At 37.1% G+C, this 72,089-nt stretch overlaps 1 protein-coding gene and 1 pseudogene across 2 annotated transcripts; both read left to right on the top strand.

The window, feature by feature from the left end:
* The first annotated feature begins 38,335 nt into the window (after positions 1-38,335).
* On the top strand, positions 38,336-59,490 carry LOC116228759 (serpin A3-4-like). Of its 2 annotated transcripts, none has more exons than XM_090142036.1 (5): positions 38,336-38,459; positions 48,314-48,959; positions 54,145-54,415; positions 57,860-58,010; positions 59,184-59,490. In XM_090142036.1, the coding sequence occupies exons 2-5, from the start codon at positions 48,326-48,328 to the stop codon at positions 59,370-59,372; spliced, it is 1,245 nt and encodes a 414-aa protein (XP_089998162.1). In that variant the 5' UTR covers positions 38,336-38,459; positions 48,314-48,325; the 3' UTR covers positions 59,373-59,490. The 2 variants fall into 2 exon arrangements, with proteins under 2 accessions (XP_089998162.1, XP_089998164.1); XM_090142038.1 differs by lacking the exon at positions 38,336-38,459 and adding an exon at positions 46,430-46,466.
* Positions 59,491-69,263: 9,773 nt separating this feature from the next.
* LOC116228760 (alpha-1-antiproteinase 2-like) lies at positions 69,264-71,855 on the top strand (annotated as a pseudogene).
* Positions 71,856-72,089: the final 234 nt, after the last annotated feature.

Below are 72,089 nucleotides of genomic sequence, written 5' to 3'. Positions count from 1 at the left end.
TCTTTCTTGTCTTTTTTTTTTCTTTCCTGTGTAGCAGGTACTGTACAGCGTGAGGTTAAAGAGACCTGCACAAAAGAAATGATAAGAGATGTGTAGCGTATTTTATACAGCAGAGTGCAGTGTTAAAACAGTTTCCATTGTGGTCCATTCCGTTTCCAGGCTTTAATGTTGTCAGGGATCAAGACAGGCAAATGGAACCAGAGAAAATGAGAGCTGGCCTGATCTGTTCCCCATCTCTTCAGACAAACCTTTGAGATGCCTGTAAAGGGTGTGGGAGGGCATTTGTGAGACCCAGAAAACCCTGCTGAACTATCTTTTTGAAATTTAACAGTACATGAGGGTCTAATTGCAGTTTACACCCCCACCAGTTCCCTTTGGAACTGTAAAACCTCTGATTATGCTGGACTTCTTCTGCCTCCTTCCTTGCAGGAAGGAAAGGTGGAATCCTTATGGGTTTCAGGGTTTTATAGTCCTGGGGTTTTTGCAGGTTTGGAGAATGCCCCTGAGCATTGCTAAACTTTCAATGAAAAATCTGTAGTGCTGATGGGAAGATGGTGGTCACTGCCTGTTTTATTGAAATAAGACACTGCATTGTTGGAGGGGAGCAGGGCTGGTCACATTCTTATACAAGGATACCAAGAACAAAAGGGAGTGAAGCATTTTATTTCTAGTGAAAGATTCAGCAGTGTTCTTCTTGTGTCAGTAATGATTTGAGTTCACTGGCTACTCTGGCAGCATGCTCCTTCATTCCTTATTTGTGTTTTGGTGTATGTACTCCTTAGTCATGTATTTCTGTCTGAAATTCTGATCCCAGTTTTTATTTTTTCATATATCATTTGGAGATAAAGGGTAAGACCTAGGCATAGAATGATAAGAAGCAAGTGTTTACCTATATTGTACTTTATTTGTACTTCTCTGCTCACAAATGTATTCAGAGAGCAAACACGTCTTTTGATACTTAAAAATCAAGGGTAGTTTATTTTCCTATTTTTGTTTGTTTGTTTGTTTCCATTTGGTCAAAGAAAAGGCTGCAGAGAAACAATATAATCCTGCATTTAATACATTCTATAGTCAGAGGTATTTATCCTATTACGTGTCAAAATTTAAATACTGGTTCTTTCAAAGTAGGAAGGGCGGAGAGATTGGTGAAAGACAAAACCATTATCAAGTCTTTCTCTACAGTCTCTTTGAGCAGATTGTTTCATCTTCTAAGTGGATGGACAGGGAAAAATAAGCAGAGAATGAATTGTATGACTTTAACAGTTTATTAATTGTCAATATTTTCACATTTAACTTTAAATAATTAAACCTCACTCCTGCCCTCAGGACCCAATTTCTGCTTCATGTGAACTTTTCAAATCTAAAGGAAAGGAAACATCTGGTGTATCATCTGGCCAATGAGGCATTGCACTGCAATAAGTCATGACAATACATTTGATGTTTTTATTGCATATATGAATAATGTATATTGCTTTGTCTATATATTTGTCATTGTAATTTTCCTGCTTTAATTAACCCACAAATCATGCTGCAGAAGCATATATGGACAATTGAGTTAGTCAAATGCCCTACTAATAGTCTGATATCTTGAAAATAAGGCTGTGATTGGAAAATATTGTACCGTAACAATTATTCATATGTCAAATAATTAATAGGAATTTATTCCTTAATGTTTTTGCCTATAAACAGTATTGTTTACTGTGGAACTTCATTTCATCTCTTGTGTTAAAACAACCTCATCCAGTGTTACTCATTTGAAATAAGTTTCTTGTAGGATAAAGGCAAATTTACCCTTCTCACAGCCTTGTTGATGAGGAATGGTACTGAGGCTTGAGAAATTGCACTTGTTTCTCTTTCTAACTTCTCAGACATCCAGGTTCTTCCTTTATGAGCACTGGAATTCAATGAACATTCTTTGAACAACATGAGACTTGACATATCGGAGCATGCAATTATGGAAAAGGCCAGAGTAAGCACTTTTATTTTTTTGAATATATAATAATAAATATGACACTGAAAGTACTTATGGAAATACAAAAATGTCATGAGGTCTAGTTCTTCAGGCAACTGCCCTCCGTCTGCCATCCACTGGCCAGGCGTTTGCATAAATAACAGCCCTTTGCCAAAGCAGCCTGCACTAGATGGCTAGTAAACATATTCTATGTGGACAGAAGGCCCACAAAGATAATTTTATAATTAAACAAAATGTAGGTGCTAGAACACCAAAAGGACAGCAAAACCTCGTAATCATTATTACTGATAATAACAGATGCAGCCACATATTTCATATTCAGAAGTCATAATTGATAATAAAAGCAATACTATTTAATTATATTTAGTATTTTCTATTTACTTAGGATTTTTCTTGAAAGAGAAATGATAAATTTTTTGAATTTTTGCACTATGTGAGAGCAGTGTTAGAAAACAACCACATTCCAGCCCTATTTATAAGTTCTGCAGTGGTTTGTCAGATTGAGATGGCTAAGATAAACATGACAAACGTTATTTTGTAGAACTTAATACTGTTAATCCTTAAAGCATGGAATCAGGAAACTCTTATTCGTACTGGTATTTGATACCTGTAAGCAATCTCAAGTTTCTAATGCTGATTTTCTTTTCATTCCACAAAGAAAACTGTATCAAGGTTTTTTTCCTGGAATATTACTTGAGGCTATTCAGAGAAAAAAAAAAAAAAAGAAACACAACAGGAAATTTGGCTCTTTAGCTCTAATAATGGTCTCTTTATTGAACAGTGACTTGCTTTTTTTGTTTAACAGATTTTCTTATGAAAGGGCTAGAAGTGAATAAACGACAAGTTCAAGCTCATCTGATTTCTTTTGATTTATGTTGACCTTGAAAGAGAGAGAGGTCATGCTGTTGGCAGGCAATAAGAACTAATCTGTTACTAAGTGAGTAATTAAAAGTGAGGCCTTATATATTTTTGTAATGAGTTGACAGCAATTCCATCCCCATGTCATACGATTGCTCTAATCAACATGGTCATTGCATTTAGTGCCAAATGAGAAGTTTACAAGAAGTCAGATGACAAACTCTGAAATGTGCAGTTCTTTCAAATGCAGCTGACTGACTACATTGTAAATGAAGAAAATGTCCAATAAAAATTAGTGGCAAACTGATGTGTGCAATCAGAAATATTAAGTTTTTCTAATGAATTGAAGTGGATGCTTATTAGCAAGTTCAAGTGAAAGATGTAGTGATGTGATCAATTAACAAAAAAAATCTGAGTTTTGGCAGCTGGGACATTGCAGGCTTCTACTATTTAACTGGAATGACTTAAGACTGTTCTGACATCAGACGTGACTCTATTGACTTCTATGTCACCAAATAACCTATAGAACTATCCAAAACATGTTAGGAAATCTGTTTTTTGAGTTCAGGATAATTTTCAAAGTTGGTTCAGGGACTGGATATTCCTGCAAAGCACTGAATTCTTTGGTCCCAGTCCAGGAAAGCATAGTGGTTAAGTCTTCTGTCTTCTAAGACTGGCTTGGAGGCTGGGCTTAGTTCCAAACTTGTTCTTAATCCATACTGCTTACTGATAGGATCTGCTATCTCAAGCTTGAAGGCAACTGGGAAGAGAACTTCACATTTGTTCTTTGTGTTACTTACCTGGTCTTCAAATGACATTACACAAGCAATGTTGGGATGGCAGGATGTCCTAGAGACTGGATAGAATGAAGTCATGGATAAAATATCCTTCAGAAGAATTCTACTACTGCCTTTTTTGAAGTCAGGTAGGATTTATAGGCAACTGAAATTGCAGTAAGGAAAAAACAGACTAAAGGAGATCGCCTCTTGATCATTTTGGGTCTCCAGGCTCTGTCAGAATCAGCTGAGCATAGCTGCTACTTTAAACATCTGTTTAAATCTTTCTATTTTCATTTTTAAGGTAGGAGGACTTTCATATATAATGTGCAAAAACATGTCAGACATGCCTATGTATTTTACCAAATTTGGGTGACCCCTGGCAAAAATGAGCTTCCAGAACTATAGGTTTCTGTTTTTTTTTTTAAAGTTGCGTTGTCACATTTGGTGGCTAGTAGCTTATGCCGCATATGCTGCAGGCAGATCACAGAAGTACTCACCAGTGATGTTGTTTTACCTATTTTTTTTCCCAGCTCTACCTTTTGTTCTACTTTTTTAAAGCGTTACCCTACTATACAATTTCCATCAGTGAAAGTAATGAATACTCACAGAGAAATGATGAAAATTCTTTCACTTTCTATCCTGTGCTTTACATTTGTCAGCTATCTGTCCAATCTTACTTGAGAAATCTCTTGAAGAGAAAACTTTGATAAATACATAAATGTTAGTAGTGATTAGTTTTTTAGAATCACTGTGAAGTGTAGAGTTGCATCCACCTGTCTTTCAAAGAATTGAAAACTACAGTCTTCACAAACTTGCTGTTGAGTTTGAGCAAAATATTACTGTGGTTTTCATTAGTTTTTAGCTTTGATTTGCATTTCCTGTGCTTGCATGAAGAAGATTTAATCCTTGATGTAACACATTTTGAGGCTGCATATCAATCATATTTAACTTAGAATCTGATGTTTCTCAAGGGGAGATTAGTTGAGTATCATTGCATATTGACCACCAAATGTTGAGACCAGTTCTTTACCTATTTTCCCTAGATTACTAGTCAGACTCTACCATGAAACATCAGAGCTACAAGTGCCTGTAAAGTACTTTTCCCATTATCCACTCATTGTTCATTTTGGCTGTAAGCTCTGCTATGTATGATAAAATCTACAGAAATATGTGAGATTGGCATTACAGTCAGGCAAAAGATATTTCTTGCAAGTGACAACAGCACAATTTCATATCTCAGCCAAGATTTGCTTGGGTCCAAAGCCATTGTGAAACAGGCTGGAACTGTTTGTGAATGGGAGATTCTGCCTAACAGATGGCTATATGCAAAGGCAGCCAAGAGACCATGCATTAGTATTGTGTATTTGCAGGGGCATGAGCTGTAGCCAGAAAGGTCTGTAAAGAATATGCCTTAAGCTTTCTGGTCCAAGATTAAGCAGATATGTCATTTCTAATATAGTTTTTGGGTAAACTTCTGAAGTATTAAAAAAGAATGCTTCTGCAGCTGTTTCTGCACCAAAAAAAAAAAAAAAAAATCTAAAAGAACAACTCAGTAATGTTATGAAGTCAGCAAAATTCAGGGAGCTTGAAAGGGCTGTTTTTTTAGAACTGCATTTTTGTATTTCTTAGTTAGGCCCTTGGACCACAGCCAGCTTTCTGCTGAGAAGGTTGGCAGGGTGCAGGAGTTGGATACCCAACAGTCTGCTGCCTTCCATGGTCTCCTCTATATGTCGTGTTCCTGCTGCATAAAGCCATTAGTGACCGGATTACACAGAACATGGGTTTTTGTTTTGTAGCTTTTATTTGTTGTTCCATTTCCTGTTTCATTTCTAGTTAACCTCTGCTCTTTCTAGTTCAGACATAATATCAAAGTGAATTTGGAAATGAAATTCATATGGAAGAGAATGAATAGTAAACCATACGTGCTATATCCAATATCACTTTCTAAAATATAAAAAAACCTTATAATTATTTTTTAATAAACAGAATGTTTTTATTAATGTACGAACTTTTAATAACAGTAAATTCCCCCCTCCTTCTCCATTTCTCCCCCCTCCCCCCTTTTTTTTCCAATCAAAACCATCCTCAGAATTAATCAAGAGCTGCACGTTTAGTTGCAAAGACTTGTTGGCAAGATGCCTTTGAATTGCATATTTAGAATCTGTAATGGATTGGACAACTCCTGTTTCAACCCTCATTAAAGGCACTTTCTTTTACAGTATCTTTATATGGAAGTTTGTATGTAAATTTATATCTGTATTTACTTATAAATATATCAGTGCTTGGATGACTATGTGCAGTATTGGAAAAATCATCCAGAGTTAGAAAGGCATTCTGAGCATTGCAGCAGTGGAAAGAAATGGACAGGCGTATATATGTTCTTTGAAGTTGAGCAGAAATACAACTATTCCTCACAAATATAAAACTTCTTGATATATTCTTTCTCTGGAAAGCTGAATTAAATGTGTTCATAAATTGGAATTATGGTTTTATGAATCTGCACGTTCATGATTTTAGGAGATGCCATACCAGCTCAGACATTAGCTCCTGGGGGTGGATCCAAGAGCAATGAGTTTGTGGATGTTTTAGAGAACAAGGGCAATAACCCACAATAGGTTGAAAAGTTGCTTTCTGCCCCATCACTGAATTTTGTTTAATGTACTAGGATTTAAGAGATTGTTTCAGGCCTGACGCACAGTGTATGATATGCATTTGTGTTTTTTAGGTGTTATGCAAGGGAATTAAAGAATCTTTATTTTTCATTCAAATCATATTACATGTCCATATTAAAATTGAAATTTGCTATATGTATATTTACTATATAGTATATTTACTATTGAAAGTTACTATATGTTGTCAGAAAGCTGAGTATTTTCAAGGTAAAAGATAAATACCTTAAATACCATTGCAGTAACGTAGCCGGTGAGACAGGGAAGAAAGAGTGTGAAGTTTTTATGATAGCCTGTGATGTGACTAAGATGCTTGGTAACAAATTGTGTGATGGGAGATTCTAAATAAACCTATCATTTCATACCAAATTTATTGTAGTTGCCAAAACATCAAGAGCCTCCCAACATATCAACTGTTATTCAGGCTTCTCTGTTTTGGTGCTTTCTATACATACAAATAATAAAAGTACCAGGAAAATACATGAGGGAGGCTCCGAAAGCAACACTTCCTATTTCATTGTGTCAGCTCACAGCATCAGAGGTGGATGTTAGTGTCATGGCAATAGAGTTTGAACCTTCCCACCAATATTCTGTTTCATTTTGTTGCTGTGTGGCAGAAGGCAGCAGAGGGGCGCTCTGGCAGAATGGCATCTGAAATGGAAGTGTGGATGAAGTGAAGGGGTTTGTCACTGAATTCCTCCACGCAGAGAAAAAAAAAAAAAAAAAAAAATGGCACTCATTCATATCCATTTGATGCTTCCTGAACATTGATGGAAACCAAACAGTTGATGTGGTGTATTTCAGCAGTGGCAACAGCAGTGAGACAGACAAGCCACATTCCAGACAGCCATGCACAGCTGTCACACCACGAGATGAAGAGTGTCTCAATAAGTTCATCCACGTGAATTGGCAGGTAACTGTATACAGAGCTGAATATCTGCCTCTGCATTGCTAACAATAATAGCAACATTGGAATACCACAAAATTTGGACCAGATGCTTCCTACAGATGCTCACACAGGCAAAAAGAACACTCTTTGTGAGTTTGTCAGGATCCATTAATCCAATAAGAGGCTGTAGGTGGTAGTTTCTTGGATTACATCATTACCAGTGATGAGATGTACTGTCACCATTATGAACTGGAATCAAAATGGCAGATCACAGAGGGGCAAGATGTAAACTTACCATAGAAGAAAATGAAGATGCAGCCCTTAGTGGGCAAAGTGGTGTGTGCTATCTCTTAGGATAGGAAAGGAATGATCCTTCTGCATTTTCTGGAACCTGGACAACCCATTATCTGACTGCTACACTGTCATGCTAACTAACTGAAGGATCAAACTTCCAGAGTCAGACTAGTCAAGAGACAATCTTTCTCTTGCAGTATGATAACACCAAGTGCCTTACCTGTTCAAAGACCATGGAGCACATTGGAGAACAATCTTAACTGGATTGTTCTACCACATCTACTGTAGAGTTTGGATATGGCGTCTTCTGACTTCCATCTGTTGATGGAAGATGGACTGTGTGGGCGATGTTATCCTAGGAACAATGCCATCATAGTAGAAGTGAAACAGTGGGTCACCTCCACTGGTGCAAATTTTTAAGGGTGCAGCCTGCAAGTTTTTGTTCATTTCTAATAAAAATGCATAATTAATTGTAGCAAAATAAGTAGGATGCTTTACTTTCAGAACAATCTATGTATGTTGAACTCTATGTGCCTTTATGTTATAAAACCACAAGAAGATATTCAGATTGCCCCTGAAATGACATTTACAGTTTCTGACCTTGAACACAGATTGTGTGCTATGTGACTCTGGCCACTATGGAGCATCATTCTTTGAGAATGACTAGGAAAGTTTTCTCTTTTCTTTTTTTTTTTCTTTTTTTTTTCTTTCTTTCTGTAGGATATGTAAAATTTAAAATTTTAGTGGTTGAAGAATCCCTATCATCAGAAATGCTAAGAGGAGATGAGTGTCAGGGGTAGTCTAAATTTGCTCACTCCTTTCTCAGAGCTGGAAATTAAAACGGTTATTCTGTTGCTGCTTCTTACCCAAGATTTCTGTGGTTTGGTTATCTCTATTATCTTAATGTTTTCAAGTCGTGTGAAGGAATGTCCTGTAGATGTAGCACTGGCAAAAGGCTCAGATGTGAAAGGCTTCAAGGTTTGGACTAGGAATGGCTTACTAAAGTAAGAGGTAGAGAAGCGGACTTCAGAGTTTAGACATCTGGCATTGATAACACGTGTCTTGAACTTATCCAGAATGACAGATCTTTCTTGAATATCCCCATTAAAGTACCACTGACCTCACCTTTAAATCCTTTATTTTATGTTTGTCTATAATTTAACTTGACTTCGCATTAAATTTGTTTCTGTTGCTGAATAAATGAATCCAGTGGTATTTGTCTTACATAAGGGGCCAATCTTTTAAATGTAATGTTTGTTGAGAAGACAGATAGCATGTTGGGAGATGTCTTGTCCTGCCTGTGTGGGGTGGGGAATAGATTGGTTAGTAAAGGACTTGAAATGTCATCTAGCTGGATCTTTGTGATGCAAGCTTTAGTGGATGATTTGTTGCCAGTGAGTCAGATGTTGTTTCCTAGTGGCACATCTTGCAATGATTGACTTTTTTTTTCATATGCAGTTTTCTTCTGGACTTGTTTCTTTCTTTGTTCAGAGATGTACATAAAGTTAATCTTTGTTTTCTGGCCTTTCTCTCTGTTTACCAAAACTTTCCTTTTGGAATACTGCTCTTTTTATGTTATTTGTTTAATGCTGACATATGTAAAATTATGATCTCTTCTAGTTAGCTACTCAGGTCTTACATTAGCTTTAAGTAATATATATTAAATAACTTAGGAAAATCCCATCTTAAACCCAGATGTTTAAAAAATCGCAATAGCTTTATCTCAAAAGCTAGAGCTTTTCTAGCTAGCAGATGGCTGGTTATTATTATGAATCACTCATTAGAAAATAATTCCTGCTTCACCTTAAATAAATAGTACTCTATTAACGATTTTGCAAGGTGATGTGAAAAAATGGAAATAAGGGTAGGTAGAATGGGGAAGTGGCTTATATAATGAATTTAATGAGACTTCTGGAAGACTCCTGTGTAAAGCAACAATATCTCAGAATACATTGACTCTGTTCCAAAACTGCTATAATATAGTTATCCACAAACACTCATCAGTATCTCAGTCTCATAAAATATATTCAGTCAGAAGCTATTAAGGTCAATTTCACGTCAGTCTGTCCTCTCACTGTAACTGCATAGCTTTCATGCTCTCAGTGTTTCATAAATATCTTACGCTGACTAACAGTTACGCTGCTTTCAGTGTGCCCACCTTTGTTCTGGCCATGTTCTCCTGCCTGTTTCTTTACATCAGCTCTAGAACTCATGAAGCTGTGGAAGAAGCAGCTCATCAGGATGAAAATTAACTGGAAATAGAGAACTGTTTTAAATCTGATCAGTGAGATGATCTGACCTGCAATGAAGCAATAATTGCTAGAGCTGAAACAAAGGACTGCAAAAGGATCCCCAGAAAAGGGTGGGACTGGCACTTTTGCAGTAGCTTGCAGGTAGATCAATTTAAGGCAGTTGTGATTTTGTCTGTGGTGTACTTAGCGATTTTCATAATACATTTGGTAAGTGACAAAAATTCTGTTTGAATTTCTTCTTCTGTGAATGATATAGAATTCCTTGGATAGTTTACAATATTTACATAATATTAAATTTGCAATTTGCAAACAATCTTGCTAAGTAATTTTTAGCAGATTGGTACATCTCTTACCATAGTCTATCTGCTATGTGGAATTATTTAAGTCTCTGATTTTGAATCTTTACTTTTTTACCCTCATTGTTAATAAAGCTTAATGTACGGATTAAGTTTTTTTTCTGGTAACAATGAAACCTTTGGTTTTTGAGAGAAATTTCCTCAAATTATCATTCAACTGACCTGTAATTTTTGTTTGTTTTCTATTGTGCCAGGTAATATTTGTTGATCTGTGGAGAAAATTGATCACAGCTTATGTACACATTTCAGAGTACATTACTTTGAAAGCAACACCTCCTATATATTTTTTTTTTCATGGAAACTACAATAGACACAAGGTACAGAATGACATTATTTGTTTGAGCAAATTCTGAGCTACGAAATGCTATTTTCCAGCTATTAGCTGATTACAAAATGCTTTCATTTTGTGGTGTGACAGCTGTGCATGGCAGTCTATAACACTGTGGAAACACACCACCTGTGGCTGCACTGTGCACACATCCACTGTTTTGTTTCCATCAATGTTCAGGAAGCATCAAATGGATATGAATGAGTGCCATTTTTTTTTTCTGCGTGGAGGAATTCAATGGCAAACCCCTTCACTTCATCCACACTTCCATTTCAGATGCCATTCTGCCAGAGCGCCCCTCTGCTGCCTTCTGCCACACAGCAACAAAATGAACCAGAATAGTGGTGGGAAGGTTCAAACTCTATTGCCGTGACACTAACATCCACCTCTGATGCTGTGAGCTGACACAATGAAACAGGAAGTGTTGCTTTCGGAGCCTCCCTCATGTATTTTCCTGGTATTTTTATTATTTGTATGTATAGAAAGCACCAAAACAGAGAAGCCTGAATAACAGTTGATTTGTAGGGTACTGGAGGCTCTTGAATTCCAGTCATAGTTCTGGGTGGAGCAACTTAGCCACTAAATCAAATTGCTTTCAGCTCTTCTCTTCTACGTTGTATTGAATATAAGTAATATTTTTTGTCTGTAATGCCTTATGTTTTGATAACTATAAATGTTGGTGCTATAAGTTACTTTAAAGATGAAAGTGTAAATTGTTACCTTACTTATCATTCACTTTTTAAGAATGTAACAATCTTTAATAATATATTTAAAAGTTCCATTTATGTGGCTACTTAAATGTTCTTTCAAGCTTAGAATTAAAGAAAAGGTCTAAGCCAGCAGTTAAATCCTACTGCTACCAGTAGTACTAGAGCAGGTACATAAGTGCATTGCTGACAGCCTCTTTGTTTGGGTTTGCCATTCAGCCTTTCAAGGACTTAGTGGAAGAAAGTTGTTTGGGTATGTGTTTGGGAAATATCACACTGTGTTCTTTTGCCAGGCTATTAAGTCAACCTAGAACTCTTTGGATGAAAACAACTTGTTTAACAGTACAAAGTTCATTTAATAGATCTGGTTTTTTAGTTCAGAATGAGGTCGCCAATGTGAATGCTTCTCTCAGAATGATGATGACTAGAAGTCAGTGCCTATTTTACAGCAACTAATCTCTACCGCTTGTGGTTTTAACAAAATTCCAAGTTCTCCTATATGCAAAATAATAAAACAGAAGTATTTTAGCAGTAATATCTGTACACTTAGAATAAGACAAGCCTTGGAAACCTTGAGAGAAAAAATGAGCTCATTTTCATATCTGTTTTCCAAACTTCGGCAAGTTTAGTATAGCATGCAGATTGTTAGGCATATAATTAAATTAAAGCATCTTATGGTATCCATTTTGGCACTTCATTTCATTATAATTGCTTGAAATAACTAATAATGAAAATCATCTGAAATGAAGCTAGTTTTTAAAAAGACATCCATGCTTATTGCCAGGAACACCCAGAATCTCAATTGCCATATTTTTCTTTAAGTGAGAACAACTAGTGAAGACGAATGACATAAATTTTGTTATTTGGAAGTATTATAATGTTCTTGGACCTGTGCTTGTGCAGTTCCTGGAATGTATGATCATGGCCCTTTTTCAGAGCATTCTTCAGCAATTTCAAGGGAGGATTTGGCATTCTATGTGAGCACAGTCAAAAGAACTGAGAATATTAAGGGCTCTTTTGAGAAGGTTTCCAGAACCAAGTAATCCATTCTGAAGCACTTGCCTTCCAGAAGGTGAAAGAGACTTCAGTTTTTTCCAACAGGAAGAGGGTAGCTGAGACCTGGAAGTCATGTCTGGAACATTCTGCAAGAAAAATAGGTACTGCTTAATGAATGTCATAAATGAATAATTTATTTTGGATAACATTTTTGGAGACTTATGTTTCTGAGATGGGAATCTGAAATGACTGTTTCCTCTTAGTGGAAGGTGGTCTGTCTAGTCAGAGAAATTACCATATTCTAGTCTTTTAGTGTGGAAAGGATCATGACAAGTGTAAGAAATGAAATACCTTGTTGAATTTTCAATTTACTTTGCTGGTGAGACAGAGCCAAACATTCTTTTCCTGTTAAGTTAATTTTAAAATGTTGTGTATGCACCTCATATAGCTGGTTTTGGATCTTATTTGTTTTTCTTCTTCCACTCCCAGTGATCTAATCTACAGTCTCTGTTCTTCCATTTAAATGACTATTCATGCATCTCAAGGATTTCAATATCTGTATCACATGATTCCCATTAATCCTCTTGATCCAGGGAAAGGATTTCAAGTCTTTGTCATTTTACTTCAAGGTATTTTGTTGTACCTTTGGAAATTACTTTGGTTATGCTTTTTTTCCCATCCATGTCAGGAAATACAAACAGAACAGCTGATTTAGGGATATAAAACCTATCAACTGTGTGGACAGCTCTTTCAAACAGTACTAAAGAAATAAAATTGAGTGAGGGATGTAAAATGTTCTTGGTATTTCAGACTTTTAAAGATAAATTATTTCAGATTATTTCATAGTTTAGGAGAATATTTATATAGCACTGAGAAAGCAAACTTTAAGTGCCTAGAATTCACTCTGTGTTCCAATCTCACATAATTAAAAAAAAAAAAAAAAGCATTTGTTTGCACAAGGCCTGCTGACATCCACACTCCAGAAGCCCCTGTACTAAGAATGAGATGTGGATCTCTGGATGAAATGCAGGGCTGCTTATTGCTTGCATTCACGTTCCCTGTTTAAGTGTATTCATACTAATTGTGGTCAATAGAAAGCGTACAATTTACCTAGTCTCTCTGACTCCTTGAATGGCAATCTCAGATATGTATGCCAAGCTCAGTTGCAACAGATTTTTTTCTAGCAACAGCATGTGGCTTTCTTTGGCAAACTCCCACCAATCATTTTGTTGGCTGCTACTAAGTAGCCTCTCGATCTTTAAGGCAGGGAAGCTGATGATGGGATTCTGACCTACATATTTATCTGGAAGCAGTTTCTTTCAACTTACCTTTCACTTCTCCAATTGCTCATTTGCTTTATATTTATCTATCTATTTGGTTCCAAACCTCACATAAGTTTCTAAATGCCTAGAAATCAATTTACTGTTGAAAGGATCATGCTAGAAATCTATGCAGTCCTTTGCTCTTCTATTTTTCACCTGTACAACCTCTTTTCATTGTGCATCCATGAGAGCTCGGTGTCCTCTAGATTTCATGTGCTGTGCTTCTTTCTTCTTCATTAGAATTTTTTAAATGATGTGCTATGTTCTGGCTGCTTTTCCATTTTGGCTTGAGATCTTGGTACGGTCCTCCAACTTTTCTTGTGCTTCTTCAATGGCAAACCAGAAGTCCTTCATGATTTAACACAGATAGTGATGGTTAGAGGAAGCAGAACCAGATGTCAAGAGATTTTCTTTGTCTGATCAATATTAACAGGATTGAGCCTGATGGTACTGCAACTGTCTGGCAAGATGTGAGTTGTTGCATATAACACCCTTTCTCAGGAAACAATTTGCCCTTCCCTTCCTGGCACAGGGAATACAAACACAAAGCTAATGACCCACCTCTTCTAAGCTGACATTTGTACAAGTCTGTCAACTTAAATTTACTACTGGCAGTCACCACTCTGCTCTGTTGTTTTATTTTTAATTTTTATATGTTGTTACCCAAAACATTGTCTCCATGCCTGTCTGCTCCTGCAGACATGTGAATTAAACCTTAAAAGAATTCTGTGACTTAATGGAAATAGCAATAAGTTACATATAAGGGAAGGTGGAAGTCCTATGGAGGCACAAAATCTGCATTAGGCAATAGTTCCTGACTGCTGGATTAAGTTTCTGGGCAGAACAACATTCCTACTGTTTTTTGGAACTAGATTTCTAAGAATAAAAAATGAGGATCACAGGTAACAAATTTCACAAATTTTCTGTTGACAGTAGACAAACACAATTGTCAGAAAGCTGCTATATTACATTTTCCATCGTGGCAGTTGCCTTGTGGGTCATTGATAAAAGTTTTTCTTCAAATGTATGATAAAAGTTTTTCTTCAAATCATAAAGAGATCTCGAAATCTTGAATACTGAAGAAAAGTGTCACTCCAAACAGAGTTTCACTGCTAACTTGTGATTCAAAGTTTGCTCTGAGTTAAACATTCATAACCGAAGATAGAAATAAATAGTAATGTTTCTATCTTCTTTCAATTTTGTATGTGTACAGGAGAAAGGAACCGTGTGGGGTCTCAGATTGCATGTAGGAGAAAATAAAAAATAGATGGAAAATGTAACAGCTTTCCTTAAAATTGGATGGAAAGAAATGCATCTTTCCAACACACTTTTCAGGGTGAGTGAAGGCAAATAATGTTATCTCAGCATTAATACTGTTTAGATATTCCTACTGTTGACTTTTCATTTGAATTTAGTAGAAAGACATACGGCTATTCATTGAATTTTTATGAGTTTTAGACATGTTGCAGGCAGAAAGCTGTTATGTCACATTTTCCACCCAACAAAGTACTACTTCAATCAAGTAGGGAATCATTGTGTAATATAATGTTGTCTAACATGTGGCTGCTCCATTTGGAGAAGTTAGTTTGCAGATGAACTTTGGATTCTCACTCTATCTTCCCCTCTACTACTTTTTGCTGACCTGAATGAAAACGCACAATAACGCTATTTGATAAAGCAAATTCTCAGCCACAAAACACTATTTTTTTTTTTTTAATAAAATCACCGTCATTAGCTATGCATTTTCACCAGTGATGATTAAAAGCCTGAATATCCCTGTGGTGAAAATATCCATGGCTGTCTGGAACATGGCTTCCCTTTCTTGTTATTCTAGCCACTGTTGAAACACAACACACTCGTGCTCATGTCCACTCTTTGGTCCCCAACAGTGTTCAGCAGGTGTCAGTGAATGTCAGTGAGAGTCATTTTTTCTGTTTGAAGGAATTAAGTTCCACACCTTTGCTTCAACGACCGTTTCATATCAGATGCCATTCTGTTACACTGCCCCTCTGCTGCCATCTGTTGCACAGAAACAAAACGTAATGGAATATTGGTGGGAAGGTTCAGTCTCTACTGCCATACTGCCAAACATCATCTTCTGATGTTGTGGGCTGACATAATAAAATAGGAGGCATTACTTTTGGAGCAGCTCTTGTGAAATGTGAAGAAAAATCAAATGAAATGGGGAATGGTATTGTGAAGTGTGTGCTTAAGTTATGAAATCCAGTATAAAAATCACAGTGAAATGAGTGAAGCATTTTCCAGAATCTAGTCCCAAAATAATGCTATGGAGTGCTCAGTAGAAAAAGAAACAATTCTTGGAGGAGGAAGAAGAGGAGAAAATCGGGGATTAGGCAAATGAGAGAAGGTGCATAATTCAATGTCAGGAATTGGACATCTTATGATTGGAATTTGCCTATTGAAGGAAATAGTATAACTCCCGATGCCATTGAAAAGGCTGGAACCTTAGTCACACGTTTTATTAGGCTCAGTCTTGCAGATGGTTTCAAATGGATGCATAGTGGTCTCTTTTCCACATCTGACTGTTTTCTGCTTTTTTTTTTTTTTTTTAAAGGATAAGTAGGGGACTGTAGGGAGAAGGAAGCATTTTTAATTTCTTCAATTCTTAAATTAAGGGGCTTTATGAAGAATATGTAAACCTTTTAATAGAAGTTGATTTGATACCGTTCAAAAAGAAAAAAAAAAAAAAACAACAAAAAGCAAAACTGAAAACCAAGGCACAATTCAGATGAGTGTCATTCAGTGACATGAACTGATGACAGTAAGCTATGATTTTTCTGGAGAGGGTGTCTGAATAAACAGCACATAACTGGAAATTCTAAGTTGACATTTAGTTGATGATTTACCTCAATACAAAAAGTTTAGAACTTGCCTGAAAATACAAGTAATCAACGGCTACAAGGTAATGGTATATTGTACAGCTGCATTAGTGGTGGAAAACAGGCAGAGCTGCAGAACTTTCTTGAAAACCCATTTGGGAGCACTCTTACAACCGGATTGCCTAAATTATATTTCCCAATGGCACCGCCTCCGTTGAGTCTCTGCTCTGAGGGGCTGAAAATAGAAACCCAGCAGGAAGGAATGACAATATTTTTGAAGCTTTTTGCAGTTTGTGTAGTGGAAGAATCACATAATCATAGAATTGTGAGCACTGGAACAGCCTGGTTAGGGGGACTGTGGATTCTCCTTCTCTGGAGATATTCAAGGCCCACCTGGACGCCTACCAGTGCATCCTGCTGCAGGGGGACTGCTTTGCAGGAGGTTTGGACTCGATGATCTCCAGAGGTCCCTTCCCACCCCTACAGTTCTGTGATTCTGTGAAGGAGAAACTAATTCATGCAAAACAGAGTGATAGGTGTGTGTTGTTTCCCAGGAGTGTTCCAAACCCTGCAATTCTGATTCTGTGATTTCCAGATTTTTTTAATTGTCATTAATGTGATCAGTCCTTTCTGTGCCCTCGGGCAGCTGTTGGCAAATGTTCACATTTGGGTAAATAGGTTAAATGTTGTGATCCAAATTTGATTTGCAGTCATTTCCCACTGTGTTCAGCAGGAATTTCTTGACTCCACTTGTTTTATTCAGGTAAGAAATAAGTTTACGTAGGCATGTAATACAGATATTGTCAGAGGACATTCTCTGCAGCCAGTTTTGCACATTCTTGTTTCTTTCCCAAATTATTCAATTCTGTGTGGAAGGTACAGCAAGGCATACCAGAGGGGTGGCTTTTGGGATGGCTTTCAATATTTTCTGGATGTGGAATAGAATCCAACCACACTAGGTGTTTCCAAAGAACAAAATCTTCCAAAATAAGGAAGATCAGCTAAATATAATTGGAAATGGTATGAGGTCCTGGCTTTCTTGTATTTCCACTTTTTCAGAATTAAATTTGATTCACTTGGACATCTGAATGAAGCAATTCAAGAACTTTGACTTTTTTGTACTCCAGGAAAGCAAAATGAAATGATTCTCAGAGGATCCTCATAAAAACTGTGTGCAGTGTGCTTAATCACAGGCAGCAGGAGAGGCAGAATTCCAGAAAAGTACCTAGGGAGTTGCACATGTTGTATTTTCTCTGCCCTTTACACACTGACTCGCAAGCATGCACACTTCCATATCACTTCCTGAGCTTACACTGCTACTTTATTATACTCAGATTGTGTCAGCAGCTGGTGAGTGTGAAACGGCAACTAAAGAGGGAAAGGTAGAGGACTGTTTGTAACGGCATCAGCTCATAGCTTCAATTTCATGATTACTTTAGAGCTGAATTTTAAAAAGGGATTTACAGTTTTGAGAGATGTAGGGCTTTTATATTATTATTTTGTTTTTTGAATTTCAACTGGGATTTTGGGGGCTCACCATTTTTAAACAGCATGTCACTGCTTCTTAGAAGCAACTGACCAATGTCTGAAGATACTGGGTTGTGTATTAGCATTTTTAATACTTCATTATTTGTATTGAAGAATAAATTGAAAGCAACATGTGATCATTTCAAAATTAAATTACATTGCATATCATATTTACAGTAACTCCTCTCCCCTTCCCTTCTGTTTTTGGTGTTGTGGCGACTTTGTTAAACATATATTTTAAACAGATAATTACATCTTAGTTGATTCCTTTATTATTGTTCATAAAAATTATTGGTTTTGCTTCATTCACTTTTAATGCACCAGTTGCCTGCAGCCTACAATAAAAATAAATGCAAACTATGATTAAAAGCTTTAGAAGGCAGATCTGACAAATGCAATATAGGATTTAGACACAAAAGGCAATTGGTCACTCCTGCAAAATCATATCCCAACTAATGAAAGGCTTTGAGATCAATAGATCTCTTCAGTAATTTGGAACCTGATGGGCAGCTAAATCGGCTGTCATAAATTGAAGTCAAAGCAGAGGAACATTCTGGGAAATGTGGGAATAGAGGACTAGAAGGGGTTGCCTGGGTCATCATGACCAGTTTTTTACTGTTGTAGACATCCATGATTCATAATCCCTCTCATTAAGTTACCAAGATCTATCTTAAAACTAGTTTGCCTCCACATCTTCTCTTGGCTGGCTGTCACAGAACCTCTTTCTTCTGATGGTTAGAAGCCTTCTAATTTCCAACCTAAATATACTCATGGCCAGCCAACACCCATTTGTTCTTTTGCTAGTGCCGTCCTGAAGCTGAAAAAAACTCCCTTTTGCTCCAATCTCTTGGTGCAGGAGATAACATGTCCCACATATTCATTCTGCTGCACTATGCAAGCTTGGTCTTCTGGCGTTTTCTGTTGTAATGGCGTTTGTATGCTGTAGGGATTCTCTTCTCTGAGCAAGCAGGTCACAATTTGAGTTCAGCCATTTTGGCCATGGCATTTCAGTGTGAGAGAGGCAGTGCATTGTGTGAGAGGAGCAGCACACCTTCAGCTCTAGCGTAAACAGAATAAGGATTCCATATTAAACAGGTAACTCAGATGTGAAAGATTGTGCTTGCAGATGTGATGATATTAACACTGTAGTTCATAAACAGAAAGGAAGTGCAAACCAAAGAATTAGCTTTGTCCTGTATCTAGGCTTACTAGTTTAATAATACACATCTGATTTCAGTAGAGTCATAATAAAATGTCACTCTAATCAAGGATGCTAATGGATTAATATTTCCTATGATACTGCTGATCATTCTCAGATGCAAATGGGGCATTATATGAACAGTCTGATAAATATTAGATTGTATGTAATTAACTAATATTTTTGTACAGTGAATAATAACTGATTTTAAATAAACATTTAAAATAAACTGTAACTTTGTAGTAGATATAAAGTGTTCAGGATTTGGAAAGCCTCACTTTACCAGTAGATGGCACAAATCAGCTTGATTTGGCTTCAGAGCACATATAAAGAATACACTGAATAAATAATGAATAGAAATAGTTTTAAAGTTCAATTTGAGGTGATCAGATGACAAGCAAAATATATTAACAGAAGAGTAACATTCTTACTTTCTATTGTGTAGCTTGGTGGATTTTTGGTGAAAACAATGTATACACCAATGCTTTATACTATTATTCAGGGAATTTTACCTGGTTTTGGCCTATTCAGACCTAAGTAGAAATGCCAAGGCAGTCAGTGGGTTGGATCCGGTTCTCGTGTCGTAAGTACAAACCATCTTCTTTTCTCTGAAGTCTTTGCCTGAACAAAGTTGCAGATTTGAGTTTGCTTATTTTGTCGGTAGTTTACGTTTTTCTTCTGAGTATACATTATTATAACCAAACCTTCCATTCTTGCTGTTTAAATATGAGTTGGCAAAGTGTTTCATCTATTAAGTCTCTAACTCTTTTAATTGGGCTCATTTTAGCTCAGGGCATTTTGTACTTAGAGGATGGCTTCATATCTTGGAAGGCACATCCCACATGAGATGTGGAGGAGTGATTTGGACAATAATCTTGCCTCATCCTCCACTCCTCCCTTGCCAGCCATTGGGCCATGTTTTCCATGGGGAATCCCAGCCCTGGTGACTAGACAGATTGGCTCCTTGCTACGCAAAACAGGGCCATATTATGAAGAAACTAGGCAGTCATAGATCTGCCAGCAGCCTCCTTGTTGTCCCAGGTGTGGTTTCCACCCTGCTGGCAACCAGAGGAATCATAACCCATTTTCACAAAACACTTCTAATTTAGCTGAAGTCATTTCTCACAACAGGATAGAATACAAGAAACTTTAAAAAAACAAAACCAAAAAGGGTTAATTGCCTTTGTTTGAATGTTGATTTTGTCAGCCCTATAGCATTAGTTCCATTTGGTTATTCACTACAGATGAGAATTCCAGTTCATCCTAGCTCCTTTCTGTTAAGGAATCAATGATTTGATGACAAATCTCTTTTGGTAGGATGACTTGCAACAATAATGCGGTATCTTGAACAATTTTATATTTTATCAGCTGAAGGGCTGGTCAAGAGTTAGTTATTCTTGGGATTAAAAAAAAACACCCACTTCTCTCATAAATAAAATTACAAGAAACTCTTTTGAACTGTACTGAGTCAGTATTACTTGGAAAGACATTTACCCACTTGTGTGATATTGAATGAGGAAGAGGTTTCTCTACCAGGAAAAACTGTACAAGTTTTTTAATAGAAACCAACCAACCAAGAGAAAAAACATGCAACTTTTCTCCTATTTCTTTTAATGTATTTATATGCAATGAATATATTATTACCTTAGCCAAAGAAGTCAGGAGGGCTAGCCAACAGCACTGTGAAAGTAGCGCCTGGGTTATATGCTAACATGAAATTTCCTCTTACTCTGAAGTACTGAAGAGCTGTGTTATAAACTCTACTAGTCGTGAAACTGTCTTGGAGGATGCTAGGGGCCAATGGAGAGATGCTAAGGAGCTGTTTTAATTCCTGAATGACTCAAAAATCCCCTACAGTGACAACACAGGTGTGAAAACACTACTGAGGGCAATAGTCTGCAGCAACATGGATCTACAGGAGATAATTGAAGGCCACTCAGCTCTTGAGATCTGGATGCTAAATTAAAAGGTTTGAAATGAAAGAAGGCAAAACGCGTTGTAGGAGGTACAAAACCAATGAGGTGAAAAAGTTTATCTTTGCTGATGTGGATATCTTAGGTGGCTGCTAGATGGCACTAGAAGATGCTTATGTGGCAGAAGTGGTAGGAGACTGCAGGCAGATTTCTTCTGGGACTCCTACCTGGCTTGCTCTGAAAGCACAATGAATAAGCAGTTACATTATATACCAAGATAGTCCTCCTCCCTCTTTAGTACTATTGTGTGCAGATTTTAAGGATGGGAAAATGACTACTCCTTCTTGCAAATCATAGCTTGTATTTTAGTGCCTTGGAACTTCAAAGCGATTTTGTGATTCTTTGGGGGCAAAGGATTTTGTACAAGTTTAATTACTGTTGTGACGCTGCAAAAGTCTATGTTTGCATGGGTGAAACTGGACTTAAACATGAGAACAGGCCTTCTATCCTCAGCTTTGGATATATTTATTGATGAGACTATTTTTGAAGCTTTGATAGCAAATAGAGAAAATGAAATACATTCTTGTGAGACTTACTATGTAATCAGACAGAGAAAAGACACAAAAACTATCCTGGATGATCTTCAAAGCTTGATAATTATTTTTATTAGTTGTGTAGCACCACTTACAATTGTGTTGGCAAGATCAGTAAAAGGCAGGGTGTGTTTTAGAAGAGATTAGGATGAAAAGAGCTCAGAGCCTTTCTGTCTCTGAGCTAAAAGGAGTTTCATGCACAAGGAGTAGCTGGGAAGTGGAGTCAGGGGGAGCAGTGATGCCAGAGGCACTGAAATAATGGAAATAAAGAATAGGAGGAATTAGGAGCAAGAATGTAGATACAGGTGGACTTGTGCGGGGTCTGGAAAATTCCATTTTGTCTCCTATAGTTTCCAAGCAAAGAAAAGCTCATCTAATCTGGCTATGGAGTATGAACACCACTCTTAAAATTTCTGGTTACATTTGAAAGTATTGCCTTCATTTTCTTTCAGCATGACTGAAAATTCAGACTATGTTATCCAGACCAGATACTGAGTTTTTTTTACATCTGATGCTGAGTGCTTGGATCATTTTACACAATCAGAGCGTCTTTTCTGCAGTGTTCATGAGTCTAGTTTAGATATTAGCACTGTATTTATTACAAGAGTATTTATTTAAAGGAATGAATTGAGATACATTGATGATGAACTTTGGTCTTTCCCAGATGCAGATATAGCAACCAGTTTTGGAGGGTGATATGAGATCCTTTGGAGAGGTTTCATCTTTGACAGTTCAGTAAAAAAATAAAAAGGAAAAGAAAGAAGGAAATTTTCTGAGAGTCCGAGTAATATTTAGAAAACTCTTAGAAGTAGTGGTTGTCTCTCAGATTGGTGCCATCTTGGCTGTATTATAGTGCTTCTGAATGCCTCACAGAAAAACACAAACCTTTGAGATGGAAGGGACCTCTAAAAGTCATCTAGTCCAACATCCCTGCAATGACACCTACAGCTAGATCAGGTGTTCAGAGCCCCATCCAGCTTGACCTTGAAAGTCTCCAGGAACAGAGAACTCACCACCTCTCTTGGCAACTTGTGCCAGTGCCTCACTACCCTTACTATAAAAATCTTCTTTATATCCAATCTAAATTTCTATTCCTTTAGCTTGAAACTATTTATCCTCGTCCTATCACAACAGACCCTCCTAAACAGTTTGTCGTCTTCTTTTTTATAGCACTCCTTTAGATTTTTGGAAAGATACTCTTAGGCCTCCCCAGAGCCTTCTCTTCTCCAGGCTAATCAGCCCCAGCCAGCTTTTTCATTCCATCCTTGTAGGAGAGGTCCCTTGGACTATTTCTGTGGCCCTCCTCTGGCCATACTCCAATAGGTCCATATCTCTCCTATACTGAAGACTCCACATCTGGATACAGTCCTTCAGGTGATGTCTCACCAGCACAGAGTAGAGGGGCAAGATCACCTCCCTCAACTTGCTGCAACCATGCTTCTTTCGATGCAGCCCAGGATACGATGCACTTGCCATCCAAATTTCTGCCAAAGGGCAAATCTGCCAAAGAAGCATAGTACTATAGCAGTGCTTGACTTGTAGATCAAGGCTATCTGCACGCTTTTGGATCAAGTTTATTGTAGTTGTAAATGAAGTCTGAAGTTCTCCATGATTGAATTTCCACCTAGCTAATACTGATTGGAGAAGCCATACCAGAGCTGTTCCTGCAAACAGACAGAGAGAGCTGGCACTTGATAAATGACTTCCCAGGACCTCCTGACTGCAGCCACCCAGACCAGTTTGTCCATGGTCATTCAATTTAAAGCGAGACTGCACCATGACTTGTTACACTCAGGTACTGTTTTCCACACGTTTTCTCCCTCTGTCATCTTTCAAAATGAGAGGCTCAAATGGAATGGCACTTTGTTAGTAAAACGTTATTTCCATTCACCTTGTATGAAGGATCAGGAGACAGGACAGACATTTGAGACACTGGCAGGAGTTGTTTATTATACAGGTTATCAAAACTTTATAAATGAAAAACAAATACAAATTTGGAAGATGGCTTTCTGTTACAGTGGTTGATAGAGGAAACTTTGTAAATTTGTTTCTCTAAATATTTTTCCAAACGGTTTGAGTTTTCTGTATTTTGATTCACGTCTCCTGTTGCTTAGTGTAATGCAAGTATTGTTAAAATCATGTGAGTTTATTTTATATCTTTTCCTTTTTTTTCTCTTCCTTTTTTTTTTTTTTTTCCCCTTCTATATTTCTCTTTTCATTTTTTTTCTTCTTCCAGAACTTTCTAAAACATTCAAGAATTTTTAAAAGCTTTTCTGGTTTAAGAGAAGATACAGAGAAGTGAAAAGGAGTAGTAATCTTATAAGACACATTCTATACCATTTTGTATATTCAAACTTCTAGAAGTGTAGAAATAACTTCTTTTCCTTAATGGCTTGGGTTTTTTTTTTAATTTCTTATTTTTTATTTTAATGCTTCCAAATTAGTATTAAAAAAATATCAGCCTAAAAAAGAGAAAAAGGCAAGAAAAATTCCTGAGGTCATTTATTGCATTCCTAATGAAAAAAAGGAGAAGAAAAGAAAAGGAGGGGGAAAATGTGGAGAAAAAATCACAAGTCAATAATTTTCTTCAAAAAATCTGAAGACTTTCATGAAAGTTATTTGGATTCATGCATGGAATATTTTCTTGATTTTATTTTTGAAAAATACCCCCACCTGTTTATTCAGTTTGCTTTTTTGTCTGATATCTACTGTTAAAAAAAAAAAAAAAAAACATATATGTATTTAAAAACCCATGTATATGTATATATATGTTTTTTTTTTTTAAATATATATATATACATATACACATAAGGCCTAATACATGACATTTGTAGGGTTATGCTTGCTGTCTGCATAATTTAAAATGATTTATCTTAAAATTTGAGCTGGTAGATTCCGTGTCAGATTTTACTTACAGTATTACAGGAATATACTTCATCTGTAAAACCTCTTATGCAATTGTGCCCAGTGTAAGTACATTGAAAGTCTGTACTGCTATGCTTAAAGCCACACAAGTTGATGTTGTGAAACAATTCCTGTATTAGATGTGCTCTGAATGTTCCCATGGTATGAGCACACAAAATCCTTCTGGATAACTTAGGTGTTAGGTACACGCCAGGTCTGCTATTGATATCTAATCTACATAAATTATTTTGTCTAATTATCACCTAATCTCTCTTATCTTAAATGTTATTTTATTTTTAACACACTTTTCTATTTATTTTTCTTGAACTATTTTATAAAGACACAGCTTGTCTCATCCTGCACTATATGTTTGCATTATTATTGTTACTTATTTGCTTGCTTGGTAAAGCCAGTGAAGAAGGATTTCAAACAGGAAGAGGGGAGGAAGTTGTTCATATGGAAATTTACATTGAAGTCTGATTTCATTTCTGGTTGTTTTTACTAATAGTTGTGATGGAAGGTCATAGCATCAACTTCTGATTGCCTAGCATCAAGAAAAATTTGTTACTTGAAGTAAGGTGAGTCATTGCATATGAAAGTCTTTTCTCTGGTGGGTGAGATGGTTTGTGAAGAATTTACTGTCCTTCAAAAAGGATGGCAGTTGTTGAATAACAAACCAGCTCTACAAACTTCTTTAAGAATTGTTTACATAGAGATAAAGATAATAGAGACAGATGGATCATGTGCGGGTGTGGAGCAAGGAAGGAGAGAAAAAAAGCAGGTCATGGGAGGTGATCCTTCCCCTCTACTCGGCACTAGCAAGGCCTCACCTGCTCTACTGCATTCAAGTGTGGGCTATCCAGTACAAGAGAGAGATGCAGAGCTACTGGGTAATCAATCAAAGGCCCACTAGTATTGTTTAGGGATTTTTATCCTGCAGGCTGAGAGAACTGAGAATGTTTAGCCTAGAGAAAAGCTCAGATAGAAGAGTCTTATCAATATACATAAATATCCAAAGGTTGGCTTTAAAAAAGGATGGATATTTTGGAGGTTTTCAAAAAGGATCTACCTGTGGTCCTGGACAGCCTGCTAAAGATGACCCTGCTTGAGCCCAGGACTTGGACTCCAAAGATGATTTCCAAAGATCCCCTCCAATCTCAGCCATTCTGTGATCCTGGGTAGAGGAAAAGAGCATGAGGGTAGAAGGAGGGCTTGCTGAGGAAGCCTGAGCTACGAAGAACATCAGGTAGGAAACAGTAAAATTAACAGGCAATCTTGGAGAGAGGGAAAATACAAAGTCAGGGCTGCAGAAAGCAGTCTTAAAATATTCTTCTCACTTCAGTCCCTCAGTAGCAAAAGTAATCAAGACTGTAATTGTGCCTATCAGACAAAAGTTTCTGTATAGCAGGGAACTGACCAGGGAGCCTGGGAGCAATACATGCGTCTCAGTGCCCTTAAAATTGTGAAGAGTGCTCAAACAATGCTTGACTTTCTGGTTTAAAGGCTTGTGCAGCAGGGCACTGAGGAACCAGTAACGACATGTATGTAAGTCTGCTGTAGATGAACAAAGACATTATTAGGAATAGCAGTGACAACCAGACAACCAGAGATGGGACTACACCTGAAGAAGAAAAAAAAACCCAGGAGATACTGTTGCCACCCAAAGGTTCTAGTGGAGCAGGATATCCACAACTCCTTTCTACGCTGTACACGAGAGGGATTTCAGAAGTAAAAAATGAGTAAATACACTCAGCAGAACTAATAGAAAGTGCTGTGTGAAGAACATAAATGTGTGTATACATGCATGCACTCACACATACAGTATAAGATAAGCCAGATATCAGGAGATCCTGAGCAAAACTGAGCAATGATGGATGTTGCGTGTGTGTCTGTGAGCATCCACAGCATAATTTTCACCATGAGAATCATAATGCAAGATATTATGGTAATAAGATCTGCATAGATATTCTGCAGTGCCCCATGTATCCCTACTCATGGAATTCAAGACAATAAATGGGCAGCTATCTGGCAGTGGCACTGCATGGCTCCTTTTCAGTAGGCTTCGAAGAGCAGGCTGGACACCTGTTGATAACACACAAGATTCCTATGAGTTCATTCATACTGTGATAGTATTGTTATCTAAATGCCAATCAAACTACACGTGCATGATCAGCATCTTCATTATTGTCTCTGCATTTGTATTGTGGTCTTAACTTCCATGCCAAATCAGATACAGATTTCGCAAATAACTACGTATCATGCATTGAATGAGTGGTGAGAGAGAAGCCTACTGCTTGTCCTTCAGTAACCCTTAAGAAGTCTACTCTTAGGTGAGATTTCTTATTGATCTTCAGTTTGTTCACTGTCTTATTCACGGGAGTTCTGCAGTGCATCTTCACTACTTGTATTCTGATGTTCATGCAAAAAATGTAAATAGGGAATCTTTATTATTAGTGAAGGCTCTGATGGAGCTCTGTTCCTCTTATCATAGAAGTACCTAAATGACAGTATTGTAGCTGAGTATCATTCTTTTACCTGATAGTGGCTGTGTGTATCTGCATGTTCTCTCATCTTTTGGGAAACAAAAGGATCTGCAGAAAGTGCAAAGAAGTTTGGGAAGTAATTAAAACTTTTCTTAAGAAAAGGGACCTCTTACTGAGAATTACTGAGAGTAAGGGAAAAGGCAAATGTATCCACTGAAAATGAGTTACAGACCATCTGTCTGCCTCCTTTCTTCCAACACTGCTCTTTTACACAGCATTCCTTGGAAAACAACTATCGCCAATATACAGTGACTTTCGTTTATTCCTACAGCTGAAGAGGTGGTTAAGCAGTGTGATAAAGAGTGAACCATCACAAAGAGAAGAGAATACAGGAAAAACAGCAAATTAATTATTTTCCAATTGTTTTCACACACAGATCAATCTCTAGAGCATAGTATTTATGTTTGTTCAGTGCATTTTGTTTGGTAGATAGAGGACATTGCGTAGATACTTTTTCAGTAGGTGCATGCAAAATATGTGACTTAATTTTGTGCATGGTGGTTTGTTCAGAAGGCCTGGTTGCTTAAGAAGGTTTTCTGTGCCCAGGATAAGCATCATTAGGTGATGGCAGTGATTTTGGTGTTTTGATGATTTGATGATGCTTGACTAGTGACGGACATGGTTCTTATCAGCAGAATTCACTTGTTTCATCACTTCTTATGATAGTATCAGCAGTGAGAATGCTGAGAATTGCAAGCTTTTCAAAGTGGGATTGCCTGATGTGTTTGATGTAAGATTTTAAATTACATAGAAATGCACTTTTTTTTCTCCAACAGTTTATTTTGTCTTTTATTTCCCCCATATCATGGCAAATTATGCAGCAAATCTGGAAAGCATTAAAGAGAATATCTTAAATTTTTAGAAGCAAATGACAGAAAGGCTTTGATTTTTTCCTTAAATCATTCAATAGTTTTGCAGTTTGGAAGACCAGAAAGAAAGGTCATTTTACAGAACTACTGCTGATATGAAGGGATTCTGAAAAATTGCATCCCCAGCAATATGTCTTCATAATAAGTAGTGATGGCACACAGCTTCTATCTCACCAACCTCTAGGGGAGGAGAAAAGCAAGGATCAGGAGAAAAGCAAAGGCAGGTGGGTTGTGAGACCTTTGATTAAAAGTTTTTCTGAGGCCATGATAAATTAGAACAGCCTCAGGACTGCCTCAGCATCCTAGAGGATGATTCTCGTTACAATATGTGCTCAGGTGTTATGATGGCTTTAGGTAATTTTTTACTTAATTCCTACAATCTAAGACACAACACAGAATTCAGCCCTCTGCTCATAACCAGAATGCTATCACCTGGGATTCGGCAGATCTGCATGTGTATGCCTGTGATAGATGAGCTGGGAAATAGGGCATGTTAACCACTTGTGCACACATGACTACCTCTAGCAGGCAGACATACAGCTATTGTGCCCGTCACACCAAATATTTTGAGCAAAGTTTGCGTAACCAGGAGGTCTGCACATAGCTGACTGTGCACAGTCAGCCCTGAGGTAGTTTTTCTGTGACACTGATAGTTGTGAGTATAAACTTTATTTTGCATAGCATAGTAGCATGACCTTCCTTGACACCTGTGTAATCATGCATATGCTGAGCATGAGGATAGTGTATAAAGTTATAAAGTGATAAGTTGAAGACAGTATTATTCCGTAATGCAAGCTGTTTCACTGGATGGGAAATCAGGGACTGAATCATTCCTTTTCTCTCTTGACTTCTGCAGTATGTATTATTTGCAGAAGTCATGCTCTACATATGATTGGCTTGGATTCACTTTAGGGAGTAGCACAGAGCATCAGTAGACATATAATACATATTCTTGTAATGGAGTACATTATTTCTGAAGTCTGTCTTGCTTTAAACAGATGAATAATTCAATTTCTTTTTTGATGTGCTTCAAGTGGATTCTCTGATGCAATCAGCTTTTAACTAAAGAGCCTACTTTCTTACAAGTGATTAGACTCATCTGCTTGTTGGTTTTTTTAACATCTAACTGCCTAAGAGAAAGGTATACGAAAAAGGATGAACTTCTTTTTCATCAGTAGACTTGCTAACAGACTGGAAACTACTCATAATTTTTAGGTAATTCCCTAATACAGTTCAGAGTTGATACATATCCTGAAAGATATATGGTTCCTTAATGACTTTCTGTTACTCGTAATACATTTATTCCATACAGTAGTTGATCTGTGGACTCCTGTGTATTTTCCCTAAATCTTTGGAAAGCTAAAAGATGTAGATCTGCTAGTGTTGTTCAAGATTCTGTCTCTAAAAATCCCGTATAATTGTGCTTACCATTGAGCGAAGTGCAAGATCCATCTGTTCATTTCCCAGATTTGTTGCAATTCTGTATGAACGTCTTGTTGTCACAAGACTCTGATCATACTGTGCAGACAGTGTTTTATTCCATACAGTGAGATGACAGCAGGAGCTTTCTTGGAATACTGAATATCTTTACTGTATTGGTAGCCCTATCAGTGTAAAGAATAACTTGGGCTGGGCTAATTATGGCTTTGTCATTCAGCCTTAATTAACAAATGCATTTGCAGTCTGGGCAGTGGGGAAATGTGGGGGGAGAAGAACTACGTAAGTGCTGACTGTTACTATTCTGAGGGCATAGCTCCTGGAGCATCATTTAATTTGCATTTATTTGTATTACGGTGGTGATTGAGCACTTCACAAAAGATGTGGAAATTCGCTAACCCAGTGAACATGTAATCTAATTTCAAGCAGAGACCACAGTGACTTAGAAAAAAAAACCCCAAGAACTTAAAGGAAAAAAAAGGTGAAGCACAATGAGATAAGACCATGTACAACACAAAATTTGCCGTGTCTACTTCTTGCTCCTTCTCTGAATTACTTTCTTTACTAATATGGAAAAATGGGGTTATAGAAAGAATCTAACTGAGCAAATAGTGCTGTTGAAAAACAACATTCCAACTAATATGCAAAAAGTGAAAAACAGTAAAAAGGTAATATAGGGAAACAACAAAGTAATCAGCAAATGATGGAAGACAAGGTGTACTGACAGAGTGTACTCTTGGTTGTCCACTACAGCAGTGTATGAACTTGACAGGTTAATATATTCTTTGGCTATTCTGTGCTCACTGTTAATCCTCAATGAGGATGGAATTCTTTTGGATATTTGATGGAGAAGGTGCTAACCACATTAGCTACCTGTAAAATCCTTTATCATCAGACAGTTGGGACCGAATCACAAAGATGCTTACTCATCAAAAGTTTTTATAGCATTTGAGTGTTTAAGGATGTTGTCTTGTGGTGTTGGTATCAGCAATTTCCCTTTCTATCTTCACTGAAATCGCAACATGATTTTCGTGTCATGAATGTTGAGCGTATTTCCACAGATTATTTGCTCCTAGTGACTTATATATTTATTATGTAGTAGTATTCCGTAACTGTTGTGGTTTTTACTTTGCCAGTGACAAATACATGCACAAAAAACTGTGCGTCTAAGAATGCTCAGTTTATTTTGAAAAAAGAGGAAAGTGAATGCAGACAGGCTAATGAGTAGCAGTGACGGTATCAAGACTCTGTGAAGTATAATTTTCTTAGTTTTACTGAACATCATGACTCTATGAATGGTATAATCACTCTTCTCTAGCTTTGAAGTACATTTGAATAAAAAGAAACATGTAAGTAAAAAAGAACACCGAAATGGCTGTGTTAATAATTATGGGGAACTTCCTCAAACAATAATGTCAAGACAGGAGATAACATGAAAATGTTTGAAAATGTAATTTTCAATTAATGTAATGAACGTAAGTGAAATGGACTTGTCAGGAACAGTCTCGATGTTGTCTGATATGTTTGGGGAGAAAGAGAGTGTGAAAGGATCTGGAAGAGAAGATAAGCTATTCATATTTGGTATAATTAAGAGGAAGAGAGTGAAGAGATACATCGGGAAGGATAATGCTGCACTTTCTTGCATGAGTGTATTTGCCAGGAACAGAGAAAAGGATTTGGTGTTATGCCTGAGTAAAATTTTAACTGTCTACATGAACAACAATGTCAATATAAACATTACATTAAAAAAGATTAGCTTATTATGAATCAAGAGGTATGGATAAGGTCTTCCATTGTTTAGGTTTTTCATGTAGAATCCTTAGAGGATGGAGGTTTGAATAGTGTAAAGGGAGACAAGAGTGTGATTTGAGAGCCATCCTATTCTCCACAGTCAACTCAAATTTCTCAGAATGTTTTTCCTTTGTATTTTTTTTCCCATAGGAACTAACTGGAACTCATTTAAATTACTAAGTTCCAGGTTTACAACAATCGAATGGATATAGTTCCTCAGACAGTACAGAATTGAACTGAAAAACTCCTTCTGACAGGAATCCAGAAGTATAAATGGATTCAGAAACTGTAGATACAATTTATGTGCTTGTCTTCTGTCAAGAACTACTTAACTCTGGAGGCAACTCCTGACTCAGGAAATCCTTAAAATACCGATTCTCGCAAGATGAAGAGGTAAACCAGGAAGTGTCAACACTGAGTTGACCTCATTCTTACATCGTATCATTAAAGAAAAAATTCTAATCATAGAATCATCATAGAATCATAGAATGGTTGGGTTGAAGCAGGCCTTAAAGCCCACTCAGTTTCAGTCCCATGCCATCAGCTGGTTGCCACCCACTAGATCAGGCTGCCGGGCCCTATCCAACCTGGTCTCAAACACCTCCAGGGATGTGGCATCCACAGCTTCTCTGGGCAACTTGTTCCAACACTCTCTGAGTGAAAAAATTTCCCCTAAAATTTAACCCGTTCTATCACCACCTACCTGTGTAAAAAATCACATTATGGGGAAGGGAAATGAGTTGCCTCTTCTCTTACAAAATGAAAGTCGCATATATTTAAAAGGAAAGAAGTTCAAGGAGAGAAAGAAAAAAAAAATTATGAAAACAAATGGAACTGTTTGCTTTCTTTGCTGATTTCCCCCCTGCTAAGTTCTGAGTAGTGAGCTGTGAGGATGGGGAACCGCTTGGGAGCTCACTGCAGAAAGATGGAACAGCTTTGTTGAGCCCAGATGAGCTTCCTGGCTTTTCCTAAAGAAAGGCAGAACTAGCAGAAGAGTCACTGTGTTTTGGAAGTTTTTTTTTTTTAGGAACAGCAGACAGCTGATACAAACAAGCCCAGGAGATTCCTAAAACATCCTGAGGATTATTTCTTGGTACAGGTACTGAGGGAGTTGAATGGGAAATGTGCCCTCCAAAATTTATGCTTATAAGCAGAGAGGGTCTTCTGGGTGAGTTGGTGATTGGTGTCCATCTTGGCCATAAAGTAGTTGAGTTTAAAATCTTTGATAACAGGAAGACAACTGCCATTAAGGCTTCAGCTCTGGACATGGGGGGTTGTTGAGTTCAGGCTGCCCAGGGAAGCATTTAGCAAGGTTCCTTTGGAAAGTAAGTTCCTTTGGAAAACTTTTGAAGGTATTGTGGTTCATGAGAACTGGTCATCTTCTGAGAGCATGGAAACAGGCAATTCCAAAATGCTGGAAGTCAAGCAAGTAGGACATAAGTCTGACTTGATTAAGTAGGGATCTTCATCTAAAGCTTAGGCAAAAAAAAAAAAATGTATAGCCACTGGAAGTGAGATCAGGTGACATTGGAGGATTACAGAAATGCTGTTATCCCCTCTGAAGGGAAAACCTACATAGTCCAAATTCAATTAGAGTTGAAGACAATCAGTTCTGTGGGGAACAATAAAAAGGACTTTTAAAAATATGTTAACAGTGAAAGGAGGATCAGAGATAACATTCGTTAATTACTTGATGAGTATGATCACCTCGCAGCTAGGGAAGTAGACAAAGCAAATATTTAATGATTTCCAGTAAAGGACTCTGAGACCTCCAGAGCCTTGAGCTAGAGGATCATGATTGCAGTGATGATAAAATCACAGCCAGCCCTGGATTTTTGAGGGATTTGCTGCTCCATCTAGATACATATAATCATGTATGGGGCCTTGTGAGATTCATCCCAGGGTACTCAAAGATCTGGCTGATTTTGAGAAACCTCTCTAGTATCTTGTGAGTGATTTAAGGAAGCAGGAAATTAGAGAAGTCCAAAGAAGAGATTATCTTTTGCTCTCAAGACTTTGGATGTTTTGTTCTTCCTATTTTGCTTCATTTGTTCCATTTGTTCTAACATAGCTAGGTTTCTGCAGCTACACAGAACACACCACTCCTGCCAAAGTTTCCTCTGCATTACTGACATCAGGATGCCCAACCTGAGTCTGATTTCTTTCCTTGAAGGCCTGATTTCCTTTGTTCTGCTCCTGGGGATTTTCCACTCTGTGTTTCATACAGGGTGGTTATTCAGCTGATTTCTTTAGACTTCATCCAACTAATTGTCCTAGGGCTCTTTGAATAGGTTATCATTAAGGTTTTAACAACCCATTATTGTGCTTTGTCTGGGAGGGATGTGATACAGCCTTTGTAAACAAATGGTGGATTCTCCTTATAATAAGGCCTTCCATGATTAAAGAGTTTCATAACAACCTTATAGCATCAAGTATAAGGTATAAATTGTACACAGTTCCCCCACACACCCCCTTTCCACAAATGACAGGTTACTGATGTACCTCTTGGCTACAGAAGTATTATTAAATATTCTGGTAAAAACAATTTCAGTTGCAGAAGGAAGGAATGACACAAGGAGAGAAACCTCAGGTAGAACGCACAAAGACTGTGTTCAAAGAGCTTCAAAACAAACAGAAAAGATGGATTGATAATGATGAAACAAGTTGGGATGTAAGTGGGATGTTTTTATAATGGGAGTGACCAAAGCAAGCTCACATAAAGAAGTAATTGGCAGGAAAGTGAGAAGTTACGCATGGCAAAAGGGGAAGTGATGAGGAAGTATGTGACGGGGATCACAAAAGACCATGTTATAAAAGCAGGTGGAGATAGGAGTGTGCAGGAAGAGGGAGCAGTGCTTCCCCAGCTGTTTGCTTGTTTCAAGCTAACCTTAACAGCCTTGCTTTCTCCAGTTTTGGAGTAGCACACCTGTAGCTACTACAGTAGTAGCTACTACACATCAATCTCCACAAAAGTCTTACTGGTGTAGTTATTGTTTATGAGAACCATGTGTTCCCACGTGTTAAGGATCATGTAGACTACTGATGCTGTTACCATACCACCAAAAGGCAAGTTATGGGCATTTCCTGCATCAGATGATGTCTTTGGGTTTGGTTTGTGCCTTACATTGCTTTATCTTATTCAAAGTTGATAATGGCTTAAGTTTTACCATTTGTTTCCATTACAGGCTTTATTCTGTGGCTTGACCTCTTTTCATTCTCCTTGGGCTGTGCCTTCACCCATGACAAATGTGTGGGCAGGCCTGTTAACTTGTGCCATAAACACATTCCTTTCTTCAGGGTGGTACTGAAGGTGAGGCAAGAATTTAATAGGAACTTCTTCAAATAGCTATGGCGTTTTGTCTGTTGAGATGCATACTGTGCTGTTGCACTTATCCTGCTGTACTGGCTCTGCACGCCTCTCTTGAGTAAATCTCTCTCCAGTCATTGATGTGGGTGTGTCTCTCTCACTCCTGCATCAGGAAGGAGTGATAGTTGAGCTTTTTGCCTATATGTAGGAATTGCCTGTCTCACTGTAGAGCCAAAACTTGGCTCTGATCTTGTTTCTTTATGCCCTTGTATTTACACAAAGCAAATGATAGCAGCTTTGTTCAGGTAATGGCAGGTTCTGCTTTTTGGTCTTCTGTACTATGGATCTCCATGCAGTTCAAAGTGGTTGTTCTGCTCAGTATTGCATCATAAGTTTTCCTGAATGACCAGATATTTTTTTTTTTTTTTTTTTCAATCCACAAAATTCCAGCTTAAAAAGAGAGAGTTCTAGGAACACACAAAACTAATCCTCGTTGAAAAAAGTCAAGTTAGCAAGTGAATGTCATGATGTACTCAGTCTATTTAGGACCATGTGGGCAGGAAAATTCAGGTGTTCAAATAAAGTCTTTTCTGCTAATTGCTCCCAGCTCCATTTTACTCATATTTTTCCTGAGTTCTTTCTCCTGTTAACTATTAATTGTTATCCTCTATAGGATATGTCTTTGATCTGAGAAGTACGTTGAGGAAGAAGAGTAGATAAAACGTATTAAGACATAATTCCAAAACTATTTCAAGTGTTTTCTTTCTGTGATTTTACTGTCCATTTTTAGTTAAAACTTTTCATTATGATGTAAAATAATTCCTACACCTCTTAGCTGAAGATGTTGCTGTCTCAAGGGTAAAAGCTATTTGAAGACTGGTCAATGGATTTTGATCTCTAAAGGGAAAATACTTTTAGAAACAATTTCTAACTGAAAACCTGAGCTAGGTACGTAAACAATACTGATACACAGCTTCAATTCAGAGCGTGCTTTTAATACACAGAAAAAATGAACATATATAGAGCCTATATAGCGTAGGAAAAAAAAAAAACCAAAAAACTAAAGAAAATAAAAAATGCCTCCTCAATTATTTTTTTTTTTTTTGGCTCATTTACATGATATATATACCAATCAGAACAAAACATTAAAAATAATGCATCTTATATAGCTAACAGAGTTCCAGAATTGTAAATTGAATTTACATTTTACTACAAAGGGTTGCTAGATCTTTCAGGGAATGACTTCATTTTGTTTTCTGAGAGATCAGTACTGTGTTCTGTTTCATGCAGTGAACAACTAACTTCAAAAGGTTTTGAAAATCTGACCTTTTCTTTTGAAAATAAGACCATGAATTTATGTTAAAAGAATCTAAAATCAGCATTCAATTTTATTAAAACAGAAAATGATAACATTTCAAATAACTCTCTGTTTAGAGCTAAATTTTTGGATACTGTTTCTAACTCTTCAGCTATTTACAACAGTTTAATATCTTGCCCTTTCCATAAATATTTAATTTTGTCTCTCATCAGGCAAGTTTCCTTGTCTTCTTTAAGGGAGTGAACATCTATCTCCAGATAACCAAGGGATACCTATAAGAGTAAATTACCACAAAACAAGTTGGAGTGTGGATTTACAATCTGTTGTCTACTCCACCCAATGGCTTCTTTTTATGGTATGGTCTTTACCTCCCATCCATTGCGGTCCAAACACTCAATGGGAGTAAAATTACATGGATATTCAAGCAGTTGCTAACGTACCATAATTTCACTATCTGTCTTATCTCTTAGCAACTTGTTTGCGTATTATACATTTATCATAGCAAAAGCTTGTATAAGCAGAAAGGGAGCTTAAAAGGTCATTACTTACAGCCAGTACTCAGTATCATCTTAGTAAAAGGCAAAGTGCAGGGTATTTGTAATTCTGAAACTCACCTGTGGGGTGAAATGTCCACCAGGATTATTTTGTAAAGAATGTTTTAGGCAAATGATATTTTCTGTTGATCTGTACTGATGATTTTTCTACACATAAGTTGGAGATATCATGGATTTATTCAAAGACAAAATAGGTAGTTAATCACAGAATCCTTAGAATTGGAAGGGACCTCTGAAGGCCATCAAGTCCAACTTGCCTGCAGTGAACAGGGACACCACAGCTGGATCAGGTTGTTCAGGGTCTGATCCAGCCTTGTCTGGAAAGTCTTCAGGAACGGAGCATCCACCACGTCTTTGGGCAACCTGTTCCAGTACATCACCACTCTCACTATAAAAGACTTTTTCCTTATATCCAACCTAAATCAACCCCTTTGAGCTTGAAATCATTTCCCTTTGTTCTATTACCACATACCCTGCTAAAGATATTATGATTCATGAATTATTGTACCATTCAGAGGGAATTCTGCCTCTAAAATGAAGGATATTTTATCTCTATCCCATTTTAGAGAGTATAGCACTGCAATTTTTAAAAGAAATTATGATGGCTTTTTCTTCAAAATACCATAATATTTTAAAGAAAAGATCATCTGGTTCATTAATCAGAAGAACAGAAATTATATAATAAAATGAACCTGAATAAATCTATGTGTATGGTTAGTGTTGAAATATCCGTATATATGTCTCTTTAGTTATTAAATACTACATACTGTGAGTATCTACTTGCTAGAAAAATATTTGTAATTTCAGATTTCCTTTTTATTACTTTGATCTCCTTTAATTTTGATAAATGTAAAAAAATCTCAATAAAATAGTATTTTAGAGTTCAAATCTCTAAAGCAGTGGAACAGTAGTTTTCAAATAAAAGATTTCTGAAAATATTGGAATGAAAAAAAAAGTTGCACAGAAATGAACATGATCATAAAAATAACAGCTACCCTGTTCTAAAGAATTCAAATTTACTGTTAATCTAGACACACAGTGACAAAAAAAAAAAAAAAAAAAAAAGCAAATGTCTTTGTTTAATTTATCTAAATACTTTTAAAAATGGATCTCCTTAGAACATCATTCCCAATTTGAAAATTGGCTCTGACAGAATTTTGGTATTTCAAAAGATATGACCTTATGCTTTCCTGTTTAATCTTATCATTGACGAGACTTCTGACAGTGATTGCTCTATCCAGAGAGCGTGCGCTTGGGCAAACACAGGTTCTCTTTCAGGAAAGAGCAAAAATGGGAATTGTAACTTTAGAAGAGCTGTTAAAGGAAGGGAACTTCCAAACCCACCAGAGAACTACTTTAAAACTGGCAGAAGTAAAGAATAAAATATGCTTTTCACCACTCAGAGTTATTCAGAAATACACATTAACCATGACTTGATGAGAAAAATAGCACTACTGTACCTTTTTATGTGTGAATGTACAAAATATTTTCTCAAGAGCCAGTAAAAACTAACCTAGTAACCCAAAACTAATCAGACCACAAAAGCAGGAGCTGATTCCTGTTCTTTCTGTGTGTTGTATTGTTTGCTTTGTAATGTGAGAACAGCCCAAAATACCATGCTTGAGTGCCCACTGTTACCCTGATGTAAGTGAGAGATAACCTACTCCTGCATGGAAGGAAGGGCATTTTAACTGGAGGTTTTGAGAATATACACAGAGCTTTACAAGAGACTACATAGCACCTACAAACTTGCATCCTTGTTTGTCATGCACTGACCTGTTCTAGTTCCCATAAGTTCAGGAAACCACTGCAATGGGCAAATTATAAGCTGAACTTATGATACCTGAAGGAAACTCCAAGAGATTGAAATTTGATTTCTTAAACAGCTTAGAGAAAATGACAACATTTGGAGTTTTCTTCTCTGACCTCACTTGGGTTTCCCTTTTGTCCTTCAGGAACGTAAGTAGGCTGCCACAGTCTCACAGAATTTCAGAGACAATGTCATGAGATTTCTCCAGGTGATGGCTGAGGCAAATGCAAATTTTCAGCATCCTTTTGCCATGGAACCATTTGTGAGCAGCAGCTTGCCCTGTAGATGGTCAGGAAGCATGGTGGAGTGCAGAGGGTCTCATAGCACCACTCAGTGCCTGCTGAAACTGGGGAGGAAGGCTCCTGCTGTCATCAGCTTGCTTGAATGAGGCCCTTTTCAGGAAGCAGTAGCCACTACTGGACCAATACAAAATGTGAGTTCCTGTGCATTTTTTTTCTGTCCTGCAGTTGCCAAAGATCTTCCTGCTTTACTAGCTGTTATAAAGCGTCTCTTGACTTAACAGCTCTTAAGCAACTGTTGCTTTTTTCTTTTCTTTAACACCACAGCCTGTTAAGCAATTTTTAAATATGTGCATACACACACACATATATTTCTTCAATGCCTGGCTTAAGAGGTAAAAAAGGTCTGTGGAGGTGTCAGACCTGAGGAAATCCAAGCTACCTGCTGTTTCCTCCTTTCTTCCTCTGGAAGGTGTGTCTCTCCCCTTGTGATGCTCTGAACCTCTTCCTACCAAACAGCATTCTGGTATCCATATGTGTTAGACTTCTAAATGGAGAGAAGATTTGTCCAAGTGCCAATCCATCAAAGACATATACTGCTCAGGCATATGCTTGGCAGATAGATGAGGTGGCTGAGAAGGATGCCTAAGTGCTCAGCATGGTGAGGTGGGGGCTGTATATTGCAAGATCTGAAAAGGGGCATGCTGTTTGCAGAGCAATGGATCAAAGCAAGGACACTGAACGCTCATTTCAGCAAAGTGAGAAGCATAGCATCTACACTACAACACTGACATTGCGTTGTGTCTCCACAGAATCTCTTCAGCCAGCCAAATTTCTCATGTCCAGTGCTGATACAGTTACAATCTCTCTTTTTCCAAATAGGTTTAAAGGTATATTTAGCTTTTGAAGATTTCCACAGATTGCTGGGAAAAGAAAAGCATTTGTATAGCAATTGAGCTGAATCATTTGAAGCATATATCATCTAATACATGGTAATTAAGGTGACGGCAATTCCCTTTTCTTTTATTGCCTCAGTTCTAGCTCATGCTGCTCATTCCATGCTACACCCCACTTTTTCTGTGTCTACTGAGTTCAGTCATCATGGGAACAACTTTCAGTACTCAATCTTTCTCTCCACCTCAAATATATTAGCTATGCAATGATGTTGAAAATAGTTCCAGTAATCCAGAAGTAGTTTATCAGATGAGTTGACCAAGCTTGGTAAATCTCTGATGTGCTTTACCCTCTGGACCTGTAGCTCTCTCTTCCAGTATTGATGCTATTGCTTCTGATTATTGTATTAGGGTTCATTTTCTTTAGACTGTACTGACTAACAGAAACCTTTTCCAGAAAAGCAGCATATCCTATGTATCTTGTTCATCTTCCTTTTGGTATTTGGAGACATTTGATACTCACCTATGCTTGGATAATGTTTTCCGTAGCTCACTGAACACATGTTCATTGTGTTCATTTTATAACTGATTTTTATCAAGAGCATAAAGTGGTGGATACAGCCTGAATGAAAAATTCCATTTATTTACAACTGTGTGGGCCTACGGTTCCCATGAGTGTAGCTTAAGGACATTAGAAGCATTCTAATTGTCTGCTTTCTGCTAAGTTAAATTTCACATATCACATACTCTAGCTTGTCCATTTATTTGCTTCTTACTAAATAGTGCAAGGTTCAGATCAGAGCTCGATTTTCAGTCTATCAGAATGGAGATAATGGAGTTTAGCTTTCTGAAAACAACTGCAAACATTTGCAATATTGTAGCTGGAAATAGCGTGTCTGCTGAACAATGGGCTGATGCAATGGACCAATAGAACTACTATCTGCATTGCTGTGATATTTTGCTCAAAGACTGTTTTACAGATGTGAAAAAATAATCATTTCAAAAAACGCATGTCATTTTTCCAGCAAGGGTAAATAAATCTTCCCCTGCAACTTCACAGAAGTGCTTGCTGAAGTATGAAGTATTCCCATTAAGAGTTACATTTATTTAAGTCCAAAGTGTGTTCTGTTGAGGGATCTGCTCACTGATCTAATCTCCATTTCAGTGAGAGCTCTGTTCTAGGAGATGCATTGAAGTTTTCTCTCAATTGTTCTGTGCCATTTCCTTTTTCGCTTCACTGCCTTTATGAGTCCAAGGGTACAATGTATTTTTGCAGATTCGACATCCAGAAAAGAGTACATTGTTTTCCCTCCATTTATTTACCAGTACCTCTAATTCACACAATCTCTGTGCACATGAGTCTGTTGCTGCAGAGCTTGAATTTTACCCGTTCAACTTTTTAGTACCCAAATCTTTTCTTTAGTTGCAGTTTCAATCTGTACACAGATCTATGTACCAGGATACAATTTACAGTGAGCTCTGTTTTCCAGTTATCACTATAATTCATCTCCTGGTGTGATGTTGTCTAGTGTTTCTATGAAAAAGTTTTCTGAATTACTCTGAAAGAATAAAGACCCTACAGTAATACACAACTGCTATAGCTTGTAAATTCTTCCATAGTTTTGTAATCAATTATATGTTTAGTTCCTTTTTCACATAGTAACATCTGTATTGCCTTGGGCTCATCGTCACAGGATGCATCATCATGAGCTAGTCTTGCCAGATTTGCTTACTTCCTAGATTATTTCTACTGTGCAAAGCAGCTGCTTATGGAAATATCTTAGAGAGCCCTGGACAAGCTAGTTCAGGTATCAGGAGCAGTGGAGTCATGCTGCTTGGCACTCTGATGTATGCTGCTTTCCAGAACGCGTCTTTGTAAATGGAGTTTTGTTTTTGGTAGCACTATGGATTCTCAGGCATATCTGAAAGAGAATGTGTAAAGTACTGTTTTTGTTTTCCAACTTAATTCTGATCCATATAATTTCCCTTAGAGAAATGCTGGAACTGCTATCTAGGGCCAATTCTCAGTTCTAATAGAGTTTAATTTTGGAGCTTTCTGTTAGTTTTTAAGTCTATCCAAAAGGATTCTTTTGATGAGAGAGATGGTGTTTATGTTCAATTCAGGCAATTTTATTTCATGCTTGTCACCTAAGTTTGTTCTTAATAAATTACCATGAGTGTTTTGCACATCACTTTGCTGGGTAGAGCTGAATTGTCACATCTGAGCAATAACACAACAGCAGCATAATTAGCCTGACTTCTAGAGGTCTGCACGATTTCAGCATCACATCACTGTCTCAATTATCTTACTTTCAGTTCTGGTACTACCAAACAATCTGTTGCAAGGAATAACAGCCTATAGAACTAGGCCCCAGGATGGAAAAGTTTTCTTTTCAGCCCTACTTTCTCTTTTTAGGATAATCTCTCAAATACTCCTCCCCATCCTCTTAAGAAGTAACATATTTTTTACATTTGTTTACAGAATTTTCATAGCTCATCATTTAACTGAGTGTATCTGAACTTGATCATGTCTCTTCTTACAATTGTCATTCTCTTCTCTGGTTTCTGTTCTTTGTACTGACATAGTATGCGACTGTCTATATATTCTCTACAAAACAGCTGTTGGTGTAGCTGTGATAATATGAAGCACTTTGAGATATATTGATTAAAAATAGAGTTTGGAGCTGGATTACATACTCTTTTTTCCTTCAGATGCATGTTATTAGTGTCATGATATAGTTCTATGACTTGGAATTTCCATTGATCTGACAATCTGCAGGACATTAAATTCTTTAGTCTTGTGATTTTTGTGGCATAATGCCTTGCACAAGGAAGGCCAAAACTGGAAGGAGGAAGTGGGGGAAAAATGGAAGAGGATACTGGGGAGGATGGGAGGTTGTCTATGAATGATTTATTAAGTTGATCTTGAAAATTTCCTCTTTGTGCTGAGCAATGAATCTCATTTTGAATATAGAGGGATTTTCTTCCCTGTGATGGTTTTGTTTCCCCATTTAATTAAAATTTCAACAGCTGATAGTAAGTACTGACCATTGAAAGTCACTAACTTTTATGTCTGCTATCATAGTATTAGTGTTTGGGGACTGTGAAAGTGCTGAAATTAAGAGGAAAAAATATTATGCAGATTTTCTCTGACAAAAATCTAAACATCATAAAATTTCACAAAAGATGGAGCATAAAAATTTATAAAACTATTCCATCTTGTCCTTTCACAATAAGGCTGTGTAAAAAGCCAGTTTTCCTCCTGTTTACAATTTCCCCTAAGATACTGGAAGGCCACAATGAGGTCTCCCAAGATGAATCCCTACTTCTTTACAGACTCACCTCTTCATGTGATCATTTTAGCTTTTATGATGTTAAAAAAGTTGATGCTGGAGGTGATGGCAAGAGGAGTTAGAGAAGATGAAGAATACTTGGCAGTGAGTCATTGGAAGAGGTAGTGATTGGAACAGTGTTGATGCTTGGAGGGCTGGGGAGTGATTTGAAGGGGCACAAGAAGAGGGTGTTGTTAGGACACCAAATTTGAGGCTAAGATTATGTGGAAAGAAGTGAGATTTGTCCTCTGGAGAGGTACTGTACTGAGGATGTTCCTTATTCTTTCAGTTTACTTTCCTGGAGCTCTTATTTGTGACTAGGAAAGCAAGAATATCCAAAAGGGCAGAGAGGACTCGAGTATGGTATGGCTCTGTTGAGTTAGAACATTTGAATCCTCAGCAGCACAAGATATGTCAAGAGAGGATGGATAGGATATTTTCCTTCTTCCTTTCCAGATAAAGAGATGGAAAGCTGGACAGGGGAGAAAAGAGCTACCAAACCACAGTCACTTCTCTCATTTCCTGAAGAAAATCTGACAGAATTTGAGGATATTGACATAAACAAACAAAAACCTGTGTTGTAAGACAGTTACATACCTTTACCTACATCCATGCATTTCCAGTGATAATTGAAGTTATGGTAACATGTAGACAAGAAGAGAACAAGGTAACAACAAGAGAAGATTTTGGTCTTTAGTGGTTAGTTTTGTTTTGTTTTGTTTCTTCTTCTGGTTTGCTGTGTAGTAGAATGGATTTATTGGGAGGGAACACTGGATTGCTAAAAACCCCATAACTAAACAGAGGTGTCTTGAAGTGATTTCTGTTTCTGTAAATCTTCTGTAGCGGTGCTCTACTTACTGAGCAATCATTTTCTAGAAATCCTACAAGCTCTGAAACACTTTTAAAAGGCAAAATTTTGTTATTACAAAGAACCAGATATTCTAAATTAGGTATAAGCTTCCTCATTTTATAGGCTGTACCTCATTTTATAGGCTGTTAAATTTTCAGAAGAAAGTACTGACAGCTCCAGAAAAGTACAACATAATATAAATTTGTCCCTGTTGCCTCCCTTTTTAATTATCATTATGAAAAAGTGCTTTGGTTTCAATGGACAACAAATTAAGACATTCTTCCATCCATTTGAAAGTATGTACACACCTGGTATCTGTGGTTTAGCAAAGTTAAGAAGAGGCTTTGTGGCCTTATGGAGTAGAATTCCCTACTCTTCCTATGAGTGGTTACTGGTTATTGTAGAGAGGAACTCCGCATAAATAAGCCCCTTGATTTCACTATCTTTGTACAAAACAGATATACTAAGTACTGCCATCTGGAACTTAATCACATATGAACAATTCAGTGCCAGTTATGTGAGAACTTTTTGAAAAGCTCCTAGTATAGTTGAGGGAATTTCCTCTTTCGCTATTAACTTTGTATCTTCAAAATATTCAGTTACTCTGGAATATCCCAGTTTTCAAAATTACACAAAATGGCTGAATTCTTTATAAATCAGTATTCTGCTTATAATTATGATATAACTAATTGTTTATAGTTGAAGTTTTTCATCACGTACATTGTACAGTTGAGACAGAAACTGCTACCCCTCTTTTCACATGAAGGACTCTGATGGCTTCACTCTAGAAAAACATGAAAAGCGTTTGGATTTTCTTTTATGCTAGTAGTAAGAGATTTACATTTTTCATGTACATTGATCCTGCATCAATTTTCTCTGTCTTCTTTCCAACTGTAGGGCAGACTTTTCCCTCTTCACTGCCAGGCTTTCTCTGTACAAGTGTCCTGAGGTGTGGTCTAGGTGTGTGCAAATCTAGCTTAGTCATTCATCCATCACCTTGTCATTAGCATGGCGTCTGTATTTAATTAGGCTTCCTTCCTTTCTTCATCAGAAATCACCTTTCATACACTATGAAAGCTGTAGCCCATTATTAAAAGTTAGTTCTAAGTGAGATTCCTGGCTCTTACACAAGAAACAGTAAAAACGATACCCCAAAAACTCTTTCAAGTCAATGTTATGCCTAAAGAACACATTATTTGAGTGTCCAGTATACAACGACAAAGCATTTTATTTCTCAAGATTTACTTCATAAGCAATATGTTTAAGAGTTTTTTTGTTGTTGGGTTTGGTTTGTTTTTTTTTTTTTTTTTTTTTTTGCAATCTGCTGAGTTGCTTGATAGGTTGTAATCATCAACAACTTTCACTGTTTGCATTTTTGCCTGCCAGAAAATATTACAGAGCTATTGTTGTGGTTAGTATTTCAATGGTGCTTGGAGATGGAGCACTGAGATCAGAACTCCACCTATTTTGTGTAAAGTTGTTCCCTCTCCTAAAATGCTTGCATTTTAAAAGGAAATAAGAACAAATGTTATTCCAATTCTTGAAATGGAGACATGAGATACTGTGTTTGAGGGTTTGGGGTTTCTGGCAGACACCAAGCTGAGCGTGAGCCACCAATGAGCACTTTTCATTAAGAAGGTCAAGAGTATCTTGGGCTTCATGAGAGAGATTATCACCAGTGGGTCAAAGTGGGTGATGCTTTCCTTCTACTCATTCATGGCATGCACATTTGGAGTGCTGTGTCTAGCACTGGGCTCCAGTACAAGAACATGGGTATAGTGGCGTTGTTCTAGTAGTGGGTAAGAAAGGTGACCTGACATACATGGTGAAACTGAGAGTGCTGGAATTGTTAAGCTTAGAGAAGAAAAGGTCACTTAATAAATTCTTGATTTGTGATGGGAGGAGCAAAGAAAGAGCTACCCTCTTCTCAGTGACAGGACAAGGGGCATTGAGCACAAATTAAGATAAAATAAATTCCATTTAAATGTATGAGAAAACCTGTTTTATTGACAGCATGGTCAAACTCTGAAATAGGTTGTTCAGCGAGATTGTGCTGTCTTTATCACAGTTAAGACAGTCCCAAGCAAACTGCTATAGCTGATCCTGCTTTGAGCAAGAGGTTACACTACATGATCTACAGATGTTTCCTGTTCAACACTGCTGTCTCTCTGCTCCCACCAACTTGCCACAGCAATGACAGTGGTTCACTGTAGTGAATAGGGCTGAGCTCAGGGTACTGGACTGTCTGATCTAACACAAATGAATTTGGCACATGATCAGAGGGGCCTGCTACCCACAAACCAGATACCAAGATAGTAAGCTGGTCTAAAGACTTGTTCTATTTAACACCCACGTTCTTAGGCTTCCGCCCCCGTCCCCAGGCCATACTTGTACCTGGGATCACCTATGTACAATAGCATCCCGGCCACATTCTTTTGCATTTGGGCACACAGCTGTGTGAGTGGCCCTGGAGTTGCCATAGCAGATCATGCTGCCAGTGCTTTCTCCATGTGGGAGTGGATAGTCTGATACACCTATGGCTGCATTTGCAGAAGTAGCAAAACAGTTTTAAACTCTCCATCTTTTAGAACCATCACTGAGTTTGTCTAGGGAGAAGCATGCCCCAGCATGGATATGCAGGATACAAGCAATCAGGCTAATTCACAAAAAGATGGATTATTCCAGGGCATTAAGTCTAGTCCTTGTGGCAGCAATGCTGTAGTCATTGGAAATGATGCTCAAGACCTTTAACTGTAATTATTTCTGTTGATTCTCTTTATTGTAGAAAAAAATAGATTTTTGGCAGTTGAAATGTGTTGCGATAAGAAAAATCAGAAGTTCAGTTTGATGAAAACAGTTTTGAATCTAACCAGGGCAATCAGATATTCATGAATAATAAAATGTCACGTGTGAGACATATATTCAGCAAAGTTAGGTGTCCAGTAAAACTAGTTTCAACATTGTTTGCTCTGCCTAATCTCTAAAATTATAATGTGTGAGTCACAGCCCTTAGATGATCTTAACCTTTGCTAGAGGATACCCTGCACTGTGTTCAGCAGCATAAACAACTGAGCAAGGACCTGTGCAGACCTGGTGAACACAACAGGAGACCCTTTTGACTGTACTGTAAGTCATGCATCTTTTTGCTGTGGAAGAACTGTCAAATGTTACAACAATTTCTGATTAATCAATTGAGAAATTATATTGTTCTCAATCAGACTGCAATTTAAACTTTTTGTATTGTTTTATTACTTTATTTTTAAATATGTAAGATCAGTCCTCTATGAGAGCTCATTTGTATAGCATTTCCCTCTTTCAGAAGACTGCACATTGAAAAGTTTTAGAGTTCAATGAAGCAAAAGGGTGATAAATAACAAATGATGTGCATGAAATAACATAAAAGTAGAGATTTATGTTTTGCTCTCTAAAGTTTCTAGAGAATTCAGAAAAAAAGTACTGCAGATAGAGTTAAAAGAGTATGAGTGACAGTAGAGCAAGTCACTAACAAATCAGAAAGTACTGTTTTAAATGTGTTCTAGGCATAAAAGTGAATGATGACCAAAAATGTTTTGGCAGGGGGTTCTTGTCCTTTCCTAGCAATAGTACCATTTCTGTAAGCACAATATTCAAAAAATGTGATTAAAGAATATATATATAACATACATTGTAGTGGAGATCAGTATTCTGAGTTCACTGAATTTTGGAGAAACAAAGTATATAAGAATGTGGAGAACACAAATGAAAGATCATGGTTGGATAAAAATTCAACAAGACATCATGATTTTATAAGATATGAAAGCTAAATACTATTTCTCTTTCCAAATCAGACATGTTTCACCTTTGTAATTATTCGTATTTTTCTCTGGGGAGTACTCTATTCTATTAATGGTTTTGTAGATAAAGTAGCAATATGCCACAGGATGCTTTTTATATCCAGTTTTGTTCCATGTCTTTACTTTATTCTCTCAAAAAAAGTTGTTGAACCATGTGCAGTACCATTAAGATTTGTTTCTGAACTTAATAGTATGCAGAAGTGAATGGATGGTTTATGCACTACTTTGAAAAAGGCTTTCCTATTCTATGGGTATTTTTTAGTATTATTCCTCTAGAGTTTACTCATTCATCTTCACTTTTTGCCATTGCAGCCTTCTGTGCTAAAGTCACCTTTTACTGTATTTTTGATTGTGAAGTCAAGATTGTTTTCTAATTGTTCTCCTGTTTCTCTAATTTTTGTTTGTTTGTTTCTGATTTTTAGGTGATTTGGTTTGGTCACTTATCTAAACCTTTGCATGCAGTAGAAACACTTCCTTTTTTAATGAACAACACTGTATTTCCATGGTCTTGATCAATCTGTAATTGCTCAAAGCTATGTGGCAGTTTTTTAAAAAATAGTGCTTAATTAGTCAAGCTTTAAGGAATCACAGAAAATTCTCATCACTTCCTTATTAACTAATTCATTTACTTTCTCTCTGGTGTCTGCTTATATGTTTATCCAAAGCCCATTTAAAATTGTGTAACATTAATTGTCACGATGGAGGAATACTGAGTGTTTCCTTAACTTTGAATTTTTCATCATACTAACTGTAATTGACCGGCATTGATGGCTCCCTTATTCTCTGTTCTAGAGACCTGTCTTTATGACTTAAAGGATTTTTAACATTTAAAGTCACATTAAAAATAGAATACTGGAAATAAAACTGTTCCAAAGGAAAAGTAGCCTAACCTTAACGAGGGTGCCTTTCATATTGCTTTGCTTTGATTTTAATTTTCATTCTTTCATAACTTCTTCAGTGGATTGAGTAATCCTCCAAAACCTACTTCCTTGAAATAGAAAGCTGATATCATTTGAATTAAAATGGCTTGGAATAACTGCTACCAAGCCAGATCTGTACAGTGAAAGGACAGATTTATTGAAAAGCATGAGGTAAAAAAATTTGTAAGACAGATTTCATTTTTATTTTCTTCTTTTACAGATTTATAGAAACATGAAGCTGTTGTTGTTCCTCTGCCTTTTAGTTGTTGGGATTCATTCCAACATTTATCCCTATGAGCCTTATCACCAAGTTGTAAGAAACCAAAATCAAAGAGGAAAAGAAAACCGAAACATGCCACAGCAGGCTGTAGGGAACCGTGTTTGTCAGTTTGCTTGTTGCTTCTACAAAGAGATTTCTTCTCATGAAAACAGTGGGAATATTTTCTTCTCTCCTTTGAGCATCTCTACTGCCTTTGCAATGCTGACTCTTGGTGCCAGGTCTGATACTTTGGCACAGATTCTTAGGGTCCTTCACTTTAATCCACGTGAGATTTCTGAAAATGAAATCCATGAAGGTTATCGTCAACTCATACAAATGGTAAACAGAAAGAATGAGGGTTTGCAGCTAAATATGGGAAATGTCCTGTTTGTACTTGATCAACTGAAACCACAACAAAGATTTTTGAATAACCTCAGAGAATTCTATGAAGGTGAAATTTATCCTATGAACTTCAAGAGGTCTGATCAAGCCCAGACGAAGATCAATGATTATGTAGCAGAAAGAACCAATGGGAAAATCAAGGATCTGATAAATAACCTTGATCCACTTACTGAACTTCTTCTCATTAGTTATATTTATTTTAACGGTAAGATATGCATATCTCATTCTCTGATTTCATACATTATTTCTTCAGATCAGCCCTGAACCTCTTTTTTTTTTTTTTTTTTTTACAATATAGTTTCTCACAAGGAATTGAGGCGTGTGTTCCTTTTGGTATTCATTCAATTATGAACAAAGGTACCAGCTTGATGCTGCTGAGAAGTCCTAGAAAAAATTAAGACAAGTTTTCCTTTTATGTTTGAATATATACATTTCTTTCCTGGTAAAGAGTAATCAAAATATATTATCAGGAAGTCACCTCTGTGCACTAAAATATGTACTCCCATAACATTTTGTGATACATATATAATTTCTTTTATGCTTTGATAACCAGGAATTAATTTTATCTCCAATTCAGTTGGTTGTTTTTTGTTGTTATTATTTGGTTTAACAACTTCAGAATTAAATTCAAAAAGAACACTGTTAAAGCAAATCTTAGCTTCTAATCTAAAAGAAAATTCATGCATTTACTCAACAGTTCTGCTGTTACTGTATATAGATTCATACCTGAAGCTAGATGTGTTTTAGTTTCACACTGATGTTATTTTTTACTAACTTCAGTAATAGTGTCATTGGCATCCTAATGTGTCTAAAGGCATAGATCTTCAAACTTTTGTTTTGTTTTTTGATTCACAGATATTAAAATTTTGCAGTGAAGAAATGGACTTCCCCCACCCCATCCCTATATAAAATATAAGCCTATTGACAATAAGCTTGATTAATTAACTTATACAGTCTGCTTAACTACAACCTACAGATCTTCCCAAAGCTTTTTTTTTGACTGCTGATCTAACAAGAAGAAGAGAAGCAAGTTTGTAAGGATCAATAAGTGGTTTAATAACAGTTGTTGTTAGGAGCATATCTGAAATGTTTTTCTACTAGCACACACAGTATGAGGAACGAATGGGAAGAACTGGAAGCTTTGATCTTTTTCCAGAGCTATGATAGCAATGGTATTAGTGAAACTTGGTGAACTGAGTCCCATGACTGGAGTACTGGCATGGAGGGTTATCAGCTGTTCAGGAGGGACAGGCAGGGCAGGTAATGTGAAAGTGTTTCACTCTATGTAAGAGAGAGATTAGATTGTACAGCCATTGCTGTTAAGGGTAATGTAGTAAAGAGCCTCTGGGTGAGGGTTAAGGGGAAGCAATAGCAAAGCAGATGTCATTGTGGATATCTACTACCAACACAGACCCAGGAAGATTTCATGGATGAATTATTCTATAGGCAGTTAGGGGAAATCTTGGGCGTGGTTGCTCTCACCCTTATGGGAGATTTCAACTTCCCAGACATAAACCAGAGATACCATACAGCTGCAACAAGTAAGGCTGGAAAATTCCTAAAACATATTGAAGATAACTTCCTTCTTCCTGCCATAAGTACTTACTAAGCAAACTAGAAAAGATGACCTAGACCTGTTGTTTGAGAATAGAAATTGTCTTGTGGGAGATGTGATGATAGGAGGCTGTCATTATAAAATAGTTGAGTTCAAAATTTTTGGTATAAGGAGGAAAAGGTCAGCAGAGTTGCCAATCTGGATTTTAAGAGAGCAAACTTCCAACTACTCAGACAGCGTTAGAAGCTTTGAGTTGGTTATGAGAGCTGATCCTTTTTAAGAAATACCTTTTAAAACCACAGGAGCAGGCAGGCAATCTCATTGCATTGCAAATCAAGAAAGCAGGGCAGAAATTCAAATTGGAGGATTCAGTGAGATCCATGGGGCCTAACATTCATTCCAGAGTACTGAAACAATACTGAAGGAGGTAGCGTATGTTACAGATGGATGTTCTCAATAATTTACCAAAGATCTTGGCCAGATATCTGAGGAGAATCTTGATTATTGAAAGCTTGCCAGTGTTATATCTGTCTACAAAGAGCATGAGAGAAGATTCAGGAAATGTCAGATCTTTCAGTCTAACCTCAGTCCCTGGAAAATTAAGGATATTATTCTGGCAGCTATTGAAAGGCATTTAAAGAATAGAACTATTATCAAACCTAGTAGTCACCATGGGTTCCCAAAGGGAAAGTCCTGCCTTAGTAGTTTGATATCCTTCCACAATGAATACACTCACTTAGAGGGAAGGGAAGGCAGTAGATGTAATCTTCCTGGATTTCAGTAAGGCCTTTTATACTGTCCCTCATATTCTGGAGAAATTGTCCAATTGTGACGTAGAAAGATTCATGCTATGCTATGTGATGATCTGCCTCAACAGTCAAATTCAAAGTGTTGAAGTGAACAGGGCTACACCTGGCTGGCTGTCATTAGTGATGTGTCCCAGAAATCAATCCTAGATTAGGTTCTGTTCAATATTTTTATTGGTGATCTGAATGCAGGAGTGGAATGCAACCTCAGCAGTTTTGCTGATGATACTTAAACTGGGAGGTGCTGTTGAGTTTCTGGAGGGAAGAGAGGCCTTGTTGAGGGATCTAGAGAATTTGGAATATTGAGCAATCATTAATGACATGAAGGTCAACAAAGGGAAATGTCAATTGCTGCACCTGGGATGGAGTAGTGCTGAACACAGTTACAGAACACTGATATAGACTGGGAAATGAGCAGAAGGAGACTAACTGGGCAATGAGGGAGTGATAGTAAGAGCAGTTCAGCATGAGCAGCCAAGGGAACAAACTGTATTTTGAGGTGCTTTAAAGAAAGCACAGTCAGCTGACCAAAAACAGGCGATCGTCCCACTATATTTAGCATTGGTGTCACCTCACTCCTGGTGCAGCTCTGGGCTACACACTATAAAAAGGAACTTAAGGCCCTTGAAACGTCCAGAAAAGGATAACAAGGATAATAAAAGGGCTGGAAGACTTGTCTTTCATGAACAGGATGAAAACACTTGAGCTATCCAATCTGGAGAAAAGGAGGCTGAGAGGTGACCTCACCACTCCCTGCAGTGTCCTAAGTATGGGAAATGGAGATACCAGGCCCTGCTTCCTGTTAAGTCATGATAGAAAGGGAGTGGATGGCACAAAACTCCACCAGTGAAACTTCAGACTAGATATGAGGAAAAAATTATTTCTCATAGGAATGGTCAAACACCCTAGGAAGCACAAGCTTCCTAGCAAGGTGGTTGATGTTCTGTGCCTGCCAGAGTTCAAGAAGCATTTATACAGTGCCTGTATTTATATATTTTAATTTTTTATTAGCCCTGAAGAGATCAGGCACTTGGATTTGATGGTCTTTGTAGGACCTTTCCAACTGAAATATTCTAATTGTTTCAAACCCTCTCTTACTCATTTCATCATATTCTGAAAACCAAACGAGGAAAATATTATTAGATAATTTATCTGGTAGAAATATCATGTAAGGATGTGCAAAGAAGTAGAGCCTCATATGACTAGGAGGAAAAGCTCAATACACAATAAGAAAAAAGCCCTGAGAAACTTCACATTATGAACATACTTATAAAGTCTTTTCCATTCTCTATACATTGCAACTTTCTGTGCACAGCAGTGGTGATTTATCTCCCCCCTTTTTTTGCCTAGCTTAGTTTTTAGAAGTCCTTCCCCAGGGACAAAATTCTGGCTGTGTTTTCCTGGCTCTCCAACAGTGGCCATGAAATTTCACCACAGTGCACTAGTCCCTTATTATTGCCTCGCTAGGATGATCACCAGAAAATATCATACTTCATGTCTCTTTTTTTTACTTGAACTTGTAAAACAATTGGTAGAGGTGCCATCCCTACATGGCAGCCTCCTAAGAAAGAGGAGACCATTACAATAGATGTTCTGCTGTATAGGACTTTTTTTTTTTTTATTCTCTGTTTTAAAACTTAAAATCCTGAGTTTTTAATCAAGTAAAGCCCTCTTTAAAATCAGTGGATATTCTCCTTAAGTGGAGCACTACGTGAAATTTGTTTGAGTTTTTCAGGAAATGTGTCATATTTCTGTGATTCATTTTGGGTTTGTTTGTTTTTTTTTCCTTAAACCACGTCAAAACAGAAGTCTTGCCTGTTGTATGTCTGATGATAGAGGTCCCCAGTTTTTTTAATGAAGGTTTTACAGAAAATCAGTCTGTGACATCAAAACTGTGTTACTGTGGTCACTATTAATTAAGAAACATGAAAGTGTCATCGAAACTGTTGTTGATTTATATTTTCATAGCTCAAGACATGAAAGCTCATATCACTGCTTCAGAACAGTATGTATTGTTTATATCTGTTCCACAAATGGTGGAAACAGTAGATGATCAGTTAATTTGTACCAGCTACCAAGCTGCCATTGGTTAAAAAGAAACCAGAATTCAAATGTGATCTTTTTTCATGTTTTTTGTTTGTTTGTTTTCTTATGGAGCTTATTTTATTTTATTTTATTTTATTTTGTTTTGTTTTGTTTTATTTTATTTTATTTTATTTTCTCTTTACTCATGGAACCAAAAATGACCTTTGCTCTTCAAGGTAAAATTTACTGCAGAGCAAGACTTCTTTCTTTAAAAACAAACAAGCAAACAAAACAAACAAATCCAAAACTATTCTTCAGACTTTTTCAGCTCAGTCTCCAAATTGGATGAGACAGATAGTTGGAATTTGATTTATAAGTTTGTATCTAGAGAGGATTCAGTGTGGGTTTCACCACAACTTAGTGAAGAGCTCTTGAAAATTTGAAGTTTTGAGTATGACAGTATGAGGGGTTTCTGTTATTTTGTTTTATTTTTTAACCTAGCAGTATGATAGAATTAAACTCTTCATGACTTTATTGACCATCATACAATCAGAAAAAGTGGCATATAAAACTATTCTCTCTTCAACTAACCTGAATCTCTTCATTTCTTTAGAGAATTTACCCCCTTCATAAGTTCCTTAGGTGTGGAAAGAAGGTATGGAAAGGAGATAATCTGTCTTCTTCTGAGCTCCCATTTAAAAGTTGCATTATATGAGGGGTTTGTAGGCACTGTAAAACTATCTTCATAGAGAAAATCACACACTTGATAACAGTTAAATTTATTCTGTCTGGCTATAAAAAGAGGGGATTTTGTACATCACAGTCTACTTACTGTGCTGTTATTGAATTATTCCGAGTATTCAGTAAGAATAAGTGCATATTGCAAACCAACTTATCTTTGAATCTTATCCAAATATAGCAGTATATGCCTCTGCAACTGTGTCCTGTCATTCCTATATCCTGTATCTCATAGTATCCTACAACTCTATCTCTTGTATTTCAAGCTGAATGGGAAAAACCTTTCAATCCACAATACACTAAAAAGGAAAAATTCTTTGTGGATGGGAACAAGCCTGTTGAAGTCCCAATGATGTTTGGAATTGGCGCGTTCAAGCATGGCTATGATGAACAACTGTCTTCCACTGTAGTGCAGATGGATTACAAAGGAGGTGCTTCAGCATTTTTTGTTCTGCCTGATCAAGGAAGAATGAGGAAGCTGGAAAAAAAATTGTCTTGTGAACGTATGGCAAGATGGAGAACATTAGTCTCAAAAAGGTAAAATTCTGCAGTTCTTGGTTCAGATGGTAAGAAAGGAGATGCATACATTTTAACCTGCTGAGCTCTGATAAAGAATTGGGATACTATTTTAAATTCTATTTTAATCTATTCAAAAATCCCCTCTGACCAAATCTGAAATTTGACTCTCTGATACTGCTGTGTTTTCACATTCATACTGCATGAACTGAAAGCTTTCACTGCTACAGGACTTTCGCTACTCTCACATTCTGTTTCCTGATGTCAACTGTCTATAGGTCCCAGTTTGCTGCCTTAATACCTTTAATCGTTATTTTGTTTTGGTTTTGTTTTTCTACCTTCTGCTTCTCTCTTCTATTTACAACTAAATTCATATCACTTTCCTGAAGACTTTTTTATTTTTCTTGGCTCTTCCTTTCTCTCCTTACTTTTATCAGTAATTACACATTTAATGTTGAAATAGCAATGTTCATGTGACAATTGTGAGGACAAAGTTCAGTGATAAGTGTATAGAGTATTTAATATGTTGCAGAGCCATTGAATTCAGACTCTCTGAAGACTTAGAAAGGCAATATTATATTAAGGCACACTTGCTTCAAGGTTACATGGAGACTAGAAGACAAAGTTCATTTGCTTTAAAGCAACATATCTTACACTTCTGTATCCATTAGTGTTATATGTAGTAGTAGTCTTTGATGGCGCAGAATATGTGTACAAGCATGGGAAAAACATGTTTGCAGGATGAAGCCCTTTTATTCTTCAAATTTATGAATACATCACATAAGAGACCTTCACACATACACATTTGAACACTGTTTTGAATTATCAATTTTCAAGACAAAAGAGCATCTTAATATCTAAAACAGTTTCACGCTTTTTTACGCTGATTTACTGTCAAAACTTTTCAGGAAAAAAAAAAAAATCAAACATATTTTGCATTTTAAAAATTGTCAGAAATAAAATGCATATTTTCCAGTGCAGCTTTACAATTTTTAAACTTCTGGGAGCAGCTATGTGATCGGTCACTTTCACTATAGGACAAATCAGAAATTGAATCAAGTTACTTATGAAGCATTTTTGCCAAAGAAGCACAAATTACCTTCAAAATCACTATGAGAGATACTAAATAAAATGCATATTTTTTGTTTTGTCTCCTTTCTTCCCCCAAATGAAACTTACTTTAAAGCTGTGAATGGGAGATATAGCACTTTTAATATTAGAAATGTATCACTATCATGAGCTTGTTCTATGCAGCTCTCCATCTTTCCTCATGCCAACTCTCTCCTGCAAACTAATAACTTCAACTCCTCCCCTTTTTGCCTGTAGTTTTCAGTGTTACAGCTTCTGGGATGCATCAATAAATGTCTTTGTTGTGGGATATGGAATGACGTAAGAGTTTGGGACAAGCTATTTTTGTCTCTGTTTTTATATCTGCAAGCTGACATTAACCCAATTTGTAGTATTGTTGGTTAGTGTTGGCTGCTGAATGGGAGACACTGCCAAAGTATCAGTGCAGCTGACTACAGACAGCTGAGATCAATGTAATGGTTGAACTGTGGAGAAAACATTCCTGTCTCTTCTGGAAAGTGTATCCCAGTGCTTCTTGCCCAGTCACATTGTTGCTATATGCTTTCCCTTTCCTGCATGTTGAAAACAAGTAGGGGCTTGTGAATGAGTGTCTGTATGTAATAGAAAGAAAGATGATGCAATTGTAGTTGCATCTCCTTTGAGTCAGTAATCAGTACCATCAGAAATTAAGCAGGAGATCAGAAAGCCATTTTCAATCCACTAGGATTTTCATTTTTGATTACCAGCCACACTTTGCATTCAATCTGTGGAATGTGCTACGGTGAAAGCACAAGCCCTTACCTTTCCACTTGTCCACCGCATGGCTTGCTTTTTGGCAAGTTTCATTAAGTGCTCCACACTTCGTTGCCCTATAAACCTGAACCTGGTTTATGACCAGAAAACTGTACTGACAAATCAGCACTGTCAGAATGACCTCTGACTGAAAATGCTGCTTGAAAGATCAAGGAAGATATGGGGTGGAATGGAATGGAGCTGTAATTAATTTATTGAAAGATTAAAGTAGTCACTTTAAAAAAAAAAAAAAAAAAAAAAAGAATAAAGTATAACAAAAATGAATAAATTGGGCATCAGATGACATACAATTATCTTGTTGAGTAAGTAGTTGATGTCTGTGTACTTTTTTTGTTACTTTGTCAGCTACGCATTGCCCTGCAACCTTAGTATATCTTGTTATCTTCTTTGTTCTTAATTTGTATGATAAACTTAATGGCACAGCATTTTTTTTTTTTTTTTTAAATAGTAATATTTGAGACACCTGAAAGAATCTTTTTCATAAGGCATATCCTCTGTACCCTCCAGTAATGGAGTGTGTGTAAGATCTTCCCTGAAGTATGCAATGTATGGCTAACTTTTGACAATGTCATATGAGGAGCTTAGGAGGCGCATCTTTACTGTAGTATTGACTCACTGCAGACTAGAGACCCTAACTTCTGAACCAGCATTGCTGCTTGTTCTTTTCTTCTCTCTGAATTAATGCCACTATATCTCTCACGAACTTCAGTAAGTTCATCAAGGCCAAGAGCAAGGTCCTGTACCTGGACTGGGGCCATCGCAAGCGTGAATAAAGGCTGAGAAATGAGTGGATTGAGAGCAGCCCCAAGGAGAATATAGGAGTATTGTGTGCTGAGAAGTTCAACATGAGCCAGCAGTGTGTGCTTGCAACCGAGAAAAGGCCAGCTGCATCCTGGGCTGCTTCAAAAGAGGGATGGCAGCAGGGAGAGTGAAGCAATTATATGCCCGTACTTCAGTCTTAGCAGCCTCCATCTGCAGTGGACTACTGTATTCAGCTCTGGGTTCTGAAGCATAAGAAGGACAAGGACCTGTAGGAGAGGGTCCAGGGGGGGGCTACACATTTGTTCAGAGGTCTGGAGCACCTCTCTTGTGATGACAGAATGAGAATGCTGGACTTGTTCAGCTTGCAGGAGAGGAGGCTCTGGGGATAACTCATTACGGCCTGCCAGTACCTGCAGGTCACCTAAAAGAGAGCTGGAGATGGACTCTTAATCAGGGAGAGCAGTGGTAGGAGGGTGGTTAATGGTTTTAAATTAAAAGAGGTAGATTTAGATATTAGGAGGAAATTCCTCACTGTGAGGGAGATGAAGCACTGGCACAGGCTGCCAAGAAAAGCTGTGGGTGCCCCATGCTTGAAAGCATTTAAGGTCAGATTGGATTGGGCTTTGGGCAACTTGATGTAGTGGGAGGTGTCCCTGCAGATGGCAGGAGAGTTGGAACTAAAATCATTCCATGATTCTATTAATCATGTAGAGTAGAGAGACCCTGCCAACAAAATATCTTTGGGGAGAAGCAAAATGACTCTGCCCTGTACTGTGATATCATGCCTGAAAGTTTAATTTTATTCTTGCACTTCTTTTCCAGCAACTCAGTAAACTTGTATCTTCCAAAATTCACTCTTCATGGGAGATACAACCTAAAAAACATTTTATATAAAATGGGCATAATGGATCTATTCACTGATAAGGCTGACCTATCTGGTATCACTGGACAACCCCAGCACAGAATTTCCCAGGTAAGTGATACTGCTTTTTCTTTTCCCTTCTTATGGTTATTGATGTTCACATTACATTGTTTTTCGAATATTCATGGTGTAATACTAACATGAGGAAGATTCACCTTACATGAAAAGGCAGCAGTTGATTCACCCATGTTACTTGGGCTGTCAGCGGAATTGTATAGGAGTAGGTTCCAAGTTTCAAATCTGGGAGGCATTTTTTATCCGTATGGGGATACATTATAAAACAGACATTACCAAATCGTTGCCTCTCCACACTTAAGTATCCCCTGCACTGTACTGTTAGCCATTACTTTGCTGCTTCTACGTATGTCTACCTTCTTTATCTTGTCTGTGGACAAATAGGGAGATGCAGGATTAATCATTACTTGTGTATTATAGTAGAGAGGGCAGAGGAAAAACAGTGCCTACTTTTAAAGTCTGGGAGAAAGAAAAACATAGTTGCAAAAAGAAAACATTTGGCCTCCAGCCTATGAACAATGAATTCCATTAGTGTCAGGTCCAGGCATAAGTCATGTGTCAAGATTCATAAAGTTGATGATCAGGGCTACCCTGTAGTGCAAATTTCATTGCCAAACATAAGCAAAACAACTAGGTGGAATTGCAGGTGAAAGTTAGTGAATTAGAGTCTCTGAACCTCTCAATTTTGCAAACTAGAACTTACACATTTCTCTGCTATAACTTTCAATTTATAGAACTCCTTGTTTGTCCCTAATAGTCACATGCTCGTAAGGAAGATGAAAAAATGTAGTTGCAGGATGCTACTCATTGTGCTTATCTGTATGCTAGTTCTTCAACTGTACAAACTTGTCAAAAAATCCAATGTGATTTTGCTCTTTTCAAATTTACTCTGGCTTTGTAGATTTGCACTACTGGCAACATAAAATACAAAAACTAAACAAAATACAAAAAATGGAAAAATACTGTTGTTATGAGCAGGAGTATGCCTCTTCAACAGATATGAGTACTCTAAGATGAAGAAAGCCACTGTTCATATAGTCTGTTGATTTTTCTTCCCCTGAGGTTGTTCTTTTTGTGCATTAGACTCGTGCTTGTCCACTTGATGATAATTTCTTATTAATAACTTCTCCAGACACTTCTGGCTCAGTTCCTCTTAAGGTAATCTGGTTTTGTACCATCTTGACTTGTAACATATCTGTTTGTTCACAGGCTATTCATCAGGCTGTGGTAAAGGTGGATGAGACTGGCACTGAAGCAGCAGCTGCCACCGGCATGGAAATAGTGCCTATGTCCGTTCCAGTTGTCATTAAAATGAACAGACCCTTCTTATTGGTCATAACTTTAAGGGAAAACATACTGTTCATGGGAAAAATTGTGAACCCTCTGGAAAAAGATTAAGCTAATATACACATTAGGTATGCAGTTATCACCACCGTTAAATCCAGTGTTTCACCTGATGTGCATGGCATGGCATGGCTACAGAGGGCTCTCCACCCCTTAAACTATGTTATTCACTCTTTTTTTTTTTTTTTTTTTTTTTTTTTTTTTTTTTTTGTAGATGAGACACTTTATCAAGTTAAGTTGTCATAGTTGCAGATTTGTTTGTACCTTTTCTTTTTCTTTTTTTTTTTTTTTTTTTTTTTTACGCAGGTTGCATCCAGGCAAAATTATCATTAGATCTGAAACAGAATAGGCCCGTGTGATAATGACAGCACAGATAAATTTTCAAACAGGGAAGAGGAGGAGCATCTGGGTGGAGAGGATTGTGCAACCCTGCTCCTTCCCTCACAGTTGTGGCTGCCTTCTCACTTTTTTTTTTTTTTTTTTTTTTAATTGATTGATGAATGGGTGTAAGTTATGGCACTTAGCTACTTGTGCCCATTTTCCTACCAAGTCTACAATAGCTTTTAAAGTACATAGTGCTTACTACCTTGCAAAGTGCCATTTTCCAGTGAGTCTGTTATTTCCTTGCATCTTGGCTTTTGTGGTAGCTTGGCTGCTACAAAGAGATCACAGAAAGATGTGTTAGCGTATATTCTTGCATATATACACTAGTCTGTAAGACTTCCCACTTCATACTTGTTCCAGGATAAATATGTCAGACTTGGGTCTAAGAAAGGAAGACATAGATTAGATCTCTGCAGTTCAACTCCCTGGAGCAAACTTTTGTGAACCAGATACACGGCTTACAGCAGCCACAGAATTTCTTTCAGCCCCTGCCTGAACCTAAATCAGTTTCTAGAGGAAACACTAGCCATGTCCACAAGGTGCCAGTGCCCATAGCAATACCATCTGGCCCTGTGAGATCACCCACGGTAGTAAGCACCACTGCAGTATTGTTTGTAGGATAGAGCACCCTACTGGTAGCACCTTATACCCCATTGGTGACTTATACCATGTCTTTTGACATGAACCCTTCTGTTCCCAGACTATCCAGTAACATGATATTGGTACTCCATTTCTCATCTGCTTCATGGTTAGTATAGCAGCAATATTATAGGGTATGTTTTCACTATTAGGATACACAGTACCGAAAGTCACATTCATAATGTACATGCTTATTTATTTTTCCTTTTCTGTCTACTTTTACTTCTTCTTTCAGAACATCTATCAGTGTTTTATTTCTGTGCCCATGTTCATGATATATATCTGATCTCTGGTTGCAGGAGGGGTAAATTATTGACTAAAATGGGTTTGTGTGTTAATGGGTGTTAAGCATTAACAACAGTCTTTGTACTGTCTTGAACTACACAGAAAAATGTACTACAATAGAAGAACAACAATGAATAAATATGACATTAGAAGTCTCTAATTTTGCTATTTTTTTTCTGTAATTCTGAGCTAAAAATTATGAAGTATGGTTCAAGCATGATTTTGACCAGTATTTCTTATTGATAGTTGTCCATATAGTGCTTGTATGCACTAATCACCATGGTAAGACCAGTAATGATCTCAAGAAAGCTCACTCTCTTTGGTCTGAGCAGAAAATCCCTGTTCAGTGCACAGCACTTTTCAGTGCATAACCTCCCTATTAGGAGGAGAAATTGCTGAGAGGGTTGGACATTCCTTTGATGAAGCAGTGTTTATTTGAAAGGCAACATACAATGTGTCCTTATTCTATTTTACCAAATGTTTAGCTTCATATGTGCCTTTCATCATCTCTATTTTGAAAAGGTCTCTCTCAGCTCCCTCTGAGAGCTACGTTATGACATTTGATATGTGTTTGAGCTGTGGATCTTGTTTCTTCAGGAACCTTATTCTATAAACAAAATATGGTTGCTCTTAGTTTCTGTACGGAGTTGATACTGTCAACAACATAGATCACAATATTTTAAAAAACATACATACTTTTAAAGATTATTAAAGAAAAAAAATGAGATAATTTCTTTAGGATCTATCAGCATGTTGTAGAGGAAACCATTTCTTCATAAAATCACAGTGATACAGCAGGGAAGAAAAACTCATCTGTGTGGTATTCAAATTGGAGAATAAGGAAAAATAAACTCCCAAAATAAAGTTAGATATACTCAGCTTATTGTCATTTGTCTCTGATCACATCACTGAATCTATAGATAATCTTAACAGAGGGCATTTTTCTACAAGGTCTTAGAGAGCTTTTAATTCTGTATTTATTTACACACACTGTAGATCATTCCGGGTCACAGTATTAAGACATAATCAAATATTGCAGCTTGCTTTCCTTAAAAATGTGTAGCAGTAATAAATGTACACCCCCCCCCCCTCCCCCCAAAAAACAAAAACAAAAACAAAAACCACCATCACCAACAAGAAATCAAACCAAACCAAACAGACAGAAAAAGGCCAACTTCAAAAAGAATGGTAAAAAGAAAAGGAAAAAAATGGTATATTAACATGTTAATGAGAATTATGAAGAAAAAATTCAGAAAATGGAAATTGTGATCAAACTGGGGAAGTTGAACTAGGGAGTGGGACACCAAAACGCAAAATAGAAATCTGGAGTTGGAGTAAGACAGGAAAAAAACAGCTTTGAGAGAGAAAAAAAAATTACCGAAGTCTTTGCTGCTAAATAATGTATTATTTTCCATAGACATCAGAAAGCTGCCAGAGAGCCTGAGGGGCCAATTCGTGTTCAAAGTGTACAAAGGAGTGTTCAAGGGGATAATGCCGGAGTAGAAAAGCTCAATCCATTGCAGATGTATTTCCTTTGCAGTGGTTGAGCCTTATGAACAATTTCAAGTTGAATTAACAGTAGAAGAGATTTTAGGGGGACTGGGAGGGGGGGGGGGAAGAGAAAGTAACAATGAAGTGCTAAGTATTTATGCAAGAGCTCTTATCTGTCTTAAGAAAAATGTTAAAACTTTCACTGTGGTGCACCACTTAGATTGGTCTCTATATCAGAGTGACAAAAAGTTAGAAATGTAACATTAAAAAAAAAAAAAGTTTGCATGTAAACATGCAGTGAAATGAAGATCACTTAACCCAATTTTTGAATTTTGGAAACTAGCGTTTGTTGTCATATGAATACATATGACAAAACATTCAAGACTTAATATGGCTTTGCTAAAGAATTCTTTGAAACTGTTGAAGTGTGTGCAGATTGCAAATTGATTGATACACTGCAGGGATTCTTCATAGAGATCTTTAAAAATATATAAGCTAGGAGCAGAGGGAAGATCCTTCTATGGATCTCTTATAAACTCATATAAGCAATAAGTTCAGGAAATCTTTGAGGGAATTCAGAGATCATTTCAGAATTGAATGAATTTCGAGGTAATATATTTTGCTGATGGTTCCACATTGTTCATGGTCTTCAAAATATAAGGATGTTATTGTACGGAATGACTGGCTGATGAAAAGGCATTTTATTGATTAATGGTAGAAAAGTTTTTAACTTGGTAACATCTGATAAAAACAGTGTAGGACATTTTCATCATTTCAGTTTGAAATTGCCATCAAAGCAAAAACATTCCTGAAAATGTTCTAACTTATTAACTGTTTCCTTAAATGGAAATGACATCCTCAGACAAATTCCAAGAAGTTTTTCCAAGAAAAGTATGTTAAGGGAACTGTAATGGGCAATAAGGGATGCAGGCACACCGAAGAATCTGTCTACTTGCCTGAAAGTCCTGAAAAGTCTCTCAGATGCAGAAAGAAATGAAGTTTGTGATGTACTTTGTACTAAATGAGTAATTTTCAGACCATTGTACTCAGTTATGAGCCTACTGTCATCAAAAAAGCAGGATTCCCATCTCAAAGATTTGATGGACTTGTTTTTTATAGTAGAATATGAAGAGAAGAGTAAAAGATTTTCCTCCTTTGGAAATGGTGCATCTTCCTAGGCTTACCCTGTCTTGTTGGATTCAGTTTCTGGTGAAGAGATCTTAGTTTTTGTGCTTCAAATCTTACCTCAGAAGGAATCTTAATAGTTCAGAGGTCTCCAAAGAGCAAAGGATGCTAATTGTCATCTGTGCAGTAATACTTGGGTGTTGGGTTTGAAGTTATAGTAATTAAGAGTGTGGAGGCGAATTAGAAAAACAAATGTGTTTGTTAAGAGATTTATTCAATCATCGTTAGTAGGAAAGCTGGAGCATTCACAAAGGCTGGAGACCAGTTCAAACAGGTTTCCATAATCCCCACCCACCTAAACTCAACCAAAGGCATTAATTTAATAACATTGCATCATCCAGGGAAAAAAAAAAACACAACAACACGAAACAAAACAATGCACACACACACACACTCTCACTGCCTGATCAATGAACTTGAGAGCAGGGCACTGTCACCTAGTTCTTATGACCTAATTACCCTTTTCTGATCTTTACATCTGGGCCCTATCTCGCTGACCCCAACCCTAGGACTGCTGTAATGCTCCGCTGCTCTGTGAAATAACACACCTGGGTATTCAATGAATATCAGTCCAGCCTTTCCATCATCACTAAAAGTTTGCTTTTGATAAAGGATCTTATTGTGATTTTTTAGGGAATGTTTTCTCCATGATTCTTCAAAGGACTCTGTTGGCCAACTCCCTCCAAGAGGATGGAGGGAATGGAGAAGACAGGCTTGGTTCTACAAGGAGATGAGAGTCATCTGTTGAAAAGTGTTAGAACTGATAAAAATACGTAGGACGTAACACCAGAAAGGTCAACAGTTTTTTAGAGAAATTCAGGTTCAGTATCAAATAGTCACAATTCAAACAGTTTTCTGTTAAAATTAACTAATTTGAAATAGTTTTATAATGCATAATTCTGTGGAACAATGGCTCTTTATGGACTCAAGTAGTGCTTTTATAAGTCACATGATGTTGGCCTAAATCTTCCTACATAGCTAGAAGTTGTAGTCAGAAGAAAGCTGAATTTACACTATAACTACTCAAAACAAAACCGAAAGCTGACACCGTTCTGTGTTTTCTACTTGGTGGATTCTTGTTTTTGTACCTACCAATTAAGATATTCTGTAAGAGTAGAGAGACTGACAGAGAGAAATAAAAAGGACAAATTACCTTTGTGTCTAGCAACCTCATTCTGGGTCCTTTCTTTGGCTGTTAGCCAAAGTCTATATTATGTGCCTGGGCAGCTGTGCTTCTGAGTCACACAAAAACGTCATTAGTATTTACTTCAAGCCACTTTGATCAGCCATACTTGATCAACTGCATGGCTAAAGGTAGGCACTCAATTCGGAATTGCTTAGAAGTACAAAGAAGATATAGGAAGCAGCTCAACTGAGATGGTCCCAGATAGCAGGGTCAGTAGACCAACCTGGAAGATGAAGAAGAACATTTTAATGAAGGCTTTCAGAATAATGAAAGTTGCTTAAGTCTTGAATTAGTCATTGGGAAGGTTCTTGTTAACTATATTTTCATGTTGTATTGAAACATATTTATTACAATTTTAAGTACTATATTACTGCTTGAAACCCATAATTAATTGATTATTTTCTTTCTTTCTTTAATTCAAGAACATTATTAGGAAAGAAGGATGGGTCACTGATTACAGCATTCGGCTGGGACCTGGAAGTTTCTGCTTTCCTTCCCAGCTCAGCCACTGATTCAGTCCATATAAACTTAGCTTCCTGCCTGTATATAGCTATTGACGAAGGATGACAGTCCTTCCATTCTTTGTTTATACTGTCATTGCAGGACTCTGATGCCAAACTGTAGAGAAATAATTTGAGCTTAAAAGCATAACATCTACAAAAGATTGGCAATAGGAGAAAAAGTTCAGATGAAATGCTCCCAACTGACAGGGTCTTTAGATCAAAATGGAAGGTGAAAAAACCTTCAATTTTAAACACAACAGTTATATATATCTTTATTTTCTTATAGAGCACTCTTGTGCTGAACACATAACAAATATTTGCATTTATTGGTCATGAAATAAAAAGTTTTGGTAAAAACATAGGCTCACAATGTCCTGTGAGGCATACAAACTATTACTATTATGGTTACTATTATGCTTATAAACTATCATTTGCAGTTTATGTGTGTTTTGTCATCTCCTTCTGTGTTGCTATGCAGGTAACACCTCTTGGATGCCTGTTGTAAGCACATCAGCACATTAATTTTAAGGAAGTTTGCAACTAAAGAATATTTCCAACTTCACTTTGAAGCTATATAATTGAAGCTGTGGTCCTGTAAATCACTGATTTTCAAACAGTGTATTACTGTTACCAGGGGAGGTGCCATAGTCTGAAATTGATCAAAGATAACCTTGTTTTCATTAAACTCCATAGAAGTAAAATGATGCTCAAGGCCACCGACAACAATTTTGTATTTTCATACTGTTTTTCATCTTATCTAAATGAAGAAACTTAATGATGTGTTATTTCCATCTAACTCAATGACAAAGCTGAAGTCCAGCAGTGTTAGTGATATTTCCAAAGTCAAAGCTCAGCTGTTCAACAGAACTGGCAATTCTGGAATTTTCAAAACAGCACTTTGCTCATCAGGGAGTCCATCCCAACCTGAAGTCATTCCAATATTTTCAACTTTATTTGGACAATGAAAATGATTCCTGAAGATCTTTATAATATGTAAGATTTTATCCTTTAGTTTTTATTTTATTTTGTCAACTGTTTCAAATATTTTTTTCCTTTCTTGGAAATCATTCAAATGTAAAAATTTCAGAATACTTTTTTTTTTTTTTTCCAAATATTACCATTACACAAACACACAAGTCTGAAAAGAAAAGAATCTGTACAGAAAAAAATGCTGCTAAATACAGAAATGGTGAAAAACTGACCTTTTAAAAGAATCTGAGGTCTGAATAAAGGTTTCTAATGCTAGAACACGCTCTCTACACTTCTGCTCCCTTTTCAGGAGGGCTCCTGTCATCTGTAAAATTCTGTCTTGTACACCAACCTGCACACTTTTGAAGCAGCAACAGAAGTTTTTACTTGTTACTGCTACTAATACCTATAAGACACCTGCTACATTGTAGCAGGCAATTTGTAACTCGAGTTGATCTTGTAACCTAAAAACTGGTGATTGATGTATAGCTACCACTGTAGTGTTTTGTTCTCTCCAAAAGTAATGCCTCCTATTTATTTCGTAGAAAGTAGAGAAGATTCAAAGAATAAAATAATACTATTTGATGGAGAAAATTCTCAGCTACAAAGTCTATTTTTTTTTTTTTAACATAATCACCACCATTAGCTATGTGTTTTTGCCAAAGGTTTACAAGAGCCTGTATGCCATGCTCATAAAAATCTGCACCAATGGAGATGACCTGCTGTCATTGTTGCCACTGCTGAAACGCCCCACCCACTGCCTCACTGTGCTCACACCCACCGTTCGGTCTCCAGAAACAGCAAGGTTGAAACAAAAGAAACTGTCAGGAAGCTGTTTGCAAAATGTCATTAAATGCATGAAATATAGTTAGATTTCTCCTAAAGATGCTGAAGTGTGAGATGGGGTGTGGAATATACATGAAGTGCACGACAATAACATAGATTACATAGCTATGTAGAATTTGTAGCAAGTTGATTGTGGTCTTAATTATCAGCAGTAGTAAACAACGCATCTTTGATTATTTAAGTATTCTGGAATTTTATTCCCATTACAAATAATTAAGAAGCAGGATCTAGTACAGTAGAGGAATGACCACTATCTATCCAGTTAACGTGGTTTCATGATATAGTTTGAGAGCTGAAACTGTGACTAGCAGGAAGGTGGGACTGTTACTGGCTCATGGCACTGCAGGTCACACCTGGCACACAACATTTTAGTTTAAAATTGATGTTGCATCTTATTTTTCCTGTTATAAATAAATGGAAGTGCCTTGTTAAAATGTAGCCCAACATCATTGTAAACTAGACAGTAATTACAGACCCTCCCAAATGAAAAGAAAACAAGAGGTGTATATCCATACTGTAGCACAGTTTGTCCTTGACAACCATGACCTTTCATTCACCCAGGCTTTGATGAGTAAAACAGCCTCTGTGATTGTGACCTTTTACAGCTAGAATTAGAGGAAATAAGTACAAAGATAAAGGAGAAAAAGAAGGAAAGAGAAAACTTCTTCAAAAATTCTTCGGCTTGACTAAATTGCAGAAACTATCTTTGGAAATACTATGTAATCAATATTTGCTCTCCTCTCATCTCACCTCCATCTGCATCCCGTCTTTCTGTTGTTGTTATTCTGCTCTGTGCTTTATCAGGTCTGTTTAATATTTAACAATGGAAATTAAGCAGATGATTTAACAGTACAAATAACAGTATGGAGAAAAGCGTGGTCTGCTGACTACAGCAGGGCTTCTGCTTTTCTAAGTACACACAGTACTACAGCAGTGGTCAAATAAGATGAGCATATTCAGATTCCAGGAAATATAAGATCATAGATTTAGTATATATGTTGCCTATAAACAAAATAAACCAAGACCAAAAAAACAAAACAAAACAAAGCAAAGCAAAACAAAACAACAACAACAACAACAACAAAACAGTAAAAACCACCATACAAATGGAGGAATAAATAAACTGGTTAATCATCAAGAGTCCAGGAGCTAACAGAAACTTTACCTAGATCTTGTTTAGAAGGTAGGTAGAGTGAATCTGGGAATGAACAAAAGACCAACAGGACCTCACCTTATTAAGAATTTGGGAAATAAATTCCTAGAAGAGAAGAATTCTAATAGACTTTTGACTGGAAGCAGGAAGAGTAATCATAACAGTAGAAAAGCTTGAGAAAAGATTTTATGTCAAATCTGTGAGGTAAAGAAGCTTATTTTCATAGATTTCTCAATTCTGAAAAGATTTGATGGGGGATACCTCCACAAAATAGAGAATTAAATTCAGTTAACTAGAGACTTGTTCCAGCTGCTCTGCAGGACTGGAAGCTTGTGTGAAGCATTTCATGCCATCATTAGAAGAAGAAACCCCCATTTCCAAGGGGATTATTCTAGAATGTCCTTTGATTTCTGAATGGAATGTGTGCTCCATTTGTCTTCATGGACTCAGGTACTTCCTGCTGCTCTAGAGGGAGCCACGCATCCTATACACCTGCGGCTATCAGGCTACCAGGTGAGAGATGCAGTCTCTTTAACAAGTTAGAAACATTTGTTGCAAACTCTGAAAGAGAGGATCTCTCTGTTCCAAAAAGTCCCTCACTGTCTCATATTTCCCATATCTTTTTACTCAGTTTTGAGTGCCCTGCCGCCATAGCATCAGTTTCTTCCAGGGTTTTGCCTTGTATTTTGCTTTGAACTTTATGTAGATTTATGTGAAGCTTTCATCTTCACTTCACTTATCAGCTGTGGCCAATGACTGGCCATGAGTTAGCAATGATGAAGTAAACAGGAGTGTGAACTTAGGGTGCACTGAATAGCTATGATAGCTGACTGTGAACTGTCTTGAGATTCTTTGTGTTTTCCAAATTGCATTTAGGCAGTACTTTGGAGTATGAAAAGTCTTTGAAACCCACACACCTGTTTACTTCATAGCAGTGTGGTTCGTTTAGCTGTACCCTATATGATCCAGGAAATAAAATATTATTATTAATAGAGATTATTATGGACTTTGACTCTACACTTTCATTACCACTAGCGAAGAAAATTATCTTTCCAGAGCAGTTACAGTAGAAATTATGATTTTATTGAATCTGATGTTTTTCTCAAGATCTTGATTGAATTTATTAATGACACAATATTATTTACTTGCCTACTTTAAATATTTTATGTATGTTGGATATTTACAGTTGTGCTATATAATATTTATCATGACAAACTATTCATTATTTCTTACCACCAAGCTCATCATTACCTTGTGCTCATCTAATGATTGTTTATTTTATGACAGAATGATTTGAAAAGAAAATGAAGTATCACCTGTACCTGTGTTTATTCCTTGCTGGACTGTGTTGTCACACAATATCACTGTGAAAATGTTTGCCATAAAGTCAATAATACAGATCTACTTGATGGAACAGAAAATATATTAAAGCATAACTGTCAAAAGCAAGGCTCCAAATACTCAGATTTTGCATTTAGATTTTACAAGCAGACTATATCAAAAGAAGATGATAAAAATATTTTCTTTTCTCCCATCAGCATCTCCACTACCTTTGCCATGTTGGCTGTTGGTGCTAAGTCAACCACCCTGACCCAGTTTTTGAAGGACTGGGCTTTGACAGTCTGACTGAGACTCACATACATAATATACACGAAAATTTTCATAAAGTTTTAGCAGTACTGAACTGTACTGATAACATCACATTAGATATAGGAAATGTTTTCCCAGCTATTGGTTATGAACTACAGGATATGTTTTTACAAAATATTCAACAATTTTATGATGCATATTTTTTTCTGCTAATTATCATAAACCGGAAGAAGCTAAGTTGCAAATCAACAACTATGTAAAGGAGAAAAGCCAGGGGGAAGTTCCTGAATTAATTGCTCATCTTGATGCAAATACTATACTGGTTCTTGTTAACTACATTTATTTTAAAGGTAAGATATAAAATATTATATTCCAATGGATGATTTTAAAGAAAAACAAAGGAACTGCAGGGAAAGATCTAAGCTGTGAAGGACTTGCAAAGTATCTGATTGTTGAGAAATTACTTGATTTTTGCCAGTTTGTCCAAAATTTGTATGTGGAGAAATCTCACTCTAGTTGGCTGCCTCATAGCCATGGACACCTCATAGCTTGAGTGTCACTGGTCTGGGAGATAGAAGCTAAGGATGTTTCTGAAATGTTGGTGCTATGCCAGTCAATCTATTAGGGGACTGACATCCTTGCACTGCTGGGATCTCTAGTACAATGATAGATCTATTATAATCTTGGGACCCAGGCTGAGGATCTGTGCTTCTGAAGCCCTGCTTTGACGCTAGAATCCTTCATTCTTTTGAAGAACTTCACATCAGGCTGAGGGCAGTCAGTGTGCATCCGGTTTGGCACATCCCCTAACATGGGAAAGTGGAAGAGCAAGAAAAGCATAACATAATCCTGTGGCCAAGTCTTAAAGTAGGTGCATTTAGGTAACATAAAAGAAAAAAGAAATGGGGAAGTATGGCTACCATAGAAGCAAGATTCTCTTAGCTGGTCCTGATCAAGCTTTGGTTGTTTTTCAGCAAGACAGGACTTTATGCTAAAATTACTGCCCAGTTAAATGTTAAATTTTGTGTTCAGCAGTATGTAATAGTAATCTAGTAATATTCCTCTCCCATAAACAGTTTCTCAGCTTTCTCACGTGTGGTCTGATTTATATTAGTCATTTTTATGATATTTATATGATCAAGTACAACATTGTCTCCTTCTCCTCACTAGCTGCCTGGGAAAATTCTTTTGATTCTGCAAACACCTATGAGGATGATTTTTTTTTTTTTGTGAATGGAAATGAATGTGCTGAAGTTAACATGATGCAGTGTGAGAGTGACCATAACAGTAGTGACTACAACAGTAGTCACTCTCACGCTGCATCATGTTAACTCTAACAGTAGTATGACTGGGATCTCTCTTGTGAGGTGGAAGAGCTACCTTACAAGGACACTGAACAACAAAATAGATTTGGGCATCTCCCTGGCTGTCCACATATAAATGCTACCAGCAAACAAATTAGGAAGTAGAAGAATACTACCAACTGTCACTGAACTGCACACTATCCAGCCTTCTGGCTGAAACAAGACTATCATGCTTCACCACCGTTTTGTTTTCTTTGTTCAACAGAAGATTACATCTGCACTTACCAAGGATTTCCCTTAATGGGTTTTATGATGTCAAAGATTTCTTCATGGAAATGGGGATTACCGATGTATTCTCTGGTAATGCTGATCTGTCTGGACTTAGCAGCAGTTGTATACTCCAAGTTTCACAAGTAAGTGGATGGACATATCTAGTGATGGGGTGGCTGTTAGTGTTTCTGATCAATTTTATAAGTAAATCTCATGATTATGTTCAAGGGCTTCCATAAACCCTGGAACAATTGATAAAGTATTGCTAGTGGAAGTCCAAACCATTTAAGAAAATAAACAACAGTTGTCGTCCCACTGGTGAGCCTGAGTCTTCTCACCAAGTTCTCCTCATTCAGTCCTGCCAAGGAAAACACTCCTTGCAATTTATTCGGGATTCACTATTACAAGAGAATTTGGTCCACCTAATTTTATTATTTATTTTCTCTCCTAAATATCCCATAAGAAAAGAGGTGATCTTCACCTCCTGTTTGCTGTTGTTTGTGGTTCTGTATAGCCACTCCACAACATTTGTTCCTTTTTCCTCCAGGCAATTCATAAGGCTCTGCTGAAAGTTGATGAGACTGGAACTGAGGCTGCAGGATAATCCTTACCAAAGTTTCACTTCCTCATATTACCACCAAATTTAACAGACCCTTCATTGTGTTGATTTTTGACAAAGCAACCACCACCACACTTTTCATGGGGAAAATTGTCGGTCCTACATTGAAGTAATTGCTGGGTTACTGGAAGTGCATTTGGTATGAGTTAAAATGGCAGCCATGTTTGCACACTGGGCTGATTAATTCTGCTATGACTGTTCACTGGTTGAGAAATATTTAGAATTAAATGAAGATTTTCAGTAGCAAATAGGTAAACAAACAAACCAATGAATGGTTTAAAAATATAACATTTTCCACTGCTGAGTAATTCAAGTTATCAAGAAATTTTACATATTTTCCTTGGAAG

This window comes from Phasianus colchicus, chromosome 5, assembly GCF_987193195.1.
Source record: "Phasianus colchicus chromosome 5, bPhaCol1.hap1.1, whole genome shotgun sequence".
Lineage (NCBI taxonomy): Eukaryota > Metazoa > Chordata > Aves > Galliformes > Phasianidae > Phasianus > Phasianus colchicus.
Note: the sequence above shows the minus strand (reverse complement) of the source record. Positions and strands in the feature narration are given on the sequence as shown.

What these genes read in the sequence shown, in the direction of transcription:
- LOC116228759 (XM_090142036.1), top strand. Translation starts at nt 48,326, where the DNA reads ATGAAGCTGTTGTTGTTCCTCTGCCTTTTAGTTGTTGGGATTCATTCC. An exon ending in TAGTTATATTTATTTTAACG is followed by an intron (nt 48,960 to 54,144) that starts GTAAGATATGCA and finishes TTGTATTTCAAG; the next exon opens with CTGAATGGGAAAAACCTTTC. An exon ending in CCCAGCACAGAATTTCCCAG is followed by an intron (nt 58,011 to 59,183) that starts GTAAGTGATACT and finishes GTTTGTTCACAG; the next exon opens with GCTATTCATCAGGCTGTGGT.